Source organism: Elgaria multicarinata, chromosome 2 (genome assembly GCF_023053635.1).
Source record: "Elgaria multicarinata webbii isolate HBS135686 ecotype San Diego chromosome 2, rElgMul1.1.pri, whole genome shotgun sequence".
Classification (NCBI taxonomy): Eukaryota; Metazoa; Chordata; class Lepidosauria; order Squamata; family Anguidae; genus Elgaria; species Elgaria multicarinata.
In genome coordinates, this window is record NC_086172.1 from 79,504,507 (window position 1) to 79,565,454 (window position 60,948).

General features: G+C 46.9%; 1 protein-coding gene and 2 gene segments (V, D, J or C); 2 read left to right on the forward strand and 1 right to left on the reverse strand.

The window, feature by feature from the left end:
- The window catches only part of LOC134393346 (T cell receptor alpha variable 38-1-like), a 3,480-nt gene extending 524 nt beyond the window's left edge, over nucleotides 1-2,956 (forward strand). The window contains 1 exon segment of the V gene segment in view: nucleotides 2,607-2,956. Within this exon segment, the coding sequence occupies nucleotides 2,607-2,956 (350 nt within the window).
- A 12,464-nt stretch (nucleotides 2,957-15,420) lies between these two features.
- Nucleotides 15,421-21,331, forward strand: LOC134393644 (immunoglobulin heavy constant alpha 2-like). The segment is given in 4 exon segments: nucleotides 15,421-15,920; nucleotides 19,313-19,648; nucleotides 20,650-20,775; nucleotides 21,047-21,331. Coding segments are annotated over 3 exon segments (426 nt in total).
- A 4,020-nt stretch (nucleotides 21,332-25,351) lies between these two features.
- SLC43A1 (solute carrier family 43 member 1) lies at nucleotides 25,352-60,469 on the reverse strand. Of its 5 annotated transcripts, XM_063116923.1 has the most exons (17): nucleotides 60,264-60,469; nucleotides 56,428-56,558; nucleotides 53,891-54,068; nucleotides 52,508-52,691; nucleotides 52,146-52,201; nucleotides 51,257-51,333; nucleotides 43,000-43,092; nucleotides 42,357-42,490; nucleotides 40,838-41,019; nucleotides 39,397-39,543; nucleotides 38,844-38,873; nucleotides 37,864-38,002; nucleotides 37,589-37,730; nucleotides 37,328-37,401; nucleotides 36,248-36,371; nucleotides 34,494-34,690; nucleotides 25,352-25,699 (listed from the first exon to the last, which is right to left on the reverse strand). In XM_063116923.1, exons 3-16 carry the CDS (start codon nucleotides 54,042-54,044, stop codon nucleotides 34,499-34,501), a joined length of 1,728 nt encoding a protein of 575 aa, XP_062972993.1. In that variant the 5' UTR covers nucleotides 54,045-54,068; nucleotides 56,428-56,558; nucleotides 60,264-60,469; the 3' UTR covers nucleotides 25,352-25,699; nucleotides 34,494-34,498. The 5 variants fall into 5 exon arrangements, with proteins under 5 accessions (XP_062972993.1, XP_062972991.1, XP_062972995.1 ...); XM_063116921.1 differs by lacking the exon at nucleotides 25,352-25,699 and having other exon boundaries at nucleotides 30,920-34,690; nucleotides 60,268-60,469; XM_063116925.1 differs by lacking the exon at nucleotides 25,352-25,699 and having other exon boundaries at nucleotides 30,920-34,690; nucleotides 38,844-38,870.
- Between the last annotated feature and the right edge of the window lie 479 nt (nucleotides 60,470-60,948).

Consider the following 60,948-nt stretch of genomic DNA (forward strand, 5'->3'; position numbering starts at 1 on the left):
AGCCTACAGCCCAGTGACACAGGGCTGTATCTCTGCGCTGCAAAGGACACAGTGATCCTAGCAGGAACAGGAGATGGTGCAAAACTGACTGCCAGACAAAAAGATGCTTCTCTGTGTGCTGCTGATAAACACATGCACAGCAGCAGCATCTCCCATCATTTGGAAGCAAGCCTTCAATGTCCACCCGCCAGCTCTGTTCAAATAGCCTTTCCCCCCACCCACCCCTCTCTCTCTCTCTCATGTTGTTGCAAGAGACTTCTTCAGTCCCTTCTTAACCCCTCTGTCTGAGTGCCATAAAAGTCATAATAATGCTGCTTGCCACTTTTTTCCTGACAGGGCTTCTGTGCCTTTTCTAGTCTAGAGACAAAGTGAAGGAGAAATCTTCCCCTGTTGAATTTTTACTGGACTGTTGCACTTAGAACATAAGAAGAGCCCTGCTGGAACAGACCAAGAGTCCATCTAGTCCAGCATTCTGTTCACACAGTGGCCAACCAGCTGCTGACTGGGAACCCAAGGCAGCTGCTGGGGAACACGGGTGGGAAGGTGCTGTTGCACCCATGTTCTGCTTGTGGTTCCCTGGTCAACATGTCATTTGGCCATTGTGTGAACAGAATGCTGGACTAGAGGGACCCCTGGTCTGATCTAGCAGGGCTCTTCTTATGACATGAGTGTAAGAGCACACACACCCTGCCCGTGTTCCCCAGCAACTGGTGTACATAGATAGGATTACTGCCACTCCAACACATCTGGAGGGTAACATGGTTTGGAAAGACGATGAGAGAAGTCTCCCAACATACCTCTTTGATTTTCTACTTCCTTTTTTATTATTTTTATCAACTTTTATTGTAAGTTTCAACAAGACAAGAAAACAATAAAGAAATAAAAATACAAATGCAAGTGTAACCACATACTTTAAAGGCCTCTGTTTCAAATATTACAACATTAAAAAAGGAGTAAATTGCACATAAACTTAAGTAAAGACAGACCAAATGTTGATGGTTTATTTACAGTGTTTTCATCTCACTTTTCAGACAATTTCTGCCTTCCAAAGACAGGGCTTCACATCTGTTATAATAGGGGGTAGAGGATTGCCACCAGGCTAACGTGCTTAAAAGGCAAGAAACCCAAGGGAATCTGAGGCCTTAGCTAGACCTACAGTAAGGTTTATCCCGGGATCGTCCCAGGGTCATCCCTGTTCATGTAAACAACACACAGGATATCCCAGGAGCAGGCAGGGACGATCCCGGGATAAACCTTAGGTCTAGCTAAGGCCTGAGTCAAGGGAAAAGGTAGTGGAGGGACATCAGTTCTTCAAGGTCAGAACAAAGTGATGAGTTACAAGTGGGCATTAATGTGCAGCTTGGGCCAGGCTGATCTTCCCTTGCTGGTCTTCTTGCTTAAATAGTGGCGGATCTTGTTCCTTTAACCATTGGATGGGGAAGAAGGCTTCCACCCCCACTTTCTTCAGCAGTCCCAGGGCAACAGGTAGAGTCAAGTCTTCTTTCTGGCAGGGAGAAAGAAGCAAGTTCCTTGCAGCTGCTCCTTCTCCAGCAAATGGATGGACCAGGTTGGTTTCCCCCGTTGCCTCGATGCTATTCCTGGGAAGTGCAGCCAGTCCCAGTGTCCCCAGGTTGCCTGGCTGCTTCCCTTCAGCTCCCCAGTCCCAGGGCAAGACTCTCTACCCTACACACCCTGTGAGAATGCAAGGTGGACACTTCAGAGAGAAACAGGTTCAGCTGTGAGCCTAAGCTCTGGCGTGACAATCACTCAGACCATCAGGAAAGCCTCTCTTATGCTGGTTCAGATATCCCATGAATGAAGAGACTCCTGGATGTATCTTGGATATCAGTATGACCTACCAGAGCATTTGTCTGCCTTTCAACTTTGTCTGCATTGCATCCCTCCCTCAGTCATGATGCGTTGATAGAAATTCAGAAATATGCCATGGATTTAAATCAACTTGTGTACTTCATATATTTTCTGAAGAAAAGATTGCTTATTAAAAATGTTAAAACAAGCTGATTTAGAATGAGACAGTCAGAGATAAAGAGAGGAAGGGAGAGAGAGAGGGAGCTAGGAAAGTAACATGTTGACCATGTATAATTCTTGAAATATATAAAGGTAGTTTTAGCATTTATTAACTGCTGTGCATTGCATTTTCTAACAAATGACTTTTTGATCATATTTTGTTCAAAATTGCTTTAGAATGGAAACTAGAAACTAAACGTATACAGGAAACACCCTGCCACTGGTACACACACACACACACGAGAGAGTGTGTGAAAGAAACGGGGCGGGGGGGACAAGCAGCATCTACTTCCCTCATACTCGCAGTCAGCACAAGGCCAAGATGGCTGCCGCACTGCTGGCTCCGTCCCACCATGGTTTCTTCGGACACCTGCTCTTCTCCCTCCTGGCCCTACAGTGTGGTAAGTGTCTGCTTACATGAGGGCAGAGGCAGAATTGGATCTCACCCATGGTTTAGATGCCCCTTCTGGTATAGAGCCAGCTGGTACCCTCTCTTATTGTCTCCCCTGGATTCAGTTTATCCACAACCACCAGAGATCTTCTCTTTCCAGTTGACAACACCATTTTTCTCCTCTTAGGACTAGCAGTGGAGGTGAAACAGGAACCACCCTTTGCAAGCAAAAGGCAGAATGAGGACCTGGAGCTGACCTGTGATGTTGACGAAGAGAATTATGATTTCTATTGGTACCGCCAGCTCCCTGGACAGACGGAGCTCCAGTCCATTGGGACTTATAAAGCCTTTGGAGAAGACTTTGAGAAGCCAGGAGACAAGCCAAGGGACCGTCTGAGTGGCACACGGAGTGGCAAAACAACATCTTTAGCCCTGAAGAAGCTCGAACTCAATGACACTGGACTGTATCTGTGTGCTGCAAAAGACACAGTGATTCTAGCAGGAACAGCAGCTGGCAGAGAACTGGCTGCCAAATAATCGTGTGCCTGCTATCAAGCATACCTTGCTCTCAGCCTGGTCTCAGCTTTGTATGCAAGTAGTTTCACTCTGCACTTGCAAACCAGCCATTGTATACACCAGCCTTGCCCAAGCTGCTGACTTGCAGATCTATTAGACTATACTTCCAATCAGCCCCTGCCCTCCCCCAGCCAGCTGGCAGAGGCGATAGGAGTTGTAGTCCAACACACCTGGAGGGCACTAGGTTAGGAATGGATGTTCTTTTTCATAGTGACTTGATAAAGACTCAACATGGTCAAAACAGCATTTTACTGGTACACCATAGTTGTGATTGGAGTTTGAGATATTATACTCTGTAGTGCATTCCTACTTTTGTGTTGATGAAAGTGTGTGTGTGTGTGTGTAGTCACTCTTTGTTATATATTAAGTTAATACATTGTGTATGTACAATTGATCTTTGTTTTGGATTGGTCTAAACTCCGGGCATATTAATTAGCTCTTTTCAAACACTACAACACACACATATAGCATGCCAACAGCACTACTCCACACATACACACAGCATGCCAATAGCAAGCCCAGGCACAGCAATTACAGCAGGAACAGGAGCTGGTGCAAAACTGTCAGACAAGAATATGCCTCTCCAAGTGCTGCGGAAAACACATGCTCCCTGTCCATGAGCAGCAGCACCATGTTCACTCAGGACCCATCAGTCAGCTCTGCTCAAATAGCATCTCTCTCTCTCTCTCTCTCTCTCTCTGACCTCTTTGGTTCCTTCTTTTCTCTTTCTGTCTGAATCTTGGAGTCATCATAATAATGCTGCTTCCTCTTGCTTCCATGATTTGCCACCTTCTTCCTGGTGGGGCTTCTGTGCTTTTAACAACTGCTTGATCAGCAGATAATTAACTGGGGCCTTTTCTAGACTGAAAATTCAGTGAAGGGGAAAGTTTCCCTTGTTGAATTTCTGCCTGTTCAATAGCAATCGCACAGGGGTCCTGTCAGGAAAAGCTGAGCACTTTAGGCACACACCCATCTCAGGCAATCATTCCCACCACCACCACCACCACCATCACTCCCTCTGATGGTGTATTCAGCTGGATTGCAGCAAACACTGAGGAACAAGAGGGAGATATTTGCATGCTCTGGTGAGCCCCAAAGTTTGCAGAAGTGGAAAAAAAATGGGAGGGGGGAAGGGAAACAATTCTAAGGTGGAACACACACACACACATCCATTGAGGACTATGGCCAGCAGGATATAGCTCTATGAAAGTGGTTTGAAAGCAGTATATAAGAGGCAGGAGCCACACTACTGCTTTATAGTGGTATTGAAGTGCACTGACAACTGTTGGGAGCCATTGACACATGCCATATACTGCTTTCATACCACTTTCATAGTATTTGATCCTCAATTTCAGCAGACAGAGAGGGAAAATATGGCAACCATACTGTTAAATAACTTCCCAGAGCTAGCTAAGAAGGAAGGAAGGAAGGAAGGAAGGAAGGAAGGAAGGAAGGAAGGAAGGAAGAAAGAAAGAAAGAAAGAAAGAAAGAAAGAAAGAAAGAAAGAAAGAAAGAAAGAAAGAAAGAAAGAAAGCAAAGTTACTTGGCTCTGTTGACAGGCTAGTGTATCAGGGAGGATAGGCATATTAATAAAAATTACACATGGTAGGATGTCAACAATGAACCAGTTCAAACAACCAGTGTAACACAAGGTGTCATTCTCTTTTACCCTGTTTTTGTTTCCCCCCATGTTCTCAAGCTTTTCACATGATTGGATAGGATAAGTCTTTATGTATGAGCACAGAGGATATTCCCCCAAGCTATAGAGTTTCATGTGTAGAATTGTCCTATTTTAGGAACAACTTTTCTTCCTCTCTCTGCTGATCGTTGTAGGCTTTTACTGATTTGATTGATTGTAACATTTCTACTGTTTATTGATAGCTGCCCTGGGAGCAGTGTGGGCTAAAGGTTGTGGGATAACAATTTCCCTGTAACACATATAAGGAAGCCTGGAGAATAACAGCAACAACTGCATGCAGACTGCTTTGGGGGACGGGGGCAATTTCCTTCTATGGCCTCCCACCTACATTGAAGACTTGTCCACTCTGGTGGAGAAGAGAAGGGATTGAAATGAATACATATTCAGCCCATGGGCTGCATTCTGGCTGCATTCCAAGCAAAAATTCAGCAGAGGAAGCCTTTTCCCCATCACTCCATGCTAAGAAATGCTTCACCTCCTGAATTTGTACCTATCATCTAGCTGGTAAAGATAAACATCCCCTGCACAGGGTTAAAGTCACACTAAAATGTTGAGTGATACCTACTTTGGACAAAAGCATCTGATGCCAGAGTCTATCCTACCTAATTGAATTTATGTCCTTCAACCAGTAACTTAATCTTCCTGGTCTTTTTTGTTTTGTTTTGTTTTGTTTTTAAAGTCATGAAGTTAAGAAGGTCTTTCACACTTCTGATTCCAATGTAAGTTCCCAAATTTTTGTCTTGCCCATGACATTAGTCGCATCTTGATGTGTCTTCAAACATTAGCAGCAAATGCTTCTCTCCATGATGTGACAAGCACCATTTGCTTATTTTTGCAGACAACTCTGCAGCTAAAAAGCAGAGGAGCAAGCCAGGTTTTCTTTCCTGATCAACTGGCAACCCTACTTAATAGAGATATCATTTTGCTGAAAGGTTATAAATAGGCGATACTTGATAGCAGTGGTCAAATTAGAAGAAGAAAAACCAAGATAAATCCTCTTAGTGTTTGGGGCAGGGGCAGGAGGAGGAGGCAGGATGAACATTTAGAAAGAAACACAATGGCTACATAGAAATGTGTCAGGATTCCACGACTCAGCTTTTCCCAACCTGGTCTGTTCAGATGTTTTGGAGTTCAGCTCCCATCAGCCCCAGACAGCACAGCCAATGGTCAGGAATGCTGGGAACTAAATAATCAGCATAGTTTCATCCTATCTTGTTTTAGTATCTTCTTTCAGCTGTCCCTCTTTCCAATGCAAAACTCTTCCACTGGAGATAGAGGCAGGACATGCTTATCAGAGGCCAGCCTGTGCCATTCGAGAACACTTATAATGGATCTGTGGAAGAAATCTTGTGAAACCATCCTGTGTAGAAGAAGCAGGGGATGGCATAGCAGGATAGCAGAAACAAGCCCCAAGGTGTTTGTTTGTTGTGTTTTGTGTTTTATTTAGCCACAAAAAAGTTTCAGACTCATCACAGATCCAGCTTCTATAAATGGAAGGAATGGCAAAGGGCCTCACAGAGGCAAATTCTAGCTTTCTAGCTTTAAGGTTTATTTATTTATTTCATTTATATCCCGCCTTTTTTCCTCCAAGGAACCCAAGGTGGCCTACATAATTTTCCTCCTCACCATGTTATCCTCAGCAACCCTGTGAGGTAGGTTGGGCTGAGAGTCTGTGACTGGCCCAAAGTCACCCAGTGGGTTTCCATGGCTGAGTGTGGATTAGAACCCGGATCTCCCGACTCCCAGGCCAACATTTTAGCCACTACGCCACACCGGCTCTCAAAAGGTTCCTGTTGAAATGATCCATTGTTTGCTACAAAAAGAGTGGTAAGTAGCGGTACAGCTTCAGTCAAGGTATGCCACACACTGCAGTTCTACAAAATTATTTTTCAAAGCTCTGAAACCCAAGAAGCACGGGTGTGCCTTAAGCTCCCCCCACCCCAATAACTACCCCCCACTCCCCTGCTATTTGCTTCCCTTTCCTGTCAGGCCTATGCCAGACGTTGATGGTTTATTTACAATATTTTCATCTCGCTTGTCAGACAATTTCTGCCTTCCAAAGAAACTGGCTCACATACGTTAAAAGGGGGGGGCTGTCACCAGGCTAACACACTTAAAAAGGCAAGAACCCCAAGGAAATCAGAGTCAAGGGAAAGGGTACTGGAGAGAGATCAGTTCATCAAGGACAGAACAAAGTGGTGAGTTATAAATGGGCATTTATGTGACTATTCTTTTCAGACAAGCGTTTCACGACTAACAACTATCTTTCAGCCACCTCTATTGATATTTCTGCACTTACTGTATATATTTTATTATACGTATTTAATTTGTTAAGCACTGCTCTGATATCTCTCAGTTTGGAGCACTTTATAACTTCTACAATAAATAAATAAAATTACTTACCAAATTTCTTAAATGTATCAAATAGTTTTGGCTTTTATTAATTGCAGAGCATTGTTTATTTTAAGAGCTGACTTTCCACTCATGATTAATGCCCAGCTGCCTTAGAGTAGAAACTAGAAACTAAATGTTCACAGGAAACACCCTGCCATTGCTATGCACGCACACGCACACACACACACACACACACACACACACACACACACACACGAGAGAGAGAGAGAGAGAGAGAGAGAGAGAGAGAGAGAGAGAGAGAGAGAGAGGGGGGGGGGGAGGGAGGGGGGGAACAAGCAGCATCCATTTCCCTTGCACTTGCAGTCAGTTCAAGGCCGAGATGGCTGCCACGCTGCTGGCTCTGAACCACCATGGTTTCTTCAGACACCTGCTCTTCTCCCTCCTGGCCCTACAGTGTGGTAAGTGGTACATGAGGGCAGAGGCAGAATTGGATCCCACCCATGGTTTAGATGCCCTTTCTGGTATAGGGCCAGCTGGTACCCTCTCTTATTGTCTCCCCTGGATTCAATTTATCCACAGTCACCGGAGATCTTCTCTTTCCAGCTGACATCACCATTTTTCTCCTCTTAGGACTAGCAGCGGAGGTGAAACAGAAACCACCCTTTGCAAGCAAAAGGCAGAATGAGGACCTGGAGCTGACCTGTGATGTTGACCAAGAAAACTATTATTTCTATTGGTACCGCCAGCTCCCTGGACAAATGGAGCTCCAGCCCCTAGGGTTTTTCAATACCTATGAAAATGACTTGAAGCCACCAGAGGGCAAGGTGAAGGACCCCAGACTGAGTGGCACGCGGAGTGGCAGAACAACGTCTTTGGCCCTGAAGAAGCTCGAACCCAATGAGACAGGACTGTATCTGTGTGCTGCAAAGGACACAGTGATTCTAGCAGGAACAGGAGGCGGTACAAAACTGTCTGCCAGACAATAATATGCCTCCCCATGTTTACACCTGCTCTCAGCATAGCACGCAAGCAGCATCACTCTGCACTGGCAGGCAACATTAGGGACACATTAGCCAGCTCTGTTCAAACTCCACCCCCACCCGCCACACACCATGCCAGCAGAATGCAGATCCTCCTTCAGCATCTACAGCTCGGGGGCGGGGGACGACGACGTGCTAACACCATGAGACTCACATCCTAGTTATCTGACTTCAGAGGAGTGAGAACCACAGAAGTTTATTCCTGCCTTCCAAACTAACTCTCACCTCAAGCAATCCTTATTTATCCTGTTTCTAACTCAGTCCCTGTTTCTCTCCTTCTATGCTCCTGCGTTTCCCTCCCTCCTGGATTTACCACCTTTTCTCTGTATGGATGTCCATGTCTTTATAACAGGCATGTTAAAGGCCGAAAACTCCCAAAACAAATGATTTATTTATTTATTTATTTAAGGATTTTTATGCCGCCATTCAGCCAAAAAAAGCTCTCATGGCGGCTTACAAAAGTATTTCTTGACAGTCCCTGCCCACAGGCTTACAATCTAAAAGACATGACACAAAAGGAAAGGGGATTGGGAGGGAGGAGGAGGAGGGGGGAAAGGAAAGCAAATTCAGGCACTACAATCTTAGTTGCAAAGTTCAACAGTTACAGTTGACAGCAGGAGGGAGGGGGCTCTCAGCTGGAGCTGGACCCAGGCACGGTGGAGAGGTGATGCCTTCTGTAGCATGGGAAATGAAGTGACCGCTAACCTTTCTGCTTTCTGCTAACCTTTCTCCTTCTGGGAAGGAGGATGTCTTTCCCTACTAGTGCCTCCCTTCTTTATGAGAGTTCCCTGCCCAAAAAAGGATTACTGATAAGCTACCACCGGTTAGGTTGAATGAATTTCCTGATACACCCTCATCTGTCCAGCTGCTTGGAGAGTTTCTGAGCCCTACTGTCAAAGGCTTCCTTCAGAAAAAGGGCTCAGCCCAGCTCTAGAACAAAAATCAGAAAGAAAAGCCCTTTGGATTTTCTCTGCCAAAGTCAAGCAACACAGAACCTTTTGAAAATAATACAAATGATAGCTTTCTCATCATGAAGTACTTCCCACAGGGGAGGGTTGAGAGAGAAATTCCCTTTTTAAATTGATTTGTTGATTTATTACATTTCTACATGGCCCAGTCGCCAAAGCTCTCTAGGTGGTTCACTAAACAAGAGTGAAACCCATAAAATACACTAACATAATAAAACGCAGGATAAAAACATGAAACATTTAAAACAGAATCTTATATAGGAACATGGTAATGTACGGTTTATTACTTGAGATCTACCAAACTGATTTTGTTCATTTTTGTTTTAAACTGAAGCATGGGCAGTGTAGGCATGCAGAAAATTTTGAAAAAAAGTTCAAAGCTTGAGCTTTAATAGCAATTAATTTTCTCCCTGCCAAACAGGCTGGGCAGCCACTCTGCCAGTGGGATGACAGACAGCCCTACTTGGCCAATCAGTGTGGCGCAAAGGCCAGCCCTACACGCAGGTTATGCGGTTAGACTGTTGCCCCCGGTGGAGAGGGGGAAGGGGACAGAGGCAGCCAGTCAGGACATGCAGGGGAAGGAGAGACCAAACCACAAGCAAATTTCATAGGCAGGATTCACTATGTACTACACAGAGATATTAAAAACATAATAACACATTTTATTTTAATTCTGAAGGATTAAAAAGCATGGGAGAATAAAAAGGTCTTCATCTAGAGCCAAAAATACTAGGGCTGTGCACAGCCCCCCCCCCCAATTGGCCTTACAGGCTGTATCAGAGCCTCTGAAACGGCCCTGATTCAAGTGAGGGCACTTCGGGGGGTGCCCGTCTTGTATTGGTGCCTCATCTCAGCAAGATTTTCCCCCACCCCCCGCTGCCCTATAAAAAATTGTATAAAAAATTAAAAACTGGATATGCTACTAGTGGCCGTTTGTTTTGTCATCTGAAGAACTGAAGTGCTGGGCTACAGCCACCCACCACCTTTATTCTAAGAAAGCCTCCATGGTCCACATGGGTTCCAGAGGCAATTTGGGAAATAAAGATGTCTCTGGAGAACCGTATTTGACATTGCAGCAGACCAGCCTCCCAGTTCAATTTTTTTTAAAAATTAAAATTTTAACATAGTAAAATAACTCAGGTGGGGCAGGGAGCCTGTAGTCACCTGGACAGGTGACCCACTGGCACCATGTTGGAGATCTTTAAGTTACGGTAACTGGTAACAGTTAGGGTGACTGCAGGCATGGTGGGAAAGGAAGGTTGTTATGTTGAAGTCAATTCCATGTGTCTATTTCGCTCTCAAACATGGATCAGGCAACTCCAGATTAGAACAACACTGTTTGCTGCAATGAATGGTTGCCAACTGAACAGGAGAAAACTGGCCCAGCCTGCTTCTATTCCCTTAACAGGAGATCCATACCCAGCCATCTAAAAGTGACCCTCCCTATCTCCATTGCAATGAAAAGCTTCTCCTGCTAGTTCCTGCATATCAAACTGCACAACAACCAAAGCCACTTGAGAAGTTGGCAACCCTACTGCAGATAGCAGACATCCATGTCAGCCCTGCAGAGTAGCTCACTGGGCATGCAGCACCCACTTCTGTCTGTCTCGCTCTCTCTTTTGACACCACCGCTCCTAATTAATCCAAGCAAAAGACAGCGGGCCTCCTCCAATCTCAGGGTGTTTACCCAGAAGTAGGAAGGCAGACAGCCAACTTCCCAGTCCCCTCTGGCCAAGCGATTAGCCCAGCTTCCATGCCCTTGCTCCATTAATTATTACTCAGTAAAGTGTATCCATATGGCCTAGGCAACTTGTGAGGGGAACAAACCCACCCTTGAAGACATAAAGAGGAATCAAACAAAGGGCAACTAAGTCAAAATAGTCCCACTAAGTAAAGTTTATTACTAGGGATGTGCTCCGCTCCGATTAGGAGCGTAGAAGCAGTAGCGGATTGGCCTGCTCCGCCTTACCCAGAGGCGGAGTAGGAGCGGACCGCGGACCCCCTAGAAGCAAGGCGAAGAGAAGCGCCCATTTTTCGGAGCTCCTAGTTCAGGCGGAGCGCTCCGGTCGCCATCTTGAAAACATTTCGCCATAGGATTGCATTGCGGCAAATAATCGCGCATAACTACGTTGTTTTTGAAGCTATCATTCTGAAAATTCTTGTGCACAGAGAGTCGTGGATGGGGGTCATTTTGAGACCACTCTCACCTCTCTGCGTTGTCTGGGTCGCGTGCTATATTTTTGTGAAAATCGGGTCAACCGCGTGGCTCAAACGGCGTTTTCGGCTTTTCGCCCATAGGATTGCATTGAGGGAAAGAATCGGGGATAACTGGGGGGGGGTTTAAGCTATCATTCTGAAAATTCTTGTGCACAGAGAATCGTGGATGGAGGTCATTTTGAGACCACTCTCAACTTTCTGCATCGTACGGGTCGCGGGCTAGAAGTTTTTAAAAAATCGGCGGGAAAAATACCTTTTTCAAAGGGCTGAGGGGCAGAGTCAGCTCCCGGTCATGATGATCCCAAAGTTGGAGGAGGGCATAGGCAAAACAGGTAACTTGGGATTCTGGGAAACTTCTCTTTCTTCATCTGAACGGGCTTTCCCCCGTGTTTTTTAACACAGTAGCCCCACCAAATGCACAAACACAACCTGAAATCATATACTAAGCCAAGAATAAGAGATAGAAACACAGCACTGCTCCCCACCCTAACCTTGGTGAACAACTGAATCGATGTGGTGCAAGGGGATGAGCTCCCCTAGGGCATCTCATCGTGGACGTGCCCCCACTCTCTCCTGCACTGGAAGGCCATTAGAGCCTTCCAAAGAGAGTAAAACGGTGGAGCAATGCCTATCATGAGTTGAAGTGAATGGTCACTTTTCAGTGGTGGAGCAATGCCTGTTATGAGTCGAAGTGAGCGTTTTACTTCTTCTCAGAGCTGTTGGTGGCTGTCAGTGTCTTGAACTGGCAGCTACTTCCCCCTCCCCCGGGCACGTCCCCCTATTGCTGGTAAAAGACAGATATAGCCTTTTTAAAAAAATTCTTCTTGCTGTTTATTCAGCAACACTGCTGCTTTTAATTCCACCCCTCCTTTGTTTATTTATTGATTTATTCCATTTTATATGCATTACTGGCTTATCCTTGGCTCACTTCTTTATGCCCCCAGAAATGCCAGCTGCATGCCTGCCTGCCTTCCCTCCCTCCTCCCCTGCCCACCTCGCAGGGATGTTGTGTGTGGGGTGCCCAATTTTCAAAAATTCGCCAAAAATCAGGGGATGATGGGATTGCTTTGAAACTTGGCGTGCGTGTGTATATCCCCATGAGGTGTCATGGTGCCAAACATGAGGTTTCTAACTTGAACAGAAAAAAAGTTGTATAATTTTTTAGCTTTCAATGCAAGCCTATGGGGGGGGGAAACGGAGCTCCTGATCCGGATCCGGAGCTCCGGGCGGAGCGGAGCGGAAGTGGGCGGAGCGGGGGCGGGGCGGAGCTGCCCGATCCGGAAAATGGCGGATCTGCAAGTGAAGCGGGGGGTCCGTGCACACCCCTATTTATTACAGTAAAGATAAAAGCGGGACTGTAAAGGAAAGCATTGAGTGTGCTCAAATAATAAAAGAAACGTAAAATCTTTATTTATTTATTTGTTTATTACATTTCTATACCGCCCAATAGCCGAAGCTCTCTGGGCGGTTCACAATCTTATGCCAGAACTAATCTACCTTAGCTATGAATTTACAGGATCCCTTAGGCATTGGCTGGAGTCTCTCACGCCAGTCCAGACAGTTGCAGAGAGCCAAGAAAGGCACAACTCAAAAGGGCTATTTATGATGTTTGGCTTGAGAAGACTTAGATTGACAGCAACAATTGAGTTGGCCAACGGGCATCAGGTTACATAGGCAGGAGATGCCCAAGGAAGAGGGCCAGCAGGGTTTACCTTGGGAAGGTGAAGTCCAGTGGAGGCTTGTGGCTCCGATGTCAGTGGGGCTGTGAATCTGCTTTGGGTTTTAGTCAGAACCAATTGGAACTCTAAAGGGGTTGTCCAAAGTGCTGAACACTAATCCCCAAACTGGTTCAGCACCTTGGATAGTTCCCCTAGTATGTTCTGATTGAAACCAACTCAAAGCCCCACTGACTTCGGAGCCACCAGCCTCCACTTGAGAAGTCGCAGGGGCTGCCAGACCGCCGGCTTCGTGCGTCGAAAGGCGCTGCAGAAGGGGATGTGGCTGAAAGGAGGGCCGCCAGTGCAGGCTGCTAGTCCAGGCACTCTGAGGAAAGCTGAAACGTCCGTTTGCTAGGTTTTAGGGCATCACGACACGACTAGCTCCTTCTCTGGTAAAAGAGGGCGGCTGGCCACCCACAGGGTTGGCGCTGGCATGTTGCGCCCCAGCAGCACCAGCAGCAGCCACATTCATACCATTTTAACACCAAAGCAGTATGATCTGTCTCTGACTCCGGTATCAGATTGTAAGCCTATGCGGCAGGGTCTTGCTATTTACTGTTTTACTCTGTACAGCACCATGTACATTGATGGTGCTATATAAATAAATAATAATAATAATAATAATAATAATAATAATAATAATCAGCCATCCCCAACAACACCCCAAAACCGGACACTCGCAGCCATCGGACTCCATCAAACCTCACAGTCTTTCAGTTGCACCTGTTGAACCCCTGTCTGCTAGGCAGCTCTTCAAGGCACAGCAGCCCTTCCGGGGACAAAAAAAGGAGGGGGAGGGAAAGCCTCCGTCAAGACTGTCTGTACTTACTTATGGGAGCAAGGACCGGAGAAAACCTGATTAGGCTGTGCTAGAATTTCTACAAAGCAATCCATCAGTGTGGCAATACAGGGACCACTGTGGTACAATAGCTGGCGACGTCTTTACAGTAACCTCCTGCCGTGGGAAAAATGAAAACTCGTCGGTTCCTTTCCTTCCTTGACGGGGCTGACTCGAAACCTACAAGGAAGCAGATGGTTAACCCTTCCCTCCCTGGAATGATCTGGGTAGCAGGGGAGAAGAGAGCCTTTGTAGTTATTTGACGAAACCGAGGCTGCGGTCTGGAGAAGGCGGGTTAGAGCCCTTCACGCTTTCCCTGCCGGCTTATTGCCTACACAACACCCAGCGCCAGACACACAGCTTCCCCCCGCCCCCGAGGAAGCAAATTAAGCAGTAGGCTCAGACATGCCTAACGGCGTAGCAGCGCAGGCTGGTGGCTCTGGTGTCAGGGGAGCTGTGAATCCGCTCTGGGTTTCAGTCACAACCAACCAGACCTTTAAAGGAGCTTCCCAAGGTGCACAACCCAATCCCCCAAACAGCAACTTGAATAGCTCCTTTACGTTCTGGCTGAAATCCAGAGCAGGCTCATAGCCCCACTGACATCAGAACCACCAACCTGCACTGCTGCATAGGCTCAGACTACAACTTCAATAAGACTTATATTACTCCTTATGCGGGAGTGAGTCCTACTGAACTTTGGCGCGAGCGGGATTTACTTCTGAGTAAAAGGCATAGCAGGCTCGGATAAAAAAAACCTCCATGTTCTTAATCTCCACGCCTCAGGTTGCTGCTAAAGTAAGAACACGGTTAGTAAGAAAACGATAAGCCTACTTTGTCCTTAGGTATTTGCAGAGAGAGAGAGAGAGAAATAAAGAATAGCGTGATCCGATGTGTCTATAAGTGGTTCCGTGTAAATTCAATGGAGAGCTCTTTAAAATCAGCGGTAGGAAGGTTTGAGCAGGGAACAGACTCTTGCTGGAGGCCTGAAGGGAAGCAGAACCCCCCTGTTCCCCCTCCCAACCACGTTTTGCCGAGCCAAAGGTGTCGGAAAGCCCCCAAAGCGAGACATGAAAGCGAAGCGGCAGGTGCTGCAGCAAGCCGTGTCTTTTGATCGTCACCAACACCTGCCGGAGAGGAAGGAGCGGGTCTTCGCTGCCCCCACGGCTGAAGCAGAAGGTTGCTCAGTCCCGTTCGGGCGGGCGGGCGGGAGCGAGGCGGCTGTTTGATCCGGAGTTCCTCCAAAGATGGATGGACCATGGAGAAAAGAGGAGAAAACCACCCCCGGCCCGCTGCCTTCGGATATCGCTGGGGACAGGGGAAGGGCACTGGAGGCTGGTGACTCCGAGGTCAGTGGAGCTGCGAATCCGCTCTGGGTTTCATTCAGAGCGAGTTGGAACTCTAAAGGAGCTACCCAAGGTGCCGGACCTATTTGTGGTGGGTTCAGCTGCTTGGAGAGCTCCTTTAGAGTTCCGACTGGTTTTAATTGAAACCCAGAGCGGATTGGCAGCCCCACTGACCTCGGAACCACCAGCATCCACTGGGGAGGGGGCTGTGGTTCGCTCCCCGCCTCCGCGGCTCGCTTTCGGATTGGCAGCAGCGAGAGCGAGGAGGAAGCGCGCAGGGAGTTTTTGTCGCGTCCCCTCCGGCTGTGTCAGTACAGCGCACGGTGGTTTAAGGCGCCTCCAATACTCGACGGGCGGAGAAGGCGCGGAGGGGGCAGCGGAGGGGCCCGCGGACCGGAGGGGCGAGCCCTGGGAGGAGCCCCCGGTGCGGGACGACGCTGTCGGAGGGTGGGAGAGGGACTTGGCAGCCCCCACACCAGGGCGAGGCGCCGCCCGGTCCCGGTCCCTGGACAGACCTCAGCGGCCCTGGAGCCCTCCAGCGACGGGTTCTCGGCTGCCTTTGGACGGAAGCCCCTGCACGCTAGGCGCCCCCGGCCATGGGACGGTAGGGCGCTCGAGGGGCGACGCAGGAGCCTCTCTAACGGGCCGGGAGCAGCCGGGGAGATTTTGCAAGGGCCCTCCGTGGGGTGGCACCGCCGTGAGCCCAAGCCTTCTTCGCCGAGCAAGCCACGCAGGTCATCGTGGAGGGTGAGTCCGAAGGGCTGCGGGTCTTCTCTCGAGGGGGGGGTGTTTTTCATCTCCCCGTGCTCCCCAAACCGCTTGCCCCTTCCTCAGTACTCGCCGCAGCACCGGGCTGGTCCAGTCCATCTGAGTGACGGGTCGTGACCGCCCCTTCTTGCGAAATCGATTTCTTCCCCCCAGGCACAAATTCCACACACACAAACCCTCTGTCCCCACGAGCCACGCCGTGGCCACCTCCCTTCTCACTAGCCCCGAATAAAGTCGAGATCACCAGGGGCAGGGTTCAAATCCGTTGCGGCTGCAGGGCCCCGTCAAATCGCAGCAGACTTCTCAAGAAGTCTTGAGAAACAAAATGAGCAGCCCCCAGTAGCCGGAGCGACACTTCAGGCTGGCTCCAGGCGGACTGGTTGCTGGCCTTTTTCGCCCGTGCGAAAAGGGGAACCCGGGCAGGGGATCGGGGGTGGGGTGGGGTGATCGGGGACGCCGAAACCAGAATCGTGTTTACTGTACAATCTTATGTCTACTCAGAAGTAAGCCCCATTGGAATCAGTGGGACTTCCTCCCAGGCAAGTGAGTAGAGGATTGCCGCTGTAGTCGACAACGGAGTATCTAACCCGGCTGGAGACCAACAGCAGGGAAATGCCACTTGGGCGTAGAGAAATGCGCATCCGGTAGACGAAGAAACTGCCTTCGAACCAGAAAACTATCGGAGACCGGTAGCGATGGAAAACTGAAACAAGCCAAATCCAGAATTTCCACCTTCGTAGGACCAATGAAAGGCCGGGGGATAGAAAAGGAGCCCCGTGGGGGCTGCTGGCTCCAATTTCGGTGGGTCTGGGAATCTGGTTTTCAGTCAGATCCAGCCAGAACTCTAAAGTTGCTGTCTGAGGCGCTGAGCTTTAGGTTCACCCCTTGGGTAGCTCCTTTAGAGTTCTGCCTGGTTCTGCCTGAAAACCAGGATTGATTTACAGCCCAACCAAAATAAGACCCACCAGCCTCCACTTAAGGAAACTTTTTCTCAGCCCCCGTGAGTGCTAGAACCTCATTTCAGAAAGATTCTTCAGTAGCAGGAGCTGAGAAAAGAAGTGGGGGTTGAAGATGTCTCGATTTTTGTCAGCTCTGCTCCGAAGTTGCTCTGGCATAAGGAAGCTAGAGATAAGTAACTTGGTGCCCTCCAGATGTTTTGGGCTACAGCTCCCCTGATCCCTGACCATTGGCCTGGCTATCTGGGGCTTGTGGAAGTTTTAGTTCAAAACATCTGGAGGGTACCAGGTTGCCTACCCCTTAATTGGTGTCACTCTTATTGTTTCAAATTGATTTAGTTGCACAGATGCTGTTTAAAACAACAACAACAACAACAACAACCAGCTTCTAAGCAGATATGGCTGGGAAAACTTCTACCTGAAACTCTTCAGTGGGCTAGATGGACCAAGGGTCTAACTCAGAGCTTCATAAGAACAGAAGAAGAGCCCTGCTGGATCAGACCAAGGGTCCATCTAGCCCAGCACTCTGTTCACACAGTGGCCAGCCAGCTGCCAGTCAGGGACCCACAAGCAGGACATGAGTACAACAGCACCCTCCTGCCCATGTTCCCCAGCAACTTGTGCACACAGGCTTACTGCCTTGGATTCTGGAGATAGCACATAACCATCAGGGCTAGTAGCCATTGATAGCCTTCTCCTCCAGAAATTTATCCACCCCCATTAAAGCCATCCAAATTGGTGGCCATCACCACATCTTGTGGTAATGATGAACTCAGCAACATGTTCCTCAATTAAAATAAAACCTTCTTAATTGAGTGTGAGCAACAAGGACAGGCAATGCTCCAAGTATTGGATCTGTACTCATTAGCATGCACACACCCCTTTCCTGGTAAACTTTCACATTAAAATGTTGAAGAAAAAGTCTGAGACAAACAGCTATTTAAATTAGAGAGGTGAGTTTTCCAATGAAATGTGAACACACCCAAATTTGATTACAGACTGAAAGTGGAAAAATAGACACCACCTATTGAAAACCATGGTTTTGTATTCTGGGTGAACTAATCTGGGTTGCAATCCTATCAATTCAGAGTAAATCGTAATGTACTTAAGGCACAATCCTATGCATGTTTAGACAGGGAAAAAGCTCTAACACTCTCAGGAATGCTGGGAGTTGTGAGACTTCTTTCTGTCTAAACATGTAGGATTGAGATCTTCATATAGGACTTACTTCCCTGCAAACATGCCAAAGATGGCACCTTAAGGTCAAAATCCTATGCATGGCTGGCTGAGGCATGGTAGGAATTGTAGGACATTTTTCCAGTCCAAACATGCATAGGATTGCACCCTAATATACTTAAATTAAGAAAATCAGCATTGCACCTTTTAATCTACTTTTCGTTTGTTGCACAAATCTGTGGTGTGACCATGCTTATAATAATGTGTACCATTCTAGTCAGCACAACTAAAAAAAGATATTGTAGAGCTGGAAAAAATGCAGAAAAGAGCAACTAAAATGATCAAGGGACTAGAATATCTCCCCCATGAGGGAAGGTTACAACAGCTGGGATTGTTTAGCTTGGAAAAAAGGAGGCTAAGAGGAGATCTGATAAAGGTGTACAGAATTATGCAAGGTGTAGAGAATGTGGACAGGGAGACATTTTTCTCCCTCTCTCAAAATACTAGAACCTGGGGTTATCCCATGAAGTTGATTGGTGGGAGTTTCAGGACAGGTAAAAGGAAGGACTTCTTCACACAGCACATAGTTAAACTATGGAACTCACTACCACAAGATGTAGTGATGGCCACCAATTTGGATGGCTTTAAAAGGGGGTTGGATAAATTCCTGGAGGTGAAGGCTGTTAATGGCTACTAGCCCTGATGGTTATGTGCTATCTCCAGTATTCAAGGCAGTAAGCCTGTGTGCACCAGTTGCTGGGGAACATGGGCAGGAGGGTGCTGTTGTACTCATGTCCTGCTTGTGGTTCCTGGTCGACAGCTGTTTGGCCACTGTGAACAGAGTGCTGGACTAGATGGAACTTCGGTCTGATCCAGCATGGCACTTACGTTCTTATGTCATTGTCAAAACACCACCCCATTAAGGAGTGCCCCCAAAATGATTAAATAAAGGGTGGAATGAATTGGCATTTATTGATCTGCACGCAGTGAAGCACTGGTCCGTATGGTGTTGGGTGACCTGCTTATACTGAAGTATTTTAAGACACCATGAGGTGAACTTTGTAAACCACCCAGAGAGCTTCTGCTAGGGGGAGGTATATAAATGTAATAAATAAACAAACAAACTTTATGGCAGACACACGCTCCTAAAATGGGGCTGGTTTGCTTTGCCTCCTGCCTTTTAGAAGACCCCATCCACCCCTTGGCTGGTCTAAGCAATCTTCTTCTCCCTCCTCACAGATCCAAAATGCAACAAGAAGCAGCAAGCACCGAGCACCCTTCTCATGGGCCCCACGTGCCATAAGGACAACATCATACTCGTGTGCCTGGCTCAGGGCTTCTTCTACAAGTGGCCAATCGATGTGACCTGGACACGCGATGACAAAAAGGTGGAGGGCTTAGCCTTTGCCACGCAGCAGCCCCAGGACCAGGGCACATGCAGCTTCAGCATCACCAGTCGCCTGCGTGTTGCAGCTTCAGAATGGAGGGAGGGCCACAAATATGCATGCCACGTGATGCAAGGCATCGGCTCACAGGCAAATGACTCAGTGACAAGTGAACGGATTGTGCAGTCAAGTAAGTGAGGACTAGGGCAGGGCAAGGGGCAGGCCAGGGTCCCACAAGGTGGGGTACGTGGTCAAAGAGTGCCTTCTTCTCCCTCTCTGAGAAGGCCACATTGGCTCAGGGCTAGACCTCAGCTTCTCCGTGGTTGAGCAGCTCTGATTATTCTAAATAGCTGTTCATTCTTCTGTGTGTGCTGGGTGTTAAAGGAAGAAGGCTGCACTGGCCCTGACATTCTGCCACCTGAGGCAATATCCAAGGCTGGCACAGGGAAGCTAGATGTGCTATTTTAAAGAGGATAGTCCTCTGTTTGAAGGGCTGCCAAAAGACCATCATCTCTTTGAAGGAGTCCTCTATTTGAAGTGTTGTCCTGTCTGATTCCAGTTTAAAAGTAAAGGCCCTTAAGAACTGTTGCCCATCAGTAGCTCACCCCTGGACAATAGACTGAACAGGCAGGCACACAGGTCACAGGCGTCCACACTACGGTGAGCCATACTGCATTTCCATTTAAATTATAATAATTATTTCTACAAGTTTTATATATGCATCAGCATATACAAATTAGTGTCATCTTTTTGTCTTCCCTCTTTTTTTGTCGATTTGCTAGTTGCCACCCTACTGACCAAGATGTTTTAGTACACAAGTCAGAATATACTACACGCCTCTCTCTCTCTCTGGGAGCAGAAATCTAACAATAACCAAAGAACTTCACTTCCTAATCTTTCATGATAGCCACAACAGATGGCCAGAGGCAGCTTGCCTTACTCCGCCTAAAGGTAGAGCCAGCCTAGGACTTCCTAAGTATTGATTTAATCAGTTCAGTGCTTCCAGGGTGGTATATAAAAACAAAGAAAGTGTGCTCAGGGCTGTTGGGGCGTTTACGTTTTGCACATTGAGGGAAGAGAGGGTGTCCTCTAAAATCGTCAGCCCATGATGCCCCATGCTGGTGGAATGGGTGGGTCTCTGGCTCCTATTGTTATTACCGCTGAAACCAATCTCTCTGTTTCCTCCAACAGAATCTTTGGGGTCCTTTAAGATTCAGCTTAGTCTTCGTGCAGGGCAGCTCATTTTCCTGCTCCTGGCTGCCAAGAGCTTGGCCTATGGCACCATTCTGGGGATCTACACAGCACATAAGAAAACAGGTAAGTCTTGTTTGCTGCAGATACAACCTAGGGTACAACTTCCTTCACAACAGGAAACACTTTTCCATGTATCCAAACTGACTTCTAGAGTATACAGTGGGAATCCATAAGATATACACTTAAATGTTACATGTTAGAGCCCCGCATTGAGCAGGGGGTTGGACTCGATGGCCTTATAGGCCCCTTCCAACTCTACTATTCTATGATTCTATGTTGTGTTTATGATCATCACTTTGATGTGGTATTAATTCTGAATTTCTTTCCCTTCTAGGTTTCTAATGAGGCTGCTGAAAGGCTGTACTTCCCCTTGCTGGCATGATCCCCAGAGCAGCATTAGCTCCCTCTGCAGCTATAAAATGTATTTGCTTATAGCTGGAGGCCATTCCCATTGAGGATCCATACATGGTGCCCTGAAGTTTTCATATCATCCCTTCTTGGCCAATCTGGATTGGTTACGCGACAGACTTTGCGCTGAATTGCTCTTTGCCTTAGAGCAAATGCCAACCCTAATTTCCCGAGTAACAATAAAAAATAAATAAATTTTCTGATCTCCTGATCTCAGTGTGGAAATTATTAATCCAGCAAGGCAGGAAGCTCAACAGGAACAGCTTTCCTGCATTGCTGTACCCCCACGCTGGGGAGAAATCTGCACCTGTTACAGGCACACAACCTTTCTCAAGTAACCACATGTGGATGTCTTCCAACCATTAAACCACACCACCATGCTAAATCTAGGGCTCCCTGCACGTCACACATGTTAGATGAACTTCATACCACCTTGGGCCTGCAGCATGTTGCATTGCATTCAATGAGAACTGACAGGAGAAGGAACAAGTGTGTGTGTGTGTGTGTGTGCGCGCGTGCTGGATGGGAAGCTTTCATGAAACTTAACGCCAGCCGAAGACATTTTACTGCCTGAGTTTGGCATGCATGCATGCATGCACGCGCACACACACACACACACACACACACACAAAACACACCGTTCTACATTACAGAAGCTGACTAGACTGGCAACTGAATCTTACTTCAATACTGGTGGTATTGAAGTAAGATTCAGCTGCCACTCCTCCACCACATTCAAGGGCAGCAGGCCAGTGTAGGACACAGAGCTCTGTCGTCTGTCATGCAGCCACTGCTCTCTGCCCTCCAGCATCTGTTGTCTGAGGCAGCTGGCTCACCCTACTTAACGGTAGGGCTGGCCTTGATAAAACATGCTGGGATATATGCCATGGTAGCATCATGCTGTGCTGCCATTATTAGGGGTGTGCACGGACCCCCCCGCTCCGCTTCGCTTCCAGATCCGCGATTTGCGGATCGGGCCACTTCGCTCTGCCCCTGCTCCGCCCATGAGCTCCGGATCGGAGCTCCGTTCCCCCCCCATAGGCTTACATTAAGCTAAAAAAGTATACAACTTTTTTTCTGTTAAAGTTAGAAACCTCAAGTTTGGCACCATGACACCTCATGGAGGTATACACATGCACGCCAAGACTCAAGGCAATCCCATCATCTCCTGATTTTTGGGGAATTTATGAAAATCGGGCACCCCATTCACACCCCTTTCGATAGCTCCGTCAATTTGCATGTTAGAAACCTCAAACTCACCACCATGAAAGCTTATCCAGGGATACACATGCACACTGAGACTCAAGGCAGTCCCATCATCCCCTGATTTTTGGGGAATTTATGAAAATCGGGCACCCCATTCACACCCCTTTCGATAGCTCCGTCAATGTGCACGTTAAAAACCTCAAACTCACCACCATGATAGCTTATCCAGGGATACACATGCACGCTGAGACTCAAGGCAATCCCATCATCCCCTGATTTTTGGGGAATATATGAAAATCGGGCACCCCATTTGCAGATGTGGACTGTTCTCTGATATTTGGACAGATAAAAAAAAGGGAAGTGAGCACACTCACAGATGCCATCTAGACCCACAATCATGCCAAGGTACAAGGCAATCCCATCATCCCCTGTTTTTTGGCGGGGCTTAAACCTGCAGTCATCTCAATGGGGCCATTTCAAAGGAAATCCCAAGATGCCATGAATTGGGGAGTAGAGATAAACCTATGAATCTTCTTCCACACTTGAAAAATGGATTTGGAACTTCCAAAAGTCTAATTGAGCGCAGGAAGGACTTCTCCCCTGAGTCAAAGCCAGACACACACAACATCCCTGCGAGGCGGGCAGGGGAGGAGGGAGGGAAGGCAGGAAGACAGCAGACATTTCTGGGGGCATAAGGAAAAATGGAATAAATAAATAAATAAACAAAGGAGGGGTGGAATTTTGCACAGCCCCTTTCTTTTTCCTGAAGGGCTTCTGCAGTGCCGTTGTAACTGCATCAAGTGTGTTGGCATCCTAGCCGCCATTTTGCATCCTCCACAATGCAGGTGTGATGGGTCCAATGCTATATCCAGCTCTGGGGAAGAGGTGGAGCGAGTGCTGTGGCAAAATCTGTCCTCCAATTTCCTGAAAGTTTTCTTCCCGCATTAAAGAGGCTTCCCTTTTGCTGCCTCATCCTCAGGGCTTATATTACCTCACATAACCATTGAGGGGTGCCAAAGGGTGCTTTGTGTGTTTTATCTTTTGATTGTTGTTGTTGTTGTTTATTCATTCAGTCGCTTCCGACTCTTCGTGACTTCATGGACCAGCCCACGCCAGAGCTTTCTGTCGGCTGTCGCCACCCCCAGCTTCCCCAAGGTCAAGTCTGTCACCTCCAGAATATCATCCATCCATCTTGCCCTTGGTCGGCCCCTCTTCCTTTTGCCTTCCACTTTCCCTAGCATCAACCTCTTCTCCAGGGTATCCTGTCTTCTCATTATGTGGCCAAAGTACTTCAGTTTTGCCTTTAATACCATTCCCTCAAGTGAGCAGTCTGGCTTTATTTCCTGGCGTATGGACTGGTTTGATCTTCTTGCAGTCCACGGCACTCTCAGCATTTTCCTCCAACACCACAGTTCAAAAGCATCTATCTTCCTTCGCTCAGCCTTCCTTTTGGTCCAGCTCTCGCAGCCATAGGTTACTACGGGGAATACCATTGCTTTAACTATGCGGACCTTTGTTGTCAGTGTGGTGTCTCTGCTCTTAACTATTTTATCAAGATTTGTCATTGCTCTCCTCCGAAGAAGTAAACGTCTTCTGATTTCCTGGCTGCAGTCAGCGTCTGCAGTAATCTTTGCGCCCAGAAATACAAAGTCTGTCACTGCCTCCACGTTTTCTCCCTCTATTTGCATCTCTCTATTGACAGTCCCAAACTGTCTGCACTTCCTGATTTGGAAAAGACCTATGGGAGGAATTACCTCGTGATGTCTTCTCCTGAGCTTTAATTGAAGTTGAGGAACCCAAGGAGGCTACAGGCTGCTGGAAAGATGATTGTACAATGAAAGAAAGGGCACTCATGCCCACTCTTCACCCACCTCATAAGTAAGGTAAATGCAAAAACCCTAAGTCCCAACTCATGAAAATTTCTCTGACATTTTCTTATTTCAGCTTCTTCTCAAAAGCTATTCCTTTTCTATCAAATCGAATGAGAATAGTGTTTTTTAAAAAAGTGGAAGAAAATTTCAGCACAGCATTAGTTAAAACTCCTAAGCTGCAGTAACTTGGATAGATGTTTTACTTGTGTACGCAAGTTAACTTAGTGGGGTGTAGTAGTAGGTAACTAGATCTGTTTTGCATTTGGCTCCAACCCCAAGACATTATTTTGCATCTGATTCTGGCCAGTGGACCTCAAAGCTGGGGGTGGGAGGAGACTAAATTGATCCCACAAACCTCACATCTGCCCACCCCTGCCTAGTGAGTTTGTGGCTGGGATGATGTCTGAACTAGGCAGTTCCTGCCTCACACTCTTAGACCCTGTGTTGTATTAGTGTTCCAGAATGTTCCTTGTGGTTTCGATAATTGCAGATAAAGTTCTGCCTGGTGTCTGACAGTTTCATGAAATAACTAGACTATGGCCATAGCTCGACCTAAGGTTTATCCCTGGATCATCCAGGGGTCAAACCTGTTCATCTAGGTGACACACAGGGGATCCAGTGCTCAGGCAGGGGCGAACCCTGGATGATCCCAGGATAAACCTTAGGTCTAGTTGTGGCCTATGTTAATGAAATGTTAATGACAGTTTAATGAAATAATTAGACAATAACCAGACACCACTATGCTTTAGAAGTCTTTTGGTTAACTGTAATGTGCCTTGAAATGTGGAAGACTACCAGGTGGTGATTTAAGCAGATGTTAAAAATGCATAGGGTGATCTCAGTGCCTTCCAGATGTGTTGGAATACGATTCCCATGGCATTATCCAATGCTGCCACTCCACTTAGGCTATTGACATACTGCTAGTATAAGTGACCTCTAGCTGTACACCAGTAGTATTAATTGGCACAAGGGGTTCCCGGAAAACTAGTAACACCAGCTTACACATTAATGTACTGCTAAAGGTCACTTACGCTAGTGGCACATCAATAGTGTAAGCTGAGCAGCAGCGTTGGATACTGTCCCCAGCATCCCCCAACCAGACATGCTAGGAGTTGTAGTACAACACATTTAGATGGTTTCCAGTTGGACAGACAAGCCAAAATAGGGGTCTTTTAATCTGGATCAGTTTTTCACTGTGTACTGTTGCATGCAAAAGTAAATAGCCTAGGGGCTCCCACTAACTTTAATCTGGCTTTGTTTATGACTTAGTGGCAGGAAATTGTCTGCCTTCCCCTTTCTTTCTCTCTTTCTTCTCAAAGTAAAACTCTTAACAGTTTCTAGCTTCTATATCTGGCTGATCTACAGCTGCAGGAACTGCTTCCCTTCAAAGAAGAACCTGTTTTTGTTTTTTCTGAGAGCAGCGTATCTTCAACCCTCATCTCAACAATCCTTCTATACTTTGATGACACCTGCTAGGTCAAGGCTGCTGTTCAGTTGCAACTCTAACAGAGACAAAAAGAAAAGAGAACTGTGTTAGCCTTGTTGACATCAGTGAGATTTCACCTGTAGCATCCTTATCAAAGTCTGTGGTGCTCCCTTACCTCATGCCCCAAGCCATTTTTCTGGCACCATTAACAGACTAAGCTATCGTCATCTGACACAGTTGAGGCCTGGATGCTTTCCTCAGTAAAATTTTGGTTCCCTCAGCAAAGTGACCATACTTTGCTGAGGGAATGCTAAAAATTTATTCAGAATGCTAAAATTAACCCAGAGAAAGCAGGACACCTTGTAGGGCTCCATGCCTTTTCTCTGATTGTCTTGGAGACTAATTCTGCTTCTCCATGGACAGGTTCTCTTACAGCCATCACTATCAGTGTTGTGGTTTCCAACCCATCTACCAACTCTTTCTTCAATAAGTTTGGGTGTCTACTTTGACTCAGAGGAGTCTACTTTGGCTTCAGTACCCACAATATTCCCCCTTAAACATCATGTTCTAGAATTCAAAGGGGACCTTGGGGTAGATTGAGGAACACATCTTCCTGCCCAGGTACAGCATGGATTCAGTAGAAAGTATAATTAGAATTATTCCCTGAATCACAACTTTATTCACACTTCCTGTCCCTTAGCGCAGTGGCTTCACACAACTTACAATAGTGTGCAGATCTATTAAAAAGCGGGGAGCAATGCATTTGTTTTCTCCTGTGTCCTGATCTTCCACTTTCAAGCTTCAAAGAACAACGGTATTTGTCTCCATTTTGAATGCTGATCTAGCATGCAGTACCTACCTTCACCCTGCACCACATCAGCTTTCTGCCTATTTTATTTTATTTTATTATTTATTATTACATTTATATCACACCTTTTTTCCTCCAAGGAACCCAAGGCAACATACATAATCCTTCTCCTCTCCATTTTATCCTCACAACAACCCTATGAGGTAGGTGGGGCTGAGAGTCTGTGACAGACCCAAAGTCACCCAGTGGGTTTCCATGGCCAAGTGGGGACTAGAGCCCAAATCTCCCAACTTCCAGTCCCACACTTTAGCCACTACACCACACTGGCTCTTTTGTTTAATGCTCCCCTTGTATGTTTTGCATTTCAGCACTTTCTTTTAACCATACACAGATTTTTTTTTAAGCTGGGCAAAGCTGCTTGAGGCGGGAGCAGAGTGAGGTGGCTTCATGATACCACAGGCACCAGCCAATCACTGCTGAGCCCAGCCCCCTTCTACTGGAAACTGAAGAACTGGGGTGCTTCAAAATGAGGCTTTTTATCATGCAACTACTTTGCCTTTTTCACAGGATTTTACAAGGATCCATACAATGTTGACTTCAACATTTAAGCCTCCTGTGTTTCTCACTGCTTCTTCCATCTTTTTTTCTTTCCACAAAAAAACATTAAGAAAGAAAAGACAGAATAGTTACAGGGTGTAGTATTAGAAGACCTCCATTTGGAAGCACTCCTGATTTCCCCTAAACTTAATCCTGGAAAGAAGATTCTGACCAAAACACAGCATTGTCCACTTCTACTGTGCTTTTTGTACATATTCTTATTCTCTCTTTTAAGCAAAGGTACAAGAACTGGGTATATAATAAGTGAAATTGTTTTATCCTCCCTGCAAAGTAACCATGTTCCAAAATGGATGGGATTTCAGTTCCTTTAGTAGTTCTGAGAAAGGTACAATTTCTACAGGTATAGCTTCTCCAACCACAGCCTGGAGATTATGGGGAAAGCCACAACTGCAGAGAATCACCTTGCTTCAGACTCCTTCAGTGGACAGAAGTGCTCTCTATTTTAAAATACAGTCCCTCTTAGATCTATAATTAACACTGAATATTCATTGCTATTGCTAGACAAAGCTTCCTGCTCCAATAAAAATCTAATCCCCGCTCTCTTTTAAATCCTTCTGTTCTAGCTCTCCTGTGTTTTGTGGGCATGAGTTTCCTAAATTAACCATGCCCTCTGTTGAAAGGAATTTCCTTCATCACTTTGCCTTTTGGTTTAATTGAGTTGTTCCCTAACTCTTACATTATGAATAAGGGAAATCAGAGCAAGGCTGCTTTGACATTTTCTAAGCATGGCTTCTTACAGAAATATCTCTCTCTCTCTCTCTCTCTCTCTCTCTCTCTCTCTCTCTCTGTGTGTGTGTGTGTGTGTGTGTGTGTGTGTGTGTGTGTGTGTGTGTGAGAGAGAGAGAGAGAGAGAGAGAGAGAGAGAGAGAATAGTTTCTCAAACATACTGTCAAATGTTCTGACCAAGATGATGACGATGATTAATCATGAGAGGAAATCTACAAAAAAACAACATAGCATGTCTCTTTCAAGCACCTTGGAGCACAAATATCTGTTTTCTCTTTTTCAAAGACTACGCACATGCTTCAGAGGTTAGTAATCTGTTTCCTCTTTTAATCACTTGCCAAGTACAGATGGACTGTATTAACTGGTAATACTGAGAACTTGGGGAAAGTGATCTCACAGTTAGTAGAGCTGAATGCTGGCTTAAAAGGATCTGGGCCCGTAGCCAGGGGAGGCTGGGGGGCTTGCCTCCCCGCCTCCAATTTTTTTCACAAACAAATAATTAAAGAAGACTTTACTATTTTGTAAAGTCTGCAAACCAGATGAACTGCCCCCCACTCCCCACCCCCCAGAACTTTTAGGTTGGCTACTGGCCTGAAGGGATCCCTAAATATGAGTTTGTCGGAGGGGGGTTAATCATGGCTCTGTACTGACTAACCCGGCGGGATGGAGTTTCCATAAATGGGTGGAAGACAGCACTGCCAACACCATAGCGCCACCTGTAAATGTCATTGTGGCACTGAAGATTCTGGGAATAAATTAAAGGAATAAATGAAGTGGCCCTTTTTTCTCTCATCACTGTCTTCTAAACTTCAGCCTCCCCCGTCCCGTCCCCTCCCCCCCCCCCACACAATGGCTTTATAGGCCCCTTCCAGCTCTACTCTTCTATGATATTCCATTTTATTCTCTCTTCATAAATGCCATGACGTTTGATCTTAGCTTGATTGTGCTTTCCTAGTCCTATGCAATTAAAAAAAATATATTATTAAACAAAAGGCTGGGAATACTAATGCTGTGTGGGGTTCATTTTGTAACTAATTTTTGTGAACCGCCCAGAGAGCTTCGGCTATTGGGCGGTATAAAAATGTAATAAATAAATAAATAATAATAATAATAATAACTATTTTATCTAATGATATTTCTAGTCTTATATATATTCTATATTTGAGAGTCTGGGTGCTTAAATTAGTATGGGTTATTGTAAGCCAGCCCGTGAGAGTAGGCACACTAAAGGGTGGGGCATGACATTCTATTAAATAAACTGCTGCATGAGATAGGAATTCAGTAGTAGTGTTTCCTATCACTGCATCTCCATGTGAGGAAAACTGTACCATTTGAATATCTGCCTGCCACACAGCTATAAAAGGCACAGAGGCTGTCAGAAAAGAAAAGGTGGCAAGTACCATGCACCAAACTTTTAATAATAAAATACATCCCCTTCCTCAATCACATATTTTTGTTTAGTGACCTATGTACATGAAGCACCTCCTGACTTTTTTTCAAAAATAAATATCTGAGCGACAATCTCACAAACCTCAGTCCCCAAATGAAAAGTTATGTGTGCTCTGCATACTGAATGGGCCTGGGTTTAGTCAGATGTGGTTGCTTCCCACTTTAGAAGAAAATGAGCTAGCTGGCTGTGTTTGTGCTCCAAGAGAGTTCACAAATAGGTTGGACAGTGGAAGAGGAGGAAGAAGGGAGGGCACTAAGAATCAATATTAAATACCCTATTTCTTCGATTCTAAGATGCACTTTTTTCCCATATCAACATCTCTAAAAATGGGGTGCGTCTTAGAATTGTGGGTGTGTCTTAGGGTTTTTTTCTGTTGGTGGTATTGAAATTAGTGTGTCTTACAATCGATGGCATCTTACAATCGAAGAAATATGGTATACTATTTTTAAATAGAAAGACCCTTCCCCCCCCCCAAAAAAGGTATTGGTCAGAGAAAGCTGCTTCATCCTTCTAGCAACGGTGTCACAGGGAATATCCCATAGGTGCCTGAGACACTTGTAGAACCCTCGTTAGTTACAGCTACACGGATTTTTGTGAGCTGCCTTGGGGGATCGTTGGATCCAAAAGATAGGATATTAATTAAACTAAGCAGAAGGAGCTGTCTTATACAGAGTCAGAGCAATTATTCATATAACCCAGATCTGTCTATGCTGACTGGCAGCATGTCTCTGGGGGCTCAGCCAGAGCTCTTTCCCAGACTTGCCACCAGAAAACCTTTTAACTGGATGTGCCAGGGATAGAATCCGGGGCGTTATATATGCAAAGCCGCGATCTCTGCCCCAAGCTATAGCCTCTCTCCTTCCCATCCTACAGTCATGGTAGCAACAGATGCACTGTCTGGAGAAAAGGCTGCATATTGCCACCACCCTGAGAACAAAACATGCGATATCCTCACTATTCTCACTGCTCCTGCTGCTGGCTGCTTTATAGTGAGTCACAGTGCAAAAACAGCAAAACAGAAAGCCGCTTGCTGCTATTGTCCAATCAGCTGTAGCCGGCCAGATCCAGACGGTATCATCTCTCTTCTCAACAGCTGAATGAGGTTTCCTGTGTAGGGCTGCAGGCACAAAGCTAGTGAGAAGCTGCGAGGCAGCCACTGTGCCTGGCGGTATCTGGCTTTTCATCGACCACCTTGAAAACATGTTTGTTTATTCCAACTGGACAGAAAACATGGTATAATTTAACACTCTGGTAGCAGCAAGTGTATCACATCGCCACTGAAGCCGATTGTGCTCCCTTGTCCAGGCTGGGTCTGCAGCAAGTGCCCCATCCTGTCACTCCAGTTCGGTTACTGCTGCCCCATGGCTCCCCAGGTTGTCGGAATCGCCCGTACACTCAAGTTGCTGCCAAAAGTGGTCTTGCGGTTTTAGCTGAACAATAAAAAATACATTTTCTGATCTCCTGATCTCAGTGTGGAAATTATTAATCCAGCAAGGCAGGGAGGTCAACAAGAACAGCTTTCCTGCATTGCTATACCTCCACGTCGGGGAGAAATCTGCACCTGTTACAGGCAACACAACCTTTCTCAAGTAACCACATGTGGATGTCTTCCAACCATTAAACCACATTTTATTCCAGAGAGATATAAGTCTCCCCAGTCCAATAAGACCAAGACAATGACAACGACAACGAAGTGCTGTGACACTTTTGAGCCATTTATTGTGGCGTGAGCTTTGGCAGAGAATGGTCTACTTCGGTGGAGGCAGTATAAGGCCAATGTTTATACCCCAAGTCATAACAGCTAAAATGCTGGAGAGACTGATAATTGGAAGAGTATTCCTTGGGAGCACCCCCGTCCCTTACATAAAATCTGTTAATACTTCAGTCTCAAACATTTCATCCTTTCAGGGCTTGATGCCTCATCCAGACTGCTGCTAAAACTTTTGCCTCTCTATGGAGCCCCCACTATTTCCGGTCACCATCTTTTCATACCCAAGTCTCGTGACACACGGCCAATTTTTATTCTCGCTGCAACGGTTTGCCACTTTCTTATCTCTAGTCTCGTTCCGCCCTTGATTTCGAGGATGGGAAGTGCCAAAGTTCAAAAACTTCCTTGAAAGAAACCCCCCAACCCCCATCCCAGGTGTTTTGCTCACTAACTCCAGCTTCCCAGTCCAGCCACAGAAATCCATACACATATTCAGGCACAAACCAGATTCAGTCCAAATGTGATCAGTGTGTGGATGCCATATATATACATTGCATTGTTTTCTATGGCATTCCCATTTGAATGCTGAAAGAAGTGGTCAATGTGCAGTCCTCCAAATGTTGGGTTGCAATCCCATCAGCCCCAGCCAGAATGGTCAACATCTCAGGGGGGAGGGACACACAAGCTGCCCACTCTTGTCATAGTTACATGGCTTCCAGGAGTGCTTTTAAAGAAACCATCTCTCAATCCCTGGCCTATGGCAAATCATAGCCCTGTTTCCCATCTACCACTCTTAACCAAGATGATCAGGTCCAGGTACTCTTGGATCCAGCTCATCCATTTCAGTGTGGTTTCTAGCTGGGGTTCTGGATGGAAACTGTCTGGGATGCCCCTGCCAGGTAGCCTGCACCTGGAGACAAGAGGACTCCTAGATCCTGAACAGGTATTGACTACGGAATGCTTCTTGACTGCTTGCATAGGTCGGGAGCAGGAGGCCTGGCTTTGCAATAGTTTCACTTCAACCTGGCAGGGAAGTTCCAGGAAGTGATCCTGGACGTCTACTGATCTTTCCTACGGGAATTGTACTGCAGGTTTCCATCTTTTCTCATTTGCTCTTCTACCCGTGCATGAAATTGCTGGGAGGAGTCATTCTGGGGATTGGAGTGTGGTGTCGCCAGCATGCTGATGATACAGCTCTATCTCCCCTTTCCCTTCTGCATCAGCTGTGGGAGGGTCCTCCATGAACAGCTGCCTAAATTGGTAGTAGATTGGACGGATGAGAACAAAGTGAAACTTAATTCAGGCAAGATGGAGCTGTTGGTAGTGGGAGGTTGTGCTGAACTAGATATGGGGGAATTGCCTGTACTTGCTTCATTAAATAGAAAGGTCCATCATTTGGAAGTGATTCTGGATATGGTATTACTTTTTAACACCTAGGGTGATGGGCACAGCCAGGACTTTTTCATGCCAGTTGCATGCTTTTCTGAAGGCTAAAGGCTTGGCCACTGTTTTGCATACTCTAGAGACTTCCCTACTTGATTACTGCAATGTCCTATATGCAGACTGTTCTTGGAAAAAGGACAGCCTGGCTTTTAGCTGGAGTAGGCTACAGGAGCATGTAACACCAATACTTTTTTAAAAAAATTGCACTGGCTGAGCCAAGTTTAAGGTATTGTTTTTTACTTTTAAAGCCTTAAATGGTCTGAGTCCAAGGCACCTATGCACTCCACCTGTCCTCCAATGAATTAAGAGCTGCTGGAGAATAACTACTGCAGCTGCAACTGCTGTCACCATGAAATTATACCGGAGCAGGAACAGATCCTTTTTAGTGGTGGCTCTGTTACTGTGGAACTTATCCACAGAAAGATCCACTAAACCCAATTAATTGCTGTTTTGCATGGTTGGCAAAAACTTCTCTCGTACAAGGCTTTTGCAGGTTTTATCATTTTTAACCTTGCTGTATTTTATCTCCGAGTACTGCTGTTAGTTTTTAGATTGTCTTGGGTTTAAAGTTGCACAGAAGTTGATTTTATTGCTAGCAACACTGAGGACCATTTTTTATGGAAAGGCAACAATATGAATTTACAAATAACTAAGTAAGTCGGATGGCTGGGGTCTGGCAGCATAAGAGCTTCTAGGAGGTAATGTTGGAGTCCCTCGTGAAAGAAAACAACCCAAAAGAAGATCATTAAAACTGCCAATTTTTCTGCCCTTCACAAATCCTGTTAAGTGACTGTCCCCCTCAGTGCTCTAAAATTTACATAGCTACCTTGTTGACATGTTATGACAACACATGGTTCAATTAGGCCATAGGTTGCTCCCTTACCCAGAGTTTATTTATTGCATTTTTATACTGCCCAATAGCTGAAGAGTTAATCCATGATTTGGCTGCCAGACAACTGAGCAAGCTGCAGGTTGTTTTTTTCAATTCCTGGGTTGTTTGGTTCCTGCCCCTTCTGCCCACTCCCTCCCTCTATCCCACATGTCTTTGCAGCACTGAGTACTGGCATGTAGAGTGGTTGGGTTATTTTTGGTTACTACTTTTGTCTGCCACCTCTGTAACCTGGCAATCAAGCCATGAACAAACCAGTTCTGGGTTCATACATAACAACAACCCATGTCTAAGCAACCCACATCTCACAACCCAACAACAAACCATGGGTTTTCATCATGGGTTGTTAGTGGCTAACAACCCATAGTTCTGGGTTCAGATATAACAATAACCCATGATTCAACTATCCATGGTTAATTAAACCACGGTTTGTTATTAGATGCGAACCGGGTCATCCTGTCATACCTGCTGTCAAGACAGGTCTAAGCACCTGAAAATATATACAGCAATGAGGAAGCCATCAGAGCTTTGTTTCTGAGAGACAATTAAGATATAGCTTGTTTTTTTACAAAGCTAAGAAAAGGAATTGGGGGAGGGAAGGCAGGATTTGCAACTGTTTAGTGATGTCCCAATATCACATCCCATTTTTCGACACCCCAGCATCAGGTGCCAGAATGCAAGTAAGCAAAGGAAATTTTGACAGACAACATTCCCTTGGTGTGTTTCAATCCCCCCTTGATTTTTTTCACCATTCATTATCATACAGAGTATGGGGAACTAATAAGGGTAAATTTGCTCACCATCCCCTCGCAACACTGAATCTATGATTGGAAAGTGCTGGCTAAATGCTGTGAACTAGGCACAGCCACCCTGATCAGGCAACACTTTACAAGAGAGGAGGACAGATGATTATACAAACTATTCTAGGTCTCTGATGCTCATTGACTGACGTCCTAATCATCTATTTAAAAGTCATTGGGCTGTTTAAAATACTCTGCAAAAAAATAGAGTTCTCTTTCATTCTATATATATATAAAAAACATAGATATAAATATAGATATGCATTTGTTGAGCATTAAAAGCACCTCTGTTATTTTCATAGTTTCCAAATATAAAATTCTCACAGTATTTCTCCCCTCCCTTTCCTAATAGTTTCTCGTTCCATCTGCTAGGCACTCCAATTCCACATTCTGCTCAATGTCACCTACAGGATCCCCACCTTCCCCACCCGACTTATACAGTGGTTGCATCATTGCTCAACAAGCCATTGATGGCTGCGTTGTCCTGGAGTTTCACACTGGCGGCGTAAGCCTGATCTGTCCTTTCTTTTGCTTTTTGCCTCTGCAGAAGTCTGTGGCGGTAGTAGAAGAGATAGCAGGGGAGCAGGAAGCCCACAAAAGAGAAGATGAGGAGGGCAAAGTTCACCTGGGGAAAAGGCAAGGAGGATCAGTAACCTGAGCGCATGTCCAGTGATATACGTTTATCCTAAATGATGGGGAGGAATGGTGAAAATTGCTGACTCTAGTTCCAGACTGGTTCACAGCAGTGGAAAACTGACTTCACTTTAACTCTGTGCCAGCCACGAACATGAACAGGAAGGCAGGAGAGGGGAATGAATCTATTGCTATCACCCATTTAATAAACCAGAAGGATGTTTCCAGGTGTATTTATATGCAGGTGCATACCCACCGTGCGATTTCTCCTTCTCCCTGCACTGTCCCAACATACTAAAGAAAGGATGAGACCACAGAGCCAGCTGTGGAAGGCCCCTGCTCCAGGGGGTGGGGAACTTGGGGCCCTCCAGATGTTTTGGCCCACAACTGCCATCTGCCATAGCCAGCATAGTCAATGGTGAGGGAATCATGGGAGCTGTTGGGTAAAATATCTAGAGGGTTAGAAGTGGCCCACCCCTGGACCTACTATTAGCACATAGGACAGGAGTGGAAAACCTCAAACCCAGGGGCTGAATCTGGCCCTCCTGGAGTCTAAATCCAGCTTTCTGAGGTTCCCTTCCCAAACCACCAACCACAGATTGCTTGGTGATGGCCACCAATTTGGATGGCTTTAAAAGGGGGTTGGATAAATTCATGGAGAAGGCCATCAATGGCTACTAGCCCTGATGGTTATGTGCTACCTCTAGTATCCAAGGCAGTAAGCCTATGTGCACCAGTTGCTAGGGAACATGGGTGGGAGGGTGCTGTTGCACTGTGTCCTGCTTGTCGGTTCCTGGCCAATGGCTGGCTGGCCACTGTGTGAACGGAGTGCTGGACTAGATGGACCCTCAGTTTGATCCAGCCTCAGGGGTCCTCTTATGTTCTTATGTTGAATTCCCAGCTTTTGTGCAGTTTTCCCCCATTCTAAAAGGTAGAAATGTGTCTCCTAAAGCCTAGTTACTGGCAGTAAGAGAATTAAACTAAAATATGATAGCTTTATCTTTTTTTGTACTTTAGCTCCACCCTCTTTGCATTAAACTCCACCCACTACTGGAATGTCTCTCTCTCTCTCTCTCTCTCTCACACACACACACACACACACACACAAGCTTCTTTGAAACTGAATTTGGCCATCAGGCTGAATGAGGTTCCCCAGCCCAGACATACAACATCGCCAACAATTTTTCGCTCTGACCCCTAAATCTGCCCGGCAGGTTAGCAACTGTTTTTAAAATGTTTGTACATTTCTTTTTGGCAAGGTGAAGGGTGAATGTACAGATGTACAAATGCACACGTGCCACATTAATGTCTTTTCTGTTTAAAGATGGACAGCCTGCCTGATGCAGAAGGGAGGGGGCAGGAAAACTGAGGTCTGACACATGTGCATTGTAAGTAATGGGAGAGCAGTTTGCCAATCTAGCATTCCACTTGTTGCCACATATGTCTATAAACATAAGCAGGAAGCTGGATTCACACTGCAAATAAAACATGCCATGAGCTCTCTCTTCAAAATCAGCCTTTGTCTTCATCCAGAGAACCCGTAACTCACCCAAAAGGGATCGCCATTCAACGGCCCCACCATAGCCATGAAGAGCGGCTGTTGGAGGAGAGCAAATACAGCACTGATCAATGACTGTAGACCGGTCAACGTGCCAAAGTGGTTGGACGGGTACCTGACAAATCAGAAATTGCATACAGAAAGGTGAGATTCACAATGCTAAAGAAGCCCGTTAATACTCTCCCACCCAGTCACACATAGACACGGCCTCCAGATAGAAAAAGTGACCTTGCTAAGATTCTGCATTATATTGGGAGAAACGGAAATGAATCCGTAGTCCTAAAGGTATCAAATTGTCAATATTCTGAAGACTTCAAAACCTCAATTAATGAAACCTATAAGGAGGTCGTTGGACGGAAAGAATGTGCAAATGGAAAAATGTCAGTACCGAGATCAGCAACAGCTCTTATTGAAAACCAGGAGCTGCTTGTAATAAGAAGAGAAATTTAAAATGACTCCGTCACTAGTTTCCCCTGTTCTTCACCCTCCCAATGGCCACGGAAGATAAGCAGCCATGAAAAAAGAAAAATATCTAGCGATACACAAGAGGAGAGAGCTGACCAATGCTTCTTCCTTCAATACCCTCTAGCTTTCTTTGGCTTGTCAGAAGAAAACCTTTCATTTTTGGAACAAGATGGCTGAGCTGCTCAGTCACTTACATACATACATACATACATACATACATAGGATTGCACATAATGTTTTCCCTAGTCCCCCATCCGCATTTCCTTGCGCTGCAACTCCAGAAAGGCAGCTGCCATTAGGAGTTAAAAAGAGTGTGCTCTTCCCTTTATTTCTCCTGCTCCTTCCACCACCCTGGGAACTCTCCTACCCCATGCCTTGCACATTATCCACAGAGCCCTGGGAGGGGGAACTGGAACTGTATCAAAACCAGTGTATCCAAATGCGAAGGTGCTGGAGTAGGGGAAAGGAGGCTTTATTCAGCTCTGAGGGTCTGAGTTTCTCCCATTCCTGGTGTGGGGGTAAGGAGCACAGCGCAGCCGGGCCGTAACCCCTGCTCCCCATTCCGAAGCAAGATGCAAAGAGGTTCCACACCGTGGCAAAACTCACACAGCAGCATAGAGGCCTCCGCAGGCAGAATGGAAGAAGCCGCGCACCATGGTGTGAAGGATGAAGGTCACATACTGTGGGGAAACAAACAAACAAACAAACAAAATGAAGAGAGAAGCAAAGACGGTCCATTATGTGAGAGGCAAGGTCAGGAAATGGCAAGGGTGTGAAAACAGCACTAAGGCAGCAACCATGCATCGCCAGAGGGAGGCATCATGTCAAGGAGCATCGAGGGTGAATGTACGGCAGGGCAGAAGTTACCTGTAGAGGGAGGACGTTGATCAGGCAAGTGATACCAAACAACACCAACAGCAAATTGGTGATGATGAAGGCACGGATAGCATTGGTGAGCTTCTGGATCTTGCGGTAGCGACCTCTGGGTGGCCTTCCTTTCTCCGTGGTCCTAGGAAGAGATGAGGAAACAATCAGCCCCAGGCGGGTGCGTCTCCATCCCCACGCCACAGCGTGAGCAGCACCCCATGCTAGCCAAGTCTACACATGCTGCTTTGGAACATCGGAAACCGAGAAACTCTCACCTAGCCAACGCAGCGCCGCCTGTGTTTCCTGGCCCATCCACGCAGTCCTTCATGCGCCAGTCCATCACGTAGCCAATGAGGGGGCAGGTGAGAAGGCACAGTAGCTGCATGACACCAAAGATGGAGGAGTAGAAGTTGACTGTCCAGCAAAGAGAAAGGGGGGAGGGAATGAGAGCAGAACGTGGAGGCCCCTGAGAAGTGTCCCATCACTGAAGCTAAGTGGGACAGGACAGGCAGCCACCTGAGAGTGAGTTCCCCCCACCACGTGTGCCACTCTGAACTCTTTGGAGGCAGGGGGCGATAAATACCTAACAAACAAACAAAGACACCCCATGCTCAGACCTCTCCTACGTAGCTTGTGCTGTGTGGAGAGAATTTGCCAATTGCCACAGGGAAACGCTTTGATCCCGCTTGTTCATCATTTGGCTCCTCTCCATTTCATCCTTGCACCCTCATCTCTTCTTCCCATTCTATTCTGACTCGGCTGGGCTGGGCTGCCCTCACTTTCCCCGGCTGACCCAGATACATATTCCCAGCGCTCAACACTGCCGGCTATATTTGACAAAGCACACAGAAGCAGATATTCCTCCCACGGGGGAAAACTCATGTTTCCATTTCCAGCCTTTCCACTTTGTGGATGCTCCTGTTCTTGGTCAATTGTGCCGCTGGTGGTGATAGGATTCCAGTCCTTCAGCACTCAGATCGCACCACTGCGAAAAATAACCTGCTTGACTCACACAGTACTTTTTTTAGACAGCCTGAGAATCATCTTATGTGTGCAGATAGGAGGCCTTGATCGCAGAGCAGGGCACTGAGCTTTTAAGAGGAGACAGAGAATTCCAATTTCTCGGCTTTGTTTCTTAAGTCCCCAACCCCAAGACTGAACAGACAGAGCTCACTATAGGATCTTTTTTTTTAACCAAGGTACATACACACAGGGTATCACACCTACATTTGGAGAGCCCTGCAAGGCTTCCTACCTATTTCCTCAGCATTTTCCTCCAGGTCTTCTGGCATTGAAATACCCAGTAAAAGAAAGAAAAAGAAGATTAAGACTGCATCATAGTAATCTTTTTTTAAAAAAAAAAAAAAAAAAGTCCATGTTTTATTAAAACATTGCATTATGTTTATAATGTTGTAGTTTTTGCTTTTATGAATTGTTGTGAACTGCCCAGAAAGCCTCAGCTATGGACAAATAATAATAATAATAATAATAATAATAATAATAATAATAATAATAATAATAATAATTTCTCCCTACATACATATGCATAATAAAAACAAGAACTCCTCTCCTTTCCTCAGGCCTCCCCCCTGCACTTTGTGGTGCTTTCAGTATGAAGGTAATTTAGCATTCCCCACGGGAAAATGCTATGGTCCAGCCTGCGCACATCCCTCTAACCATGTCACATGGTCTCATGCATCCTCTTGGCTCCCCTTCTCTTCCCCACCCGCCGCCACTTTTCTCTTTCTCCTGGGCTACTCATCGTCCCTCAGCTGCCGGAGATTCTGCCCCCACCACCTTGTCCTCACCAGTCTTCTTGGTGGCCATCACTTGGAACTCCAGCATCTTGTTCATGGCTGCCATGTAGAAGATGATACGCAGCTGGGTCATGCCCATGGTGAAGAGGCTCCACAGAAAGATGGGCGAGCAGACGCTGCGGCAGAAGGGGACAGGGCCTGCAAGCCAAAGGGAGTGAGGTGTAGATGGCTGCTGCGACACAGGGACCAGAAGGACCCAATAGGGCTATTCGGGAGGAGGACCTCATGCATACACTATTTATTTATTTATTGCATTTCTATACAGCCCAATAGCTGAAGCTCTCTGGGCGGTTTACGAAATTAAGACAATTCAAAACAAAACAACAGTATAAAACCGTAATATAAAATACAATATAAAAGCACAACCAAGATAAAAACAGCAGCAATACAAAAATACAAATTTAAAATACACATTCAAAACAGCAAAGTTAAAATTAATTTATAGACTGTTAAAATACTGAGAGAATAAAAAGGTCTTCACCTGGCGTCTAAAAGCATATAATGTAGGTGCCAAGCGAACCTCCTTAGGGAGCTCATTCCACAGCCGTGGTGCCACAGCAGAGAAGGCCCTCCTCCTGGTAGCCACCTGCCTCACTTCCTTTGGCAGGGGCTCGCAGAGAAGGACCCCAGAATAACTGTTTTAAATGGATATTATCGTTTTTATGCTTCTGACGGTTTTAAATTTTTGTCTATTTGTTTTTAATGTTCACAGTTTTTAACCTTTGTAAACCGCCCAGAGAGCTTCGGCTATGGGGCAGTATATAAATGTAATAAATAAATAATATATTATGGCTTGAAGAGGGGAACAAGTGGCTTGAGTTCTCTATAAAAGCTTTTGGATCCTCTAATGGGATGGTGCACAGTTAATGCACTGTGCCTGAATGCAACACAGGGCTTTTGTAGGTAGAACAGTGGCTTGAATTGGGAATGGGCTTCTTTCCTCTTCCTGCCACGACTCCTGCCCCTTTGTGTCACTCTAAGCCTCCTTCCAGACGTCCGGCCAGAGAAAGCCCAGCCACGCCCTAGAGAACGGACAAAGGGGCCTGTTGTTTTCCTCCTAAGCATAGGACTGAGGCCAAAGCGAAACGCGCAAGTGCTCTCTCCTACCAATAGGTGGAGCCAGATGCCTGGGCCTGCGCTCAGCTGTGGCAGCCCACTTGCCAGCACCTGATGCAACAGGCCCAAGGCCTTGCGAGGAAGCACCTGTCAGGGACACAAATCAGTGCCAGATGCACGAGCAATAGCAGCCCCCATCCCTCGGGAAGCCTTGAACCCTCCAGAAAGCCACCAGCCCTGCAAACCACCTGGAAGGAGCCTTGAAACACTGGGGGAGGGGGGTGACAAATCTAACAGCAGGCTTGGTGCCACAGGAAGCGTTCCCCACTGCTACCACCCTCACTTGCTGAGCCGTGGGGGTGGTGACGCGACTCACGCTGGGAGGATTCTGGGGGCCTTTGGCAAAGGTCCTGCGCAGATGGGAAGAGCTCCTCCTTGCCCCCCTCCGGATGCGGGGCTCTCTGACTCAGCCGCTGCCCCACAGCGGTCACATGGACGTAGAATCGGTCACCCGTCACCTTGTGGTCAAGGGCTAGGCTGCTCAGTTTGATCTTCTTCCTGTCACAGGGAGACATCACACTTGGCGTTGCCACCCCACGTTGGGTAAAGCAAAAGGTCTGACCGTGGCGGGACTTCTGCTCCAGCAGCAGATAAAATGGGACTCGCCCTCCCTCCCTCCCAGCCATGTTGGTGCAGGTGTTTCTGATGCTTGTCAGGCAGAAGAGGTGAAGGAAGGACGAGAGAGCCCGAAGGGAGATGGGAGGAGTAGAGGAAGAGCCCCAAGGGCCCCAGGGCCGGGCAAGAGCTGCGTGGGGGAGGTGTTTTGAGCCTCAAAACCTGCGGACTATTCAGAGTGAAACAGGCATATATTTTACAGGTAATAGAAGCACCCTGGCCCTGAAAACAAAGGCCTCCAAGTCTTGGCCAGCGTCTGCACTGGCATCCTTGGGCAGTAACCAGAGCCCACTGCTGATGCCCACCTTGGCCCACTCTTTTTTAAAAAAGAAATAAAGATCTGGCCAGGCACCCCAAGCAGTACCAGGCAGCTGGGCTGAGCCATCTGTTTCATTCCCCACAATGCCTCTGGCCCATTGTAGGAAATTTAAAAAGAATGGCCATACCCAACACTGCTTGGAGAGCTGCCCCTCTGTAAGAGACAAGAGACCAAGGACAGGGGCCACCAGAAGACGCTTTCCCCAGGACCCCCCTCAAATCTGGAACCAGCCCTGCTCAGAGTGCTGTGTGTGTGTGTGTGTGTGTGTGTGTGTGTGTGTGTGTGTGTGTGTTCCACTCCCTTCCATCACACTTTAGAATGTCTGTTGCATCTTCATTCCCACAACCAATGGGAATACTGCAGCCGACCTGCAGTAAGACCGTTCTCTGCCCCTGCATGCAGGATGTGGCTTTCAGTGCATGCCAGCAAGGAGTAGAACAGGTGTGAGGAATGTGTGGCCCTCCAGATGTTGCTGGACTACAGTTCCCATTATCCCTGACCACTGGGCATGCTGACAAGGTCTGATGGGAACTGGAGCCCAACAATATCTGGAGAACCACAAGTTCCTCACTTCAAAGTTTTCCAGTGTGCACCAACAGATGAAGCCCACACACGATACTCAATGCACACAACCAGCAACTAGTCAGAGCAGTTGTGGTGCATGTGAAGAAGTCTCTGCAGTGCTCAACGTGTGTCTGTGCCATTTTAATATTTACGTAAGGCACCGAGGTGGTATAATACAATGCGTCTCACAGAGGCACTGTAGCCGGAATAGCCACATTCCCACCCACAAGAATCAGCCCTCTTGGCCTCGCTGCCAACTGGACAAGCTGCCCAAAGTGATGGGGACAGGAGCAACTTTCCTCAGTCAGGACTACATGGCCACGTGGCTCCTACTTACGTGTAGCTGGCTTCCTCGGGAGCTGGGAAGGACTCTTGGGGCCAGTTGATCAAGCAATTGAGGAAGATGAGGCAAGCCAGGCTGGACCAGACAAGCATGATGGTGATGAAGGAAACTCCAGCGTCATAGATCAGCTAACAGCAATGGGACAGGAGGCAGAAATGAAGGGATGGGACGGGAGAGGTCTTGGGTGGCTTTGGACACTCTACCCAAGCAGCAAAGGGGGATTTCTGTGAAGAGGAAGGGTTATGCACATATCCCGCATGCCCAGATGTGCATTCTGTTCGCACACTGGACAACCTGCCACTCATCACAGGGAGAAATATGCGTTGCACAAGACCTGGAAGCAGCGACAGATGACACATGAGTCGTTCATGCTTCCCCTCCCCTCACTGTGTCAGGGTGTCCAAAACCACAAAGATGATGCCTTCTGGATTCTTCTTTCTCCCACACTGCGCCTCCCTTTGCCAAATTAAATGGAGAAAACTTCCTGTCCCCTTTGTGTCAACTATAAGTCTCCCTCAGCCAGCAGAGAAGCATGCAGACAGACAGGGGCGACCTCGCGTGCCCAACCCAGGGGATCCTCCCGACTAGAAAGTTGGGATGATTTGCTGTTGCTGCACCATCCAGTTTAGCTACATACCTTGACCCCAGGAAAGGTAACAGCGGAGGAAGCATATGAGCCAATCATGAGCGCCATAAAGGTAGATCGCAGGTTCCCAAACATATTGGGCAGCTGGAGAGATATAAAAAGAAGAAGCAGTCAGGAGGAATGACCTGCCCCCATTCCTTTCAAGGGGCTCTTCATTAGCGCGACTAGAGTTCATTTTAATTTGAGAACTTCACAGAACATGGCGCTCATGTCCTGCTTATGAGTTTCCCACTGGTGAATCTGGATGACCAGTGTGGGACCAGAATGCTGGACAAGATAGGCCTTTGGTCGTATCCAGCAGGGCTCTTCTTATGTAGCTCCTTATCATAGGCCATAAGGACTATCACGCTTCAGAAACCAGGGCCCCTTCCACACGCTGTACTGGAGGCGCATGCATGCGCCCCCAGTACGACCCCAAAACAATGGTGTAGACGGCAGCTGAAGAGACGGAGGAGGAGACAGCTAGGGAACCGGCCTCGTCCTTGCCGCCGCCGCCTCCTCGCCGGCCTCCTGCTGCCGGGGTAAGAGCGACCCGGGTCGGAGAGCTCGGCTTCCGCTTCCGCCGAGCTCTCCAACCCGGGTGGCTCTTTCGCCGGCAGCAGGAGGCCGGCGGGGAGTTGGGCTCGGCGGCAAGGACTCACCAGCGAAGCCGCCGAGCCCTGGGAACTTTTCGCCGCTGCCGCCGCCTCTTCCTCCGTCTCTTCTGAACAGGTGTCTACACTAGGAGTTTCGGGGCACCCTGAAGTGCCTTTAGGGCACCCCGACGACTGTGTGTAGACAGGCCCCAGAAGTCTGGAGTCCCTCTTATTTTCCAGATTCTCACTGGAAGTTCTTTCTCATCTCCCATTCTACATTTTCATTTGCCACTGAAGACACATATTCAAGAAAAGTTTATCACCGCTGAATTATCCAACCTGTTTTGTAGTGGAATCCAATACACGTCTACTCAAAAACAAGTCACACTGAGCTCAATGGAGCTTTCACCCAGGTATTTTAATTTAAAATATTTCTGGTTGCCTTTCAGGGCAGGCGCCCTCCCAATGCAGTGCACCATAATAAAACATATAATAAAAACCAATGTGATATTAAAAACAAACAAACCATAAAAGCAGCAATAAAAGCTGCAATTAAACCAGCAAACATATCAAGTAAAATACTGTTTTCAGGACCATCTTAAAAGCCTGCAATGATGGGGCCTGGCGGACCCCTGATGAAACTTATTCCAGAGGTGTGGGGCCATGGCAGAAAAAGCCCTATCTCATGTGGATGCCCACCTAACTGCTCTCACAGGTGGGCAAATGAAAAGATCTCATTCTGATCTTAAAGTGTGGGCAGGCTGATATGGGTGAAGGTGGTCCTTCAAGTAATTTTGTTTCTCTCTTTCAATTGATGTGTGTGACAAGAAGATTTGGATACATGTAAATGGAGTGGTAGTTATTCCAGATTTATTAATCCTTGGTGGGGAACCTTTGGCCCTAGATCCTGTTGGACTTCAACTCCCATCAGCCCTAGCCAACATGGCCAATGATCAGATGATGGAAGCTGTAGTCCAACAACATCTGGAGGGCCACAAGTAACCCTTTCCCAATCACGTTCTAACATCTGCAGATCAAGGTGCTGTTAAAGGCAAAGGAGCCAAATGGCATACTCCTTCTGGTACCCAATATATAAAACGTCTTTTGGGCTGGAGCAATACTTTATCAATCTTACCCTGGCGCCACTTAGAAAAGCATTCACAGCTTTGCGTTTTCAGTGTATGTCCTCTGCCTACCTAAAAGGAAGATTTAATAATATCCCTGTGCACCAAAGACTCTGCATCTGTGAGTCAGGGGAAGTGGAGGACATTCAACATTATTTGTTGCGATGCCCTTTATATACATCCCCTAGACAAACATTTCTCGATTACACTCTTCGTTCCCTTTCTAAACGACCTCCCTTTGAGCAAATATGTATCTTATTGGCTGGCAATAATGTATTTATCACTGCTTTGGTTGCAAAATTTGCCTTGGCCACAAGTAAGTTAACAGCTAGTATAGGCATCAAAACCATTTATAAGTATTGTAATGGGGAGCTGGAGATAAAATGTTGTCCTTCTTTATATATATTGGTCTAGTACCCCATAGGGGAGCTCTTAACTTATGCTAATGTGATTCTCCATTTTTATATTCTTGTATTTTTGTTTACTATTTTTATTTTATTTTAAACTCACTACTGTTATTGTGTTTATATTAGCTCATCTTCTTACTTGTATTCTATCTTTCTAATTATATCAAATTGTGATGGCTTATCGCTTTTAGCAATAAAGATTTCATTCATCAAAGGCACAAGAGCAGAAGCTGGTAGAGATGTTGGCAGCCTCAGAGACACCAACAAGCCACCCGCTTATCAGGAGAGGAGTTCCGGTGTTGTGAAGAATTAGGATCCTTAGATGGGTGGTGGAGGAGGAATAACTGAGCTGATTTTCCCCCCTCTTCTAGGATGGAAAATTTTCCAATTTGTGGATTGATTTCAGGGTCTCAAATATACAAGGTGGGGACAGAACAACTGTAAACTGCATCAGAATAAAAGAGATAATTGAACATATGCCATTGCCTCATACAGAGCCAAGCCATTGGTCTATCAAGCCCAGTTTTGTCTAAATCCTTTTCTGAGCCCCGGAGACCTTTTGGAACTGGAGGCACCAGTGACTGAGCTTGGGACCTTCTGAATGCAAAGCATGTGCCCTGCCACGGAGCTATGAGCCCTCCGTTTCCACCGAAACCTGCTTAGGTTTGGACTGGACATTCTAATCCCCTACCTGTTTTTCCTTTGGAACAGCCCTAAGACGTGGCACTGTGCTGACCGTGTCCTTTGCTCAGGCAAACAGTGGAGGACAGACTGGTGCTCTACCACGCTTCAGTTCCTTTGACATGTGCCCTTGCCTAAGGCAAGGGGAAAGAGGGGCGTGGTACTCAGCTTGGCCTTCTCACTGGCTGGCTGCTACCCACCTCTCCCATCTATATATACCCGGCTGGTGCTTTGCCTGCTTATTCCAAAAAAGCATTGTGACCCAATAGTGCAGGAATGCAGCATTAATGGGGCACAAAGCCCCATGGCAAAGGAGCAAGGTAAGCTCCAGGTCGGATCTCTCACAAGATAATAACCCTTTCCTCCCTTTTCTTTCTGCCAGCATGGGTTGCTATGACTGGCACAAGCTAACCACAAAACAGGAAAAGCTGTCCTTCCTGCCAAGGTCCCAGCCACGAAGCACACCTTGCAGCATAGGCTTTGCCAGCACCCAGAGCAAAGAAGGACAGGGCTCCATTCCCTATCAAAGTTGCACAGAAGAGGGAATTCCAGCAGATGTAGCTCTGCTCAACCTCAGACAATGAGGTGCACAGGACTGCCAAAATTCTCTCCTCTGCACAGCTACTAAAGGTACAGAATGACTTTGGTCACACTGACTAGGTCAGGTCAGCCACACAACGCACAGCACTCACAGGAACATCATGCAATAGGAAAGAGAAGGCATGCATGTGTCTCCCAACACCTGCAGAGAACACACATCAATATAATGCAATTCAAAACAATACACACCACCTAGATCTAAATGGGGAAGGTGTGTACATACGCACACAAACACAGGTATTCCTGCGTCAGTTTTAAACAAACTGACATATTAAACAAACACACACCTTAAACGTACTAAGATGACACAGAAAGGGGTGAAATGTCTGAGCCTGTACGGTTGAATTTGACTACACTGTTTTGCACCAATTTAATTGCTTAAGTTTACGAGACCAGATTGCATTCAAATTAACTTGCTATCAATGTGTCCACAGTAAATCGCACAAATTAAATGAGCACAGAGAACTCCAAAAGCATACAGCAAAGCTGGGAGATGCAGCGGGGGAATGGGGGACCTGGGATTTTCATTGTGGTCTCAAAGGAAGACAGCACAAGCTGCTATGGAGGGATGAAGGAGGAATTCATTTAGTTCCCACTTCCAAACCAATACAAGAAGCAAAACACAGTTATCCTCCAATTTTTGCAACACAGCTCTCCAATTAAAAAACATGTCTAAAAATGCATGTATTAGGGAAAATGAACAAAAATGTGCATAATAGTGAAAATAATTAACATAATACATTATATTAGGGAAGCATGCTTAGGAAAAATGCATATCTTTTCATAAAATTGCAGGGAAATGTATGTATTAGGAGAAATTGTCATGGAATTCAAACACACACACACACACACACACACACGCACTGATGCAATGCTAGTGTAGAACAAACTAAAGACTGGAAAAATGTAAAACTGACAGCATCAAGGTAGATAGATTTGTCCATTCCTAGTGCTGTGGGCAGGAAGCCTGTAGAGAAAATCCAGAGGCTTTCTCAGAGATGGATCAAAGCCCTGCTTTGGGAGCAATGCCTCCGTTCAGACAATTTCCACAACACCAACCACATACAACATGCTAGTATTGGGGCCTGATCCTCCTGAATGTGTATTCAGACAAATCCGTCTAAGACTGAACATAATACTCATGGATCCAGGACTTCATGGTGGCAGAAGACACAGATTCTCGTAGATCCTCCTGAGTTTTACAAGAATATACCCCAAATCTACTATGACACACCTATGTGCATGGACTGTCCCATGAAAACCACAGATCATGGAGCCACTGTGATACAAAAATCTAGAACCCCCATGATTTTCACAGGCAGAATACAAGTATCTATTTGCATCCTCAACAGCTTTTATTTATACCACATCTATCAAGTAAACTACCATTAAAATCACAGGTGCAGAGTGAGTAGTGCCATTGTGCAAAAACATAGATCTAAGGCACAGATCCTAAAGAATCATTTTGACTATTACAGACAGGCTACAGAAATCTACTGGATGGAATCCAATGCTGACAGCATTCCACTCATGGAATGGCTCTGATCCAGCAGGTGTCTCCACCAACAGAAGGTGATTTTCTCCGGTTCTCCCTGCAGCCCTTCCTGCTCCCTTCTACACTGCAACACAGGGTTCCTCCCGATCTTCTGAAATGTTCAGGGGCACAAGAGGTTGCTGTGAGAAGTGGAAATTGCCAAAATCACCTCCATTCCTCTTCCATTAGTGGGATGCCCACTGGAATAAAAGCTATTCCACAATTGGAATAGCAACATTGGATTCCACCCACTGCCTAATCACAGTTCCTGTCCACATGCACAGACTGCAGTGCGATGTTAGCCATAAGAGTGCTGGTCTGGGACTTGGGAGATCTGGGTTCTAGCCCCTTCTCAGCCATGAAGCTCACTGGGTGACTTTAAGCCAGTGGCTAACTCTCAACCTAACCTACCTCACAAGGTTGTTGTGAGAATAAAAGGGAGAGGAGGAGGAGGTAAATCCCCTGGGGTTCCTTGCAAGAGGGGGGAAACAGTGGGATGCAATTGCAATAATAAAACATTTTTTAAAAAAAACCATGAATGCAGTGCTTCACAGTTCAAAAGCAGATCTGAGGCACAGACTGTCATGAAATATTTCTTCTTCTTTTTTTATTTGTACAAGCCAGAAACAATAACGGAAGGATCTTTTCCAAAAGCATGCTGAGAGACTGCTTTGAATTATTGTCTTTGGCAAACGGTATTTGCTACAAACCTAGGATGCTGGGTTTGCAGAATTCAGAATTACAGCCATCCCTCCAGTGTCCCTGAAGAATGATTTTTACATGCAATTCACAATAACCCATCAACTAATTGTATCTCATATCCAAGCTCATGGATTGCAGTGTGAAAGTCATGGATCCAGAGCTCTGTGATACCACTGCGGCACAAAATCCTTGATCCAAAGCATGGATCCTCATGATTTTCACATCTGATCAGAGCCATATGCATTTCTTCAAAACTGTCTATTTACTGTATTATATTTATATCCTGCCTTTTTTTTTCTGCAAGGAACCAAGGCAGCTTATTTAATCCTCCTCCTCTTGATTTTTATCATCACAACAACTCTGCCAGGTTAGACTGAGCGTCAGTGACTGGCCCAAAATCACCAAGTGAGCTTCATAGCTGAGTGGAGGCTTGAACCTGGGTTTCCGGAGTCCCAGTCCACCACTCTAATCCCTATGCCACACTGGCTCTTATCATTTACACTGTATTTATGATATTGGGTGCTGGTGAATAAAAATGCAAACTTGAGGGATAGGTATTCATGGTTTTCATAGGAAGGCTAAAGAAACACCCTGTCTAATCACAGCTCACAGATCTATACACAGGCTGCACCATAAACATAACAAATGCAGATTTTTACACCATGGCTGTGAAGCAAAGGAATGGATTTGTATGGCAAGGCGCAAATGCTGAGCACATGTGTGAGATTTGATTAGGCAGTGGATTTGAGGCATCCCCACATAAATAGCATGAGGAGTCATGCCTCAAGATCCAGAGTTTAGTACCACGAAGTGCCAGATCTAGGATTATTACAGAACAATCCATGAATACAGATGTGAGCAGGTACTAGACAGTGGATTTAGGGTAGGGATGAGGAACCTTGTTCAGTCCGAGGGCATAATTCCATTTTACAGATGTTCTTGAGAGATGCATTTCAGTGGTGGATGGGGCCCAAACACACACACACACACACACTCATCCCAGCACATCTTAACTTAAGGGTGCAATCACATGCATGTTTAGACAGAAAAAAAGTCCTACAACTCCCAGCATTTTCCAGCCAGTTGTAGGACTTCCCCCCTCCCCCCCACATACATAGGATTGTGCCTTAAAGCTCTCACTGACAGTAACCAAGTCTTAGGAGAGGTATTTCAGTCTTGCAATGTGTGTGCACACATATACAGAATGCAGCCAGCCCTGAACAAAATATCGTACCTAAGCTCAAAGAACAGCATGGATGCAGTCGGTGTGACTGAAATGAGACAGAGACCCCCCAATGCTCCAGTGGCCTAAATCTGAAGCTAGTGCTTCAAGGGATCAGAAATCATGGAAGAAATCTCAGCAAAACCCAGCACATAAGCTCAGTGAAAAGGCCAGTGACAAGGAAGCAGGCACTGAACGGCAGGCATTGAATACTGCTCTATCTTAAACACCTGCAGCCGGCCACATGCAACCTTGGCAATGTGCTGGAACACTCCTCAGTACACAGGACAGATAAACAGCCCAGCAGCTGCATGGAATGCCCCGGCCACACTTTGCCCATCAGCCCGTCATCACGCATCTCCCCAGTTCTCATGGCTGGTTATCCTGCGCCTTAGCAAGTTAGTAGTAGCTACTACAGGCTGTCTAGGCCAGAGGTAGCAACCTGGTAGCCCCCTCCAGATGTTTTGAACTGCAAACTCCCATACCTCCTGAGCACTTGCCGTGCTGGTGGGAGTTGTGGTTCAAAACATCTGGTGGTTCAAAACATCTGTAGGGCCAAAGGGTGACCAGATGCAAAGGAGGAGAGGTTCAGCTTCTCTTACCCCCTGCATCCAAAACTATTAAATAGTTCTGCGCAACCATTAGAGATACAGACGCCCTGCCCTCTTTTGCCATCCTGCAAGGGGAATGAAGGTTCAACAAGAATGGTGCTTTAAAGAAATCCATACTCTTCCATAGGGAAAACCAAATCCATCACTCAAACTACATCGATCACTCAATACCCACAGGCATTTACATATTTCACTTTGCAGAGTTTGTTTTTTGCTGGAGGTTTTGGGAGCCCCGGTCCTTCTGGCGATGTAACTGAAGGAGGCAAGGTGCGGAGCAATGTAGCCCATGTGCAGGATGAGCAGCTAGGGCGCAAGAAGCAGCGCTGCTACACGGCAAGCTCTAACGCATGCCTTCAGCAGGATCTCTCCACTTCCTGAGGAAGGGAACAGCCTCTGGGTCAAGAAAGGATTTCCTGGAGGGCCACACACTCCCCCACTCCTGCCCTAAAGGCTCAGCCAGAACGAGAGCCTTGTGGAAGACACTCAGCTACTCTCAGGACAAACAGGCGAAGGAATTTGTTCAGGCACCCCCTGCTTTTGCCCCTGGGCCATTTGAAGAGACACCTTCCCCATTGCTTTATGCCAAGGGTGCAGGACCTCTTTCAGCCCAAGTTTTCCCAATGGGGAAAAACTCTGCAAGCGCCAGGATGCCACCAAATGCACAGTGGCTGGGGGAAAGGGGGGCACCATCCAGGGACCCCGGAGGCCTGGACCAGGAGTCCAGGAAGACCAGATTTGGCCCTGCTGCTTTATGCAGTGAACAGCCCACCCTGGTGCCTTCCCCATACTTACAGTTAGGGAGGTGAAGGTCAGGCAAATCCCACCAAAGCCATTCAGGGAAAGGCCGAGAAAGATCAGCGGAGAAAGAACTGGGAAGAGAGAACAGAAATGAGGGGTGAATAGATGGGAGGGAGCTGCAAAGAGACGAGACGGGCTTAGGATACGGTAACTCAAAGGAAAAGCATAGAGGGCTGGGCGGGGAAAACAATTATGAAATGATCTCCCCGATGAGGCCCGCCCGGCGCCAACATTGTTATCTTTTCGATGCCAGGTCAAGACTTTTCTCTCCTCCCAGGTATTTAACAGCATATGCTGAGTTTGTAATTGACCCCGGATCTGCTGAGAGTTTATAGTTGTTTAAAATGTGTGTGTGAGTGTATGTGTGTGTGTGTATTTCACTTTTTAAAATGGTTTTAAATTTTGTATATTGATTTTATAATGTTTTTAATCTTTGTAAACTGCCCAGACAGCTTCAGCTATGGGGCGGTATATTAATAATAATAATAATAATAATAATAATAATAATAATAATAATAATAATAGCAGCAGCAGCAGCAAGGCTTGAGAGCCTCACATCGGTTTGCTAACAGAAGGAATGGAATGGATGAAAGGTCTGCAGCCTGGGGATCCACCCCTGCACTCATGAAGGAGGATACAGCCACAGCTTCTCCTTTACGAGTCCCATCACTCACACCCCACTACTGCCTGCAGTGGGGTAAAGCGAGAGGGCTGCTTGCACCTGGGAGGGCAACGGGGCAATAGGAGCAGGAGAGCGTCAGGATGGGCAAAGCTCCAGGGGCATCTTCCTTTGCAGCTGCAGGATTGTTAAGAGGAGGAGGAGGAGGAGAGCTCACCTGGCAGCCCAAAACAGACCAAAGCTTGTCAAAGGTATCCTGCTCACCTGGTGGGTTGTAGGCAGCCAGGGCCATGAGAACACAGGAGAGTGTGAAGCTGGCACTGCAGAGAAAAGCAACGGACACGTCAGCACAACATGGGGGTTAAAATCACGCCACCCCCTCAAGATGACAACTCGCAACCATTCTGAGAAATCATTCCCCACTCATCTTCCCCCCACACCTCCCAAGCCATAATCTGTTCCCCCCTTCCACCACCATCCCTTCCCACTCAATAGATGCCCTGTTCCAGGAACATGCTCTCAAACGCCTTTCAGAAACAAGGCTCTGCTTCCCAATACCATCAAGGCCACAATTCTTTTACCCAGAACCAATCTGCCATTGCCCCCAACTCTGCTCCCTCCCCTACCTGCCAATCAGGCGGAGCGGCCTGGGGCCGAGTCGGTCCATGGATATCCCAAGGGGCAAAGTAGCAGCGCTCAGCAAGAAGGAGCCAATGGTGAAGCCCAGGTTGAGCATCTCCTCCTGTTTCACACAGCTGGGCCACGGGTGAGATGTGTTGGCTACACCGGAGCCGTTGGTGCTATTCCCGCCTGAAGCGATCAAGGCAAATAGGATCAGTGGATGAATTGACTCCAGAGGTCAAGAGTGTGTTGGGTGTGCCATGAAAAAGGGCACTCCTCGGAAGAGGCCCACAAGGAAGGTAGGGTACTCTCTTGGGGCTCATCCATCTGTTGTTTATCATGGGGCAAATTGCTTGAAACAGCCTGTGTGGAATTGCTTACCCCTGTTGCCGCCATATAGAGTAGCGCCGGCTACCATGTTCTTCTTCCAGAACATGTGGGATGGTCTTCTCACGAGCACTAACTACTGCTAGCACATGAGGAGCCGACATGGAGAAACTCCACATGGCATGGAATTATAATGCGGTGACTTACTCTACGCATTATGGTGGCAATGGTGGTAAGCCACGTCGTGGAAGCCGTCGCACGCCATCTCCACGTGGTCAGCCTTAAAGTGCCCACCTTGCACTAGGGTGGCTATTCCAGCACATACAGTCAGCCATGCAAACCTCAACAATGCCACATCCTTGGGGAAACCCTAAACAGATTAAGTGTCCTTGTAGTAACGTTGAATGTCAGCCCCACCAAGGCTGAAGCTGATGTGCCCGTTTCAAGAAAGTCCTTCACTCCCTCTGTTATCAGCCAGATAGCTTCTGCTGCGCAGGGCTAATCATGCCGGCGCTGCGTTCCCTATCAGACTCATGTGTAACTCTGCTCCTCAGTCCCACCCAGTCCTGTTGTCAGAACGAGCTTGACCGGTTTGGAAAATGTCAGAGACGTTCTGAAAATCCCAGGATTACTGTGTCCCTCAACAGAGAGGAGAGTGAGGAGGGGGCTCTGCAGAGCTTTTGGGGAAGAGTTGGTGAGGGGCCAGCAATCTGAATGGCTTCAAAAGACAAATTCATGGAGGACAAATAAATCCATGGCTACCAATCACGATGGCTATATACTACCACCAGTATCAGAGGCAGGATGTCTACTAGTTGCTAGGGAACACGAGCAGGAGGGCGCTTTTGCACTCATGTTCTACTTGTGGGCTTCCCGACAGTGGCAGTCTGTTGGCCACTGCGTGAACAGAATGCTGGACTACGTGGTCCCTTGGCCTGATCCAGCAGGGCTCTACTTATGTTCTTTTGGCTCAGCTCCAGATACACTCTGAAACTCACACCTCTATGACCGTCTCCTGCCACCTTCTTATTTGGCCTCACCCCTGGCCTCTCCCCTCTCACCTATGCACACGTGAGAGTAGAATCCTTCATGTTTGAGCATGATAAGCAAGGAGCCCCAGCCCAGCAGGACCGCTGAGAAGAAGAGATTTTCTATCACTGCGGTGCAGGCCATCCACCAGCGCCGGCGGTATGCCTGCTGCAGAGTGGGCGCCATCTTCTCACTGGCTTGGAGACCAGGCTGAAAAAACAAAGGGAGATTAAGGCCATCTCCTCCCCATTCTGCAGTCTTCCTGAACCCCGGGGACTTGAAGCACATAGGCGAACCAGAGCACATGCTTTCTGCAAGCTGGTGTAAAGCAGAGAGAGAAAATGGTGGAGTATTATTCGCCGTCCCAAGGACAACAATGGCCAGTGAATTATAGATAGGAGCAGGAAACTAACTGGATGCAGAGCAAAATGCCAGATGCTGCTTGAGATTTAAGAAATAATAAAGAAGTTATTGAAAATCCAAACATCAGGAAAACAAAACATTCTATTCTCCGTAGCGTGCTGGTGCTAGTTCTGATTCAGCACCCTGCCTTCATGAAATGCAATGGGGGAAGGAGTCTTTGTTATTTATTTTTTTAAAAAGTGAAAGAGAGCTATCAGGACTAAGGAAAGAAAAGGGTCAGACACTGGACGGGAGAGGATGCGACCTCTGAAGCCACACACATACACACATTTCCTGGCCCAGCTGTCAGCCAGAGGACAAACAGCTGCTGGGATTTTGCACCCTGCCCTCCCACAGAGAACTCAGCTGCTTTGTCATTTGCATTGTGGCTACTGAAGTGAGGGAAGGACACCAGTCCTGGCAGTGGACACCAGTCACAGGGCCAAGAGCAGCAGGAAGGTTGCAACCCCTCCCTCCCAGAAGGAACAGGCCTCAAAACTACCAGCTGCTCTCTGAGGTCACTACACTGTTTGTCCCCCACTCTCCCCCATTTTTTTCTATTTATTTAAATAAATGTGAAAATTTTAATATTTATGTAAAGCTCTAAGGATGGAGTGGATTATACATCAAACAAAATGACAACTACATCAACAACTTTTTTAAAAAGTGACACGTCTGCGTACTAGGAAAATGTGAACTCAATGGGACTTAGAGCTTGTAACTTGGCTGGATCATACTCAAGTATCTGCAATTGGGACTCCGCGTAGAGTAGTGGTTGCAGCCTTCCCCAACCTGTAGCACCCTCCAAATGTTTTAGACTACAACTTCCATTTTGTGTGTGAGAGAGAGGCATTACTGGCTGGGGATAAAGGGAACGTAGTCCAACACATCCAGAGGGCACCAGATTTGGGGAAAGCTGCGTAAGAGAGACTTGGGACCAAATCCCCATTTAGCCATCAAGCTCTTTGGATGGCTCTAAGCCAGTTACTCTCCTTCTCTTAGCCTAGCCCAGTGTTCTTCACTGGAAGGCTCGAGAGCCACCAGCAGCTCCCAATCAGCTCAAGTGCAGCTCTCTGCCTCCCTCTCGGCAGGGGCTCTGCAGTTTGCCTTGTTGCTAGGTTTAATGGTGGGCCAACTATGGTGATCTGGGCTACTGGAGGAGGCTTTGGGAGTGGGGAGTCAGGAGACCTACAGCTCATCAGCTGTAAGGTGGGTGGAGTGGGGGAGGGAGGAGAACAAAGGAACAATCAGCCCATTGGCTATGTTGGTGGAGGAGCCTGAAAGGCAAAGAACAATGTGATTGGCTCACTGCAGAGATGCACTGCACAAGCCCCCAAACGGCCCTGGTGGTGGTACCTAGAGCCAGAGTGGTTAAAATCAGTGAAGATCACTGGCTCTAGGGCAGTTGTGAGGATAAAATGAGGTTTGGGAACCATGTATACTGCCTCAAGCTCCTTGGGAGAAAGGCTGGATAGGAATGTAATCAACACACGTATTGTAGCACAGCATCAAAGAAACCTAAGCCCTATGCAGACATTCAGACTCTGTACAATGAACACCCATGGCGGGAGGCGGGGAAGCTACATGCATTCAGTTGAATATAAGCATGATGCCTAAGTGCATACAAGACTATGCATAAGCCCCATAGAGACATTCAGCTGAAAACATGCAGGTCACGGATGGGGCTTGAGGCTGCATTCCAAGTAGACACATTCACTTTGCACAGCTTAATTATCTCCATGAGGCTTTAGCTGTGGATTGGGGGATCCTGTAGGGGAGGTTTACTAAAGATGCAATCCTATGCATGTTGAGAGGGAAAAATGTCCCACAACTCCCAGCGTTCCCCAGCCAGTTGGCTGGGGAATGCTGGGAGTTGTAGGACACTTTTTCTGACTACACACTCATAGCATTGCACCCCAAGTAGCCTCACTATACCTCAGTCTCAGTCTCCGGCTATAACAAAAAGATGATCTAAGTACTGTCCGACCCTAAGAAGGAAATTGTAAGGTTGCCTGAAACAATGTACATGAACTGTTTTGCACGAGCAGAAAGTGCTATGTAAAAGCTGAAGTATTATTAGTTGCCAAGGAAAGCTTGAAAACAGGATGCTATCTTGTGCCTAAAAGCGCAGAAGCTAAATTGCCCAACCATGGAACCTTATCCTTACTCGTAAAGGCTCCAAGGGTTATGCCGACCTCACAAGTTCTGAAGGCAGTCTTTTGATTTTGAACATCTGGGGCTGGCACGTCTGGAGTTCCACAGATAGAACAGGGTGGGTCTCGACTGATTTAATGATTTCTGTAATGAGGCAGAATGGGAAGTAAACAGCTTGGTAATGAAATTCGGCTATGACACTAAAATCAGCAGCATTTGTAAACAAGCATAATCTGGGAGAAAGGGATGCAAGCGGAAAGAAGAACAAGACAAAGTATAAGAAAACACCAAATGATTTAGCACAGAAGCTTAAAAAAGGAGCCTTAAACACAGATGTTGCCAGAGGGATCCAATGCCAGAAAGCAGCTGTTGCCTGAAACACTTATTAGGGAACCATATTATAGGAACATTTTGTCAAACACAGGGAGCATTGTAGCCATTAAGAGAAAGGAGCTGTTCCATTCAAAAGAAATTAGGGGTGGCCAGGAGATGAGAATGGCCAGCCTCCAAGGGGTACTGTGAGCTTCCCAGTAAGCAAATTCTAAAGGGAAATGAATGCCAAGGGTGAGATGTTCTATTGCTGCCCCAAAGGTAATTGTCACCTTAAAAGGACAGGTGGGATGGAAGAACCATTTGACAATGACTCAGTACAGTACATTGGCTCATACTTCACTCAGTACTGAGTCTGGCAGCACTCAGTGAGGCTATTCACACATCACGCTAACCCACACAGCAGTTAAGTGTGGGTTGTTTGTTGAACCGTGGGTTATCATCTTGTCTGAAGATCTTCTCTTATTTCACAGCCGCTCCAGATATAGAATGAAGGGATATGCATTACAGAAATAAATGAATAAATGTTTTCTCTCTAGCTCACCCACGGAGTTATATGAATTCATTCTGAAAGACCCTAGCATGCTATGGTGATGCATAAGCCCAAAACCAGACATTTTGTTTTCACTGAAAGCAAGCTTCTGCTCCTCATGGAGGCATTGAAAAGTCAGGAAAGCACCTGTGGGCAGAGTTTGTTAACAATTAAGCAGGGAGCCGAGATAAACATCAAAGAGAGAGGGCCTGCTGCAGTCTGCATAGCACTCCTGTTCTTCTTGTTGGTCTGTAACATCTGGGTAATTCCTGCTGCCCATCAATGTGTCCCTTCTTCCTTTGCTCCACCAAGGTAGGATGATAAGACACAAAGCAGGGCACAGCATCTATATGTTTAATCATTGCATAGAAGAGGTATTTCAAAGGGCAAAAGTTCTGTGGGCCATGCCAGATGGTTCTAGTCATATCCCCCACCCTCTTTGAATCTAGCAAAAAGTTGCTTAATTTATTCCAAGCCTTGGAAGTGACCTTCTCCAAAAGTCACTTCCAAGGCTTGGAATAAATTAATCAACTTTCCTTTAGTTTTCACTGTGTATTTTTTTTATTGCAGCCATATGATTTTCACAGAATTTGGCGGGTCTTTTTTGGTGGGTCTTTTCCTCCAAAGGTCACTTCCAAACGTTTATATGTCTGAAGGTATGTGAACGATGTCGCAGGACAGTTTGTTATTTATGTAAGCATGTACAGGACACTTTTAACGTAAGCGACAACAATAAAAAGAGACAAGTCCTTTCCCCCAAGGAAGTTACAATGTAAACTATAGCAACAAAGGAAAAGACAGGAAAGGAAAGGGAAGGAGAGAGAAGGGTTACAACTGGAGACAGGTTCTTTCATTCCTTCCCGCTTCTCTATGCTTGCAGGGCCAACCTGCCTGGTTCCAGGTGTATTAAACCTAAGCATGTGTGAACACAACATACACAATCACTCTGCTTATAACTAGGTACTTCTACATCCCTCCACTCCCACCCCTTGCACCAGCTGGATGGCAACGTGGCATGTCATGAACAGATTTGCCACAAACAAAAATGACCATTCTGGATAGATAAACAAACCTTCCAAACGTAGGTTCAAACAACCTTTTCACTATGCTTCCATTGCAATGGGAGAGGGAGGGAGAGCATTGCACTCAGACAGAGCTGTCCTGTGAACTGGCCTTGAGAAAACTCCTTTAGAAAGAAAAGCAGCAGGTAAGAGACGGAAAGCAATCCACTAAGCCACATTACCCGTCTCACCAGGGTCATAGATGTGACAGGGAATTGGCTGGGGAAACACTTTGCTTTTTGATTGGGGAAGTTTCCAGCTGGGCACTGCTATCTCAGCAATGGCTTTGGATAGGAAATTATCTCACCAAGACATCATAAAGACATAATAGCCTTTGTAGAGAAAGCCTAATAGGCAGAGTGAGCGCAAGATTGCAGACCAGCAGACGGTCTATTATTTAGGCTGCAATCCTATTCATCCTTACCTGAAAGCAAGTCCCGTTGAACGCAATGGAACTTACTTCTGAGTAGACATGCCTAGGATTTCACTGTTAATCTATTTCTATTACAGCTGAGGGGAGGGGTTTCAACAGGAAATCATGTCTCATAAAACAAAATATGGGCGATCCCTGACAAAGCACCCCGTCAGGAGTCCAGATAGCTGCGATCCTAACCTATTGGGGTCATCCTGGAAAGGTGTGGGTGTGATAAGTGTGTGGTTGTGATAAGGTGTGGGTGTGATAAGTTGCCACTTGAGACAGGAGAACAAAAAGCAACAGGTTAAAATTCGAGAAGGTTTTTGTCAAAGAATACCAAGCAATGCTGCCAGGGAAGTGAACATCTGTTTGAATTTAAGTTGAGGGAATTCCAGCTGTTGAAAAGGCAGTGTTGGAATTAAGTGGGGGGGGGGGGCAAGCAAGAAGTGGAGGTACCCTTCAGGGCTGGCCCATGACATTTTGCTGCCTGAGGTGGAGCCGTGAACAGCAGCTGCACCCGCCTACCCAAGCCAAGGTGCCGAGTACCCAAAGGCAGTCAAGTTATTTTGGCACACGAGGCAGAAACTCCAACCAGCGCCTGCCTGCCTTCCCTCCCTGGCAATAAAAATACAATCATAACAAATTAAGTAACTCACAATGTGCTATCCAACATCTGCTGCTTCAGGCAGCTGCCTCACTCTGTATAATAGAAGGGCCTTTAATAGAACCCAAAACTTTCTCCCGGATTCCCCCTGCCCGGTATTAGCCCAATCGTGTCTTTCCTAGTCTTCCAAAAACAACAGCAAAGGAGACCTTCACCAAAGATTTGCGGGGGCAGAGAGCCCACTGTAATTCAAGCACTAAACAGAACTCCTAAACCTATTTCCCCCGTGCCCCCCACCCCTTTTCTGAACCCCATGGCCCGATTCCCAGGATGCAGCCACTTCACGTTCTGCCCCTCCTGTGACCCGACTTCACTCCTTCCCAGGATGTCGCTGTACTTGGAAGGGTGGAGGCGCATTCGGAAATCCCGTGTATCTCCTCTCGCCCCGCCGAAGAGACCCCCGTGCATTCCAATCGCCATTCGGGGGGGGGGGTGCGCTTTCGTTTCCGAACGTCTCCTCCTCCCCTCGTCAAGTTCAAGCAACTCATCGTTTGGGTGGGAGTCCGACCCTCCCCACAGTCTCTTTTTTCCCGCTTTCGGGCAGGCCAGGGCGGCCTTTCTTTCCCTAACTCAAGCAACACCTAAAATATACGCGGCTGGCACAGTCAACGCATGGCCGAAGTTTTTTTTTTCTTTTAATTCCCCCACAGCCCAGACTAGAGGAAGCCGCTGCTATTGCCACGTGGAAAGCAAGCGCCCTGCCTTAGCCGAGGGCTCAAACTATACAATGGGGGCTTTCAGGGCTAGCCCAGCTCTGCTCGGGACAAACACTCGCCAGCCCCGATCCACTACCGCCACTCGTTGAATTCCGCCCCCCGCAGCCCCCACCCCAAGTTAGCCAACTCACTTACGGCTCCCAGCCTTTGGCGGGCTGAAATGGAGTCGCGGCTCCTTCCCCTCGAGGTGTTTGCCTGCAAAGCGCTGGCCCGCCTAGGACGGCTCTACTCTAGCAGCGACGGGCTAAGCTCACTCCAGCCTCGCTCGAGGAATTTGGAAGAGCTGCCAGGGGCTGCCACTCGGCCGCGGCAGAAGTTCGGCGAGCCCCGGAGAAAAGAGCGCGCTGCGTGTTGTTGACGGCGGCGTGTGCGAGCAGCGCCTCCGGCGGGAAGTGTTTGCCTTGTTCGTGTGTACGATTTGGGGCGGGGTGGCTGCTGGATAGATACATGCCCGTGTATTGCTTTATAAGGGCATCACGGCGCGTGTCTGTATACAAAGGAAAAGAACATCGGGGGCCAAATGCCCACGAGGAGAGCAATGGAAGAAAACGGCAAATGTTCACATGGAGGGGACGGCTTCATACTGCTTGCTCGCTCCCACTTCCCTCTCTTCGTGTGTGGGTGAGTGGGTGGGTGTCTAGCCTCTTCACATGCTGCTGTCACGCTTTTGAGCCAATGTGATGTAAATGTATAGCAAGGGGGCCAATCTGGTAGCTGGGAGTCCGGAGTTCGAATTCTGCTCTTCCGTCATAAACTTGCACTGGGCGGCCTTGAGCAGCTGTTTCTTCCTCCTTTTCAGATCCACACTGGTAAAAT

What these genes read in the sequence shown, in the direction of transcription:
- SLC43A1 (XM_063116923.1), bottom strand. Translation starts at nt 54,044, where the DNA reads ATGGCGCCCACTCTGCAGCAGGCATACCGCCGGCGCTGGTGGATGGCC. An exon ending in TTACCTTTCCTGGGGTCAAG is followed by an intron (nt 42,491 to 42,999) that starts GTATGTAGCTAA and finishes CATTGCTGTTAG; the next exon opens with CTGATCTATGACGCTGGAGT. An exon ending in GATGGCCACCAAGAAGACTG is followed by an intron (nt 38,874 to 39,396) that starts GTGAGGACAAGG and finishes TTTCAATGCCAG; the next exon opens with AAGACCTGGAGGAAAATGCT.